The 72,089-nt window shown below is 41.5% G+C and overlaps 2 protein-coding genes across 4 annotated transcripts; one reads left to right on the top strand and one right to left on the bottom strand.

The window, feature by feature from the left end:
• Nucleotides 1-14,569: 14,569 nt before the first annotated feature.
• PRDX4 (peroxiredoxin 4) lies at nucleotides 14,570-25,872 on the top strand. 2 transcript variants are annotated; one of them, XM_052663316.1, is made up of 8 exons: nucleotides 14,570-14,903; nucleotides 18,350-18,467; nucleotides 20,732-20,848; nucleotides 21,549-21,671; nucleotides 23,753-23,883; nucleotides 24,842-24,876; nucleotides 25,502-25,552; nucleotides 25,764-25,872. In XM_052663316.1, the coding sequence occupies exons 1-7, from the start codon at nucleotides 14,657-14,659 to the stop codon at nucleotides 25,550-25,552; spliced, it is 822 nt and encodes a 273-aa protein (XP_052519276.1). In that variant the 5' UTR covers nucleotides 14,570-14,656; the 3' UTR covers nucleotides 25,764-25,872. The 2 variants fall into 2 exon arrangements, with proteins under 2 accessions (XP_052519276.1, XP_052519275.1); XM_052663315.1 differs by lacking the exon at nucleotides 25,502-25,552.
• Nucleotides 25,873-38,166: 12,294 nt separating this feature from the next.
• On the bottom strand, nucleotides 38,167-68,588 carry ACOT9 (acyl-CoA thioesterase 9). Of its 2 annotated transcripts, XM_052663310.1 has the most exons (15): nucleotides 68,422-68,588; nucleotides 63,835-63,926; nucleotides 61,818-61,863; nucleotides 59,845-60,015; nucleotides 59,579-59,616; nucleotides 54,797-54,880; nucleotides 54,296-54,399; nucleotides 48,400-48,473; nucleotides 41,337-41,404; nucleotides 40,766-40,877; nucleotides 40,523-40,613; nucleotides 40,260-40,345; nucleotides 39,344-39,431; nucleotides 39,046-39,196; nucleotides 38,167-38,610 (listed from the first exon to the last, which is right to left on the bottom strand). In XM_052663310.1, the coding sequence occupies exons 1-15, from the start codon at nucleotides 68,439-68,441 to the stop codon at nucleotides 38,522-38,524; spliced, it is 1,314 nt and encodes a 437-aa protein (XP_052519270.1). In that variant the 5' UTR covers nucleotides 68,442-68,588; the 3' UTR covers nucleotides 38,167-38,521. The 2 variants fall into 2 exon arrangements, with proteins under 2 accessions (XP_052519270.1, XP_052519271.1); XM_052663311.1 differs by lacking the exons at nucleotides 61,818-61,863; nucleotides 63,835-63,926; nucleotides 68,422-68,588 and adding an exon at nucleotides 60,429-60,449.
• Between the last annotated feature and the right edge of the window lie 3,501 nt (nucleotides 68,589-72,089).

Raw genomic sequence — 72,089 nt, 5'->3', positions numbered from 1 at the left:
AACAGCCTGCACATAAAAATGATGAGCCAGCACAGCCAAAAGAAAAAAGAAAGCAACATGTCCTCTACTATAAGAGATAGAGAAGAGACTCCAAAGGACAAAACATTTAATGTCTAATATAACCTTTAAAGTGAAGTGCTGGGCATCGTGCCCCAAAATAATCAAAACTGGTTCTGCTGGCATTATGCCATCACCAAATGAAAAGATATAAAATAGTTTAGTTGGAAGAATTATAAAATTTTCAATGAGTTGTCAATGTGGTAGGCATATTTTGCACCATCATGACTCTGGGCCTCCTTACTCTGCTTCTAAAAGACATAATTCAACATTCTATGTAAATGGAGTGTTCCCTCCTGGGGAACTGCAACGTTTAGAACTCAAACTGAGTTTCTTAAGCATGCATTCCACTGAAAACTGACTAGCAGTCATCTCTTTCGCTTCTTCAGTTTCTTCTATGAGAATCCAAGCCATCCTTCAGTGGAACCTACTACCTGGCTATTCAACAGAGCATCAACAATCCAGCAAACATTCCAAGATAACTCAAAATGCTGAGAATTTCTTCCTTTAAATCAGGCATCCTTGTCTGACTGTATGCAGCCAATGAATCCCAAAATGAAGCAAAGCCTATTACAGAAATTCCCCAGTCTGCTCTGAAAATGGGTTTGACAGTGCCATACTCAGAAAAGATACCTACTATGACCCGTGACCAATGATACACTTGAAAAGAGAATAGGAACACCAGCTCTAGCATTTCCGGCTATGGGATCCAGAGATCCCTTTTACTTAACTGTGCAGTTGGCACCCTGCACATTTCTAGGATTCCATGGATTCATGTGATGAAATCTTGTTTGGGGCCAGGTCCCAAATTGTACATGGATTACCGTGCAGTGGGCACTGGTCCCAACCTGCGCAGGACATGTCTGATGAGCTTGTTGATTCCACTGACTTTCCCTCAAAGGTTCCTTGTCCACGGGTATGCATATAAGACATGAACAGATGGTAGGCATCTTTAGCATTCTGCTTATAATGTTCACTCCAACAAAAGCTAAAAACTGATTATCCAGTCTTTCAGCTGCCAGCCATCAGCCCAGGTGGTGGGCTGGACATTACCAGGATATTAATTTCTACCACAGTCAGGAAAAATGTAGCAAGATGTATTTGGGAGTTTATTGTTCAGGAAAAGCACTGCACCTCCAAACTCTACTAATTGAGCAGAATTCTCATTGCAGTTATAGCTGTAAATGGTTTTCTTTGGTACTGTGCAGCTACAAGGGCTCACAATACCCACTAGACTTTAATTTAGTGGATAAGCCCATCAACTAGACCCAAGCATCCATTAGAAACTTGGTATCCCAAAGCCACCAAGTAGCCTGAGTGATGACCTAAATCCGTCCATCTAAGAGGGCCATACCTGGACGGTGACTGGATACATTGTCCTGCAACTATGAGATGCCACCAAAGCCCACAGGTAACTTCTTTCCTTGATGTGACACTTACACATAAACGTGAAGGCTCATTGGGTTCCGTGAGATTCTCACCTCACCAATCCCTTGACAGGGATATGGGCATGTAAAAACCCCTGCTATTGCTTTGTTGCTCTCTTGATGTCCATCATTACTCACTAATAAGCCAGTTGGTCTTTCAAATGCAGCATGTCCAGTTGCAGTGTCAGACTAGCCACAAAAACAAAAGCCCCAGTGGCAACATCACCTTGACCTCCTCAAAGAGACTGAGATGCCAATATTAGATTGTATATTTCTGACAATTTCAGGAATACTTCTGAGTGCTGCTGGTGGCATTAATAGACCATAAGCTATTACTTCACAGATGGATGAATGTGAACAGTGACATACTAGGAAGGGAAGACAAATGCATCATTTCCTTACCTGAGAGGCTGCTTCTTAATATGTAACTGGCTAATCTAGCGCCAATTACTAAGAAGTTGGACCAGCTCTCTAAGGCAGACCATCTGCCGCTCTTGTCCCTTCTAATCTAAATAATGTCATCCATGTAATGGTACCAGGACACCTGTGATGAGGTTTCAGCCTTCAGTGCTTTTAGATCTATCTAATAATGAAAACCTTCAGGCCTCATCACATTACCACATTCATGTATAATGTAGTCTGACCCATGAAGCAGACTCCAATCACATAGGTTCAGTGGTATTTGAAAAAATCATTAGCATCTCCATCACTGCACACAGAGCCTTTGGTATGCGCAATGGAGTCCTAGAATGTAACGATATCAGAACTACAGAGACAAGGAGACTGCTGCCACAGAACTTGTGGTCACCTATTGAAACGTGAGGCATCAAGTACCCTTCACTGCTTTCTCTGGATACTTAGGGAAACTGTAGGTAGTACAGCCTCTTTAAGCACGTCTACATTAGTTCCTTGGCCAATATAGAGACCTCCTTTGACACACCTCTCAAATCAGAAGCCTAACTTGCTTTACGGAAACCTCATGGCCGGGCTGGGGCAGCCTGTGGGGACCCCAAGTTGTCCACCTGTCCCATTATTACTGCTCTACTATGGCACTTTCCCAGTGGGAACACCTCTACAATGAAGAAAAGAATTACACATACTTAACACAACTCTCCTCATCCAAGCAGTACTGGTTACAATAATGTACGTGTGTGTGTGTGTGCTGATCAGCTGTGCGTGTAGAGCTGGCCCCGGCATGCCCTGCACTTCCACCACATGCACAAGAAAGGCCCATGTTTTTTCCTGTTCACATGTAGGTTCTAGAGCAGTGAGTGGTTTGAGCATGCATTAAAATGAAAGCACCAAAGAGGAGACTTTGGGGGGAATCAAGGGAGCACAACAAGGGGTGAGTCACAAAATCCATGGGTCAGGCATGAGTCTAGTGCCCAGTCAGAGGACAGGTACATTCCTGAAGGCCTGTACTGAACAGGGTGTTGAACACATGCCCCCTCAGATAAGACATTTGACAGAGGCTCACTTATGCATTAAACTGTGTTCTCAAAACTCACATGTTAAAGGTCTAAGCCCCCCAGTACCTCAACGTAAGGCCTGATTTGGGTGAGATAGGGTCATTAGTGAGATAACCCTGAGATAGGGTCATTAGTGAGATAACCCAGTGAAAATGAGGCCAGTAGACTGGCTCTAATCCAATGTGTCCTAAGAAGAAGAAATGTAGACACGGGCACAAGTCCACGGAGAACACCACATGAACGTGAAGACAGCCATCTGCAAGCTAAGGGCTTGGTCCTGGAAAACGCCTTCCCCTCACAGCTCTCAGAAGGAATGAACTTTGCCAAAACCTTGGACTTGACTTCCAGCCTTCAAATGATACAGTACACTGCTGTTGTTTAAGCCACTCAGTTGTAGCACTTTATTATGGTGGTCCTACAAACAATTACAGACTCCAAAATGAAAACGAAAGTCACTCAGTCATGTCCGACTCTTTGCGACCCCATGGACTGTAGTCCATGGAATTCTCCAGGCCAGAACACTGGAGTGGGTAGCCTTTCCCTTCTCCAGGGGATCTTCCCAACCCAGGAATAGAACCCAGGTCTCCCTCATTGCAGGTGGATTCTTTACCAGCTGAGCCACAACAGGAGCCCACAGACTCCAAAGACCAAGACAATAAACAACAAACACTGCCATGTTCTAAAGTGAGGTACTGGCCAGCTTGCCAAATAATGGACTCAAATGGGTTCTGTCACCACTAGCCCACTACCCAACACAGAGATATAAGAGTTGAGGTGGAAGAGGGAGAAATGTTACAGAACTGTCACTAGAGCAAACGTTTATGTGGACACTTCTGTTGTCGTTCAGTCGCTAAGCTGCTCTGTGACCCCATGGACTGCGGCACACTGCCATACTCCTGAGGGGAGGACAAATACTATTTTCCCCTAGCTGCAAACTGGTGACAAAGGCTACAGAAAAGCTAACTGATGCCCATGGGGGTTGAGAAACACAGGAACTCGCATCTGGCTTACAGGAGTAAAACCACATGGGCAGGTCTGGATGTCTCTGGGAGAAAAGACAATAAGCATGCCCCTGGGAGTGAGCAGAATTTCTACCATTCACAGAAGAAAGATCTTTGACTTGCTCTTCTCCTTAAGCTCTTCTCTATCTGGGGACTGCACTGGTGGTGGCCAGGGATGGTAACAGTGAGCAGTTGGTCAACTGGGAATAGATGGAAGATAAAAGGCAGAAGTGATTTGAAGATATGAGAGAAAAAGAGGCCCCCTGAGAAAACCTACTAATGCAAAGAACCCTGCTTAAAGGGTGGTAAAGAAATTCACAGGGGAGATGACTCTGCAAGAATAACAAGAAGGTTACTAAAGAAGACATAGCTGAAAGCCATCACATCAGTGGCAGGGTCTGTATGCACCCTGGCCACCCAGAGAAGGATGAAAGGATACTGGATTACATGCACGTTACACCCCATGTTATACTCCTTAATTACTCCCAAGTTATCCCTCTTTTCTCACTTCTTTCCCCTTTGTCTGCTTTCTCTACTTCTCCCCAAGTCTCCCATGTCCCCATTCATTATGCGAGTAATAGCTACAAAGAATGCAGCAATTCTCTAACTGAAGACAAGCCCCCAATAATTCAAGGAGACCTTCCTAGGGGTAGTTGGGCAAGGAGAATTACAATAGAATCCATTCCCACATGCTTATTCTATATGAATTGTTTTCTAAGTTAGATTTGTCCACCACTGAACATCTAGTACAGCCAGAATTTTCTCCCTCTTCAGAATCAACTTGTCCCACCTTGACCTACAGGATCTCATCTATATTTTCCCGATACAACACTGTGACATTATCATGATCCAGGAAAGGGAGTCAAAATTTTCAAAAAGTAGAATGTCAAAAGCATATGGGGTCCTAATCACTTAGTCCACATGAGAGCTCGGGTTAAAATCAACATGGAGACAAGAGGCCCTTGAAGGTACTGGCATGCGGTGGTTCAGCCACTGTGGAAACACATTCTGACCAGTCCTCAGTCAAATATACAGTTGCCATGTATAACCAGCAAGTCTAGTATAGGTACATATCCAAGAGAATTGAAAACATATGTTTACACAAAAATTTATCCTCAAATGTCAAAGTAGCATTATTCATAATAGCCAAAAAGTGGAAATATCCCTAATATGCATCAGCTGATGAAAAGATAAACAAAACACAGTATATATTTGCAATGAAATATTATTCACCCATTAAAAAGAGTGAAGGCAGAACACAGAGAATTTTTAGAGTAGTAAAAATATCTAACTGGTATCTTAACAATGAATATATGTCATTACACGTCTCTCAAAAGCCATAGAATGTATGACACCAAGAGTGAACCCTAAGATAAACTATGGACCTTGAGAGACTATGATGTGTCAATGTAGGTTCATCTTTGGTTAAAAAAAAAAAATTTAAAGTACCACTCTGGTGAGTGACGTTGATAATAGGGGATGCTATGTACATGGGGGAAAGGGAGTATCTGGGAAATCTCTGTACTTAACTCCCAATTTTTTTGTAAACCTAAATGCTCTAAAAAAAAATTAAGTTTTTTAAAAATAAGGAATAAATAAATAACTTGTGCTCCAATATGGATAAACCTTGAAAACATTATGATACATGAAATAAGTCATTCACAAAAGACCAAATATCATATGATTCCTTTTATAGCAAATGTCTACAACAAGCAAATCCTTAGAGTCAAACAGTAGATTAGTGGTTGTCAGGTGATGGGGAGTAGGGGGAACAAAGAGTGACTGCCAGAAGGTGTGGGGTATCATTTGGAGGTGATGGAAATATTCTGGAATGAGATAGTGGCAATGGTTGCGTAACAATAAATGTACTAAAAACCACTAAACAGTATACTTTAAAATGCTGATGTTTACATATGTGAATTTTATTTCCAACAAAATCTGCAAAAATAATGACAAAGAAAAGTTATCAGACTCACTGTTTGTGTGGGTCATGAATCCAGGAACTGCTAAGCTAGGTTCTTCTAGCCCAGGACATCCCATGAGGCTGCAGCTGAGATGCCACGAGAGCTACAGTCATTAGAAGTGACTGGAGCTGGAAGATCTGCTTCCAAGCTGGTGCTGTCACAGGCTGGCAAGATGGTGCTGGGAGGTCCTGGGAGGCCTCAGTTTCTTCCCACATGAGCCTCTTCAGAGGTCACTGGAATGTCCTCATGACTGTGAATGACTTTCCTTGAATGAGAGAGGGACAATGTTGCTACCTCAAGCAAATGACAAAATGTTGCAGAAAAGTTCTGTCTCCTATAGGCTGAGGATCACAGGAACTAATGTCTGCCTCACACAAGTAAATTCTAGAGGCTGGGACTAAACTGTCCCTGGCAGAAAGAACAATAAAATGGCAGCCTGAGATGAAACTACACTGCCCACAAATGCAGAGAAATTTGTGTTTCCAGGGAACATACGTGGATCCCACAAAAGACAGTGGCCGGAAACTATCATAAAAGGAAAAGCAGCAGGGGAGGAGCACCCAGGGGAAAAGAAGGATCCCAACACAGGGGTGGGTCACAAAAGCCAAGGGACTGACTGAGAGTCTAAGTAGCTATTCAGAGGGAAAACACTGGATGTGGCAGAGACTGAAATCTGAGGTCCCTTAAGGAACCTGCCAATGTCCCTGGGACAGTCACACAGGGATTTTCTCCATATCAGGGCCCCAGATCAGACTGTAAATTTGTCAACCATGAGAGGGTGCACCCTTCCCCCACAATCCTGACACTAAGCCCCATTATATATCCAAAACAGTGTGTGGTCAAATTTACATGTAGACATTTATGTTACCAAGGACTAGTATCTGAGTGCCCTTGGACTTTCAGCTTGATAATAGCAGGACTTTATTTTCTTGGACTCCAAAATCACTGGAGATGGTGACTGTAGCCATGAAATTAAAAGATGCTTGCTCCCTGGAAGAAAAGCTATGACCAATCTAGACAGCATTATAAAGCAGAGACATTACTTTGCCAACAAAGGTCCATCTAGTCAAAGCTGTGGTTTTTCCAGGAGTCATGTATGGATGTGAGAGTTGGACTATAAAGAAAGCTGAGTGCCGAAGAATTGATGCTTTTGAACTGTGGTGTTGGAGAAGACTCTTGAGAGTCCTTTGGACTGCAAGGAGATCAAACCAGTTCATCCTAAAGGAAATCAGTCCTGACTACTCATTGGAAGGACTGATGCTGAAGCTGAAACTCTAATACTTTGGCCACCTGATGCAAAGAACTGACTCATCTGAAAAGACCCTGAGGCTGAGAAAGATTGAAGGTGGGAGGAGAAGGGGACAACAGAGGATGAGATGGTTGGATAGCATCACCAATTCAATGGACATGAGTTTGAACAAGCTCTGGGAGTTGGTGATGGACAGGGAAGCCTGGCATGCTGCAGTCCACGAGGTCGCAAAGAGTCGGACATGACTGAGCGACTGAACTGAACTGAATAGCAGGACATGTCTCCTTTGTTACTGCTTTCTCCTAACAACAGTGTCTGGCACAAAGTGGGCACTCAAAAAGAATTCCTGATCCCTATTTCACACCATATACAAAAATTAACTCAAAGAGGATCAAATACATAAATGTAAAAGCTGTAACTATAATAAAACAGGAAAAAACATGGATTTATATCTTTACGACCTTGAATTAGGCAACAGCTTCTTAAATATGATGCCAAAATAAAAGCAAGGAAAAAATATAAAGTAGATTTCATCAAAAGTAAAACCTTTTGCATCAAAAGACACTATCAAGTAAGTGAGAAGAAAATCCAGAGAATGGGAGAAAATATTTGTAAATCATACATCTGATAAGGGTTCAGTATCCAGGTTATATAAAGAATCCTTACAAGTCAACAAGAGAAAGAAAATACAACCCAATTATAAAATGAACAAGAGATTTAAATAGACATTTCTCCAAAGGTGATATACATGAAAAGATGTTCAACATCATTAATCAAAACCATGGTACAATACCACTTCACATTGACTAAGATGACTATGACCAAAAAAGGAACCAGAGTATTGAAGAAGATGTGGGAAAATTGGACCCCTCATACACTGCTGGTGTAAATGTAAAATAGGATGGCTGCTGTGTAAAACACTTTGGCAGGTCCTCAAAATGTTAAACATAAAGTTATATCGCCCAGCAACTCCAGTCTTAGATAGATTCCCAAGAGAACTGAAAACATAAGTTCACATAAAAACTTGTACATGAATGTTCATAGCATTATTATTCATTTTAGTCTAAAAGTACCAACAATCTGAATATCAATTTGTGAATGGGCAAACAAAATAGGTATAACCATACAATGTAATATTATTCAGCCATAAAAAGGAACAGAGTATAATACATGCTAAAACATGGATGAACCTAGAAACTATTAAGCTGAAGTGAAAGAAGCCAGATACAAAAGGACAAATATTGTATCATTCTACTTATATGAGGTATCCAGAGTAGTCCCATTCAGAGATAGAAAATAGAATGGTGGTTTCCAGGAGCTGAGGGGAGGGTAGAATGAGGAGTTACTGCTTAATGGGTACAGTTTCAGTTCAGGAAGATGAAAATCCTGGAGAAGATGGTGGTGATGAGTACACACCAGTGTAACTGTACTTAATGTCACTGTGAAGGAGGAAACAGAACAGGCCCTGTCTTGAAAGCAGGACTCCATCTTGGGCCAGACTGTGGACTTTGAGCTATACGCCCAGTCTCTATGGAAATGACAAACCAACTGGAAAACCAGGCCCACACCTAGACTCTCCACAGCCTAAAAGAATACCCTAATTATCTGAGTAACTGAATAGAATCATACATTCTATTATGCTTATTGGGGGATGACCTATTGATAATTGGCCACTGTTAACTACCTAGGCTTAAGGCATATGAATCATGGGTTAACTTTGATTGTATTTTCTTTTTCCTTTGTTCAGACTACTTTCAGGGAACCTTATACACTTAGAGTATATAAGGTTTTCACAAAAACTGTCAGGGTCCTTGGCTAAGACAAGACTCTGCCTTGGACCCACCAGTGTAATAATACACTGCACTCCACTATCTGCATTGTCCTTCTGAGTGAGTTTGTTTCCCAGAACGCGTGGCTATAACAACTGAACTACATATACACTTAAAAAGGTTAAAACAGTATTATGCTATGTATATTTCATCACAAGAAAAAAAGAATGAAGTATCAATACATGCTACAACAGAGATGAACCCTACAAACATACTTAAATGAAAGAAGCCAGACACAAAAGAACACATGCAAGATTCCATTTATATGAAATGTCCAGAATAGGCAAATCCACACAGAGAGAAAATAGATTAGTCATAGCCAGGACCTAGGGGGAAGGGAGAAATTAACCACTAACAGGAATGAGGTTTCTTTTTCAGGGTGATGGTGTTGTACCCACGCATTCAGGGAAACAAACTCACTCAGAAGGACAATGCAGATAGTGGAGTGCAGTTTATTACACCGGCGGGCCCAAGGCAGAGTCTCCTCTTAGCCAAGGACCCCGACCAGCATTTGTGAAAATCTTTTATATCCCATGTGCACATGTCTGAACCCACCACTCCAAATTCCTTGAGACTTACATAAACCAAGGAAAACACAATCCCAGTAACCCCATCATTCACGTGCTATGTGCTCATGTGCTCAAACAATTAGCCAATAATCAATAAGCCCGAGGTTACACTCCAATAGATATAGAATAATTTATGGCCTGTCTGAAGGAAGGGGTGATTAGTGTATGTTTCCTTTAAGCGATGAGTAACCTAGAGATGATCTTCAAGGTTCCCCTGTCTGGAGGGGGGTCTTATCCTTCTGTTGTTTTTTCCCATAAGCACTAAACACAGCGTTCAGAGTCCATTGGAAAGGTGGCCGAGCATGATCAGCATGAACAGGCCTAAGATGGAGTCCAGGCCCTATGAATTCCTTCTTCAATGGAAATGTTTTCGAATTAAATAGTGGTGAGCACAAAGTACAACACTGTGACAATACTAACAACCACTGAATTTATTTTGCATTTTTAAAGGATAAATTACATGTTTACTGAATTTTATCTCAAAACAATTTTTGGACAGTAAGTCTTCCCCCAGGCTGAGGAATGTAAATCCAAGACAGAACTATCCTTTTTATGACCTTGACTCAGAAGTCATAAAGCATTCCTCCTGTTGTATGCATTAGAAGTGAGTCCCTTAAAAAACAAAGTGAGTCACTAAACAAATATCATATAGTAATGCATGTATATGGAATCTAGAAAAATGGTACTGATGAATCTATCCAAACCTATCTGCAGTGCAGGAGTAGACACAGAGGCGGGGGTGAGGGAGGAGAGGGTGGGATGAACTGAGAGTGTAACATTGACATATATACACTACCACGTGTAAAATAGCTAGCTAGATAGTGGGAAGCTGCTGTGTGATATGGGGCGCTCAGCTCAGTGCTCTGTGATGACCTAGAAGTGTGGGACGGGGGGAATGGGGTGGGACGCTCAAGAGGGAGGGGACATAGGTATACTCACAGCTGATTCACAGTGTTGTGCAGCAGAAACCAACACAACATTGTAAAGCAATTATCCTCCAATTAAAAACAAATGTTTCTGAGATTAAAAAAAAGAAAGAAAGAAATGAGCCCTAAAGTCTGACTGATGTTCCAAGTCAGGTTTTACACTTTTATCATGAAACTCATATCATTTCAGTTTCACAACATGGGGAAGGTATTAACAACTCCCATCTACAGATGAAACTCAGGCTCCCCAAGGTTAAGTTCATTTCCCCAGACCACAAGGCCAACAGGTGGCAAAGCTCAGATTGGAACCTAAATACAGCTAAGTCCACAACTTGTGCTCTTAACCTCCATCAGTGGTGGTTCTTAACCAGACACATCATTTGTGAAACCATACACGGTTGAGAACCAGCCCCCTCAACATCACTTAAAGCACCAGTCCTCAACCTTTTTGGCACCAGGGACCAGTTTTGTGGAAGATAATTTTTCCATAGACCAGGTGTTGGGGGATGGTTTCAAAATGATTCAAGCACATTACATTTATTGTTCACTTTACTTCTATTACTATTACATCAGCTCCACCTCAGATTATCAGGCATTAGATTCCCAAGGTTCGGGACCCCTGATTTAAATGGTCATTTCTGGGGCTTGGTCTGTACACTCAAATGTCTTTAAGCTCACCAGGTGTTTCTCTATACACAGGCCCACCTCATTGTCTGATGGGTTTGTATTATTAACACGGGCAGCTGATGTCAGCTGGATGGTGAGCGCCTTGGGGCAGGGGCCCCACCCCAAGGCCCCACCCCAAGGCCCCACCCCAAGCCTCCTTGTGACTGCCACTCTGACAGCACAATGCCTACCCGCAGGTGGCAGGTCATCATTGGACAGAAGGATTCAGAGCAACTGCCACCCAGAATGTCAGCTACCAGGGGGTTCCGGTGAGGGGAGCACAGTTTGTGGCTGGGAGCTGGCCTACCTGGCCACTCTTGCCAGTGGCCAGGAGGTTCACTGGGGCCCCCTTTGGTGGGTAGCCCTTGTTGCCAACTTGGGCACCTCAGCTCAGGCCATAACAGAGGTGTCAGGAAATAACACTATCCCCAAGCTTTCTCTCCCAGTTCTAAATTAAGAGAGTCAGCTCAAGGCCTAGAATTCACTAAGGCTGTGTGGCTGTTTGTCCAACAGTCAGCATGGATCACCGAAGCCGACCTCGGGGCATTGGTCTGAGCCGAGTCCCTGGAACTCAGCCCCGAATTCCCCGGGCCTCAGTCCCCTTCCATGTGGAACAGGAGGCCAGAGGAGAAGACGAATGGGAGGTTCGAGAGCTACCTCGTCCGAGAACGCCTACTCCTATCAACAGGCCACTGCAAAGTGAAGAAATGACAGACTACGTTATGGGTAAGGACATGCTCCCCCATAACTCCCTCTACCACCCTCAGAAAAAGAGAGGTGACATCCTCCTTTCCCCACAGGAAACAGGTCAGGAAACAAAAAGCAGAGCATATAATGGGTGGGACTGGGGAGAGGGATGAGTTTGTTTCCTATTTGCCTCAAAAGGTTGTCTGGAGGGGTACAATATGTGAAAGCAACCTTAAACTATGACAGGCTATCAGGAACATTAGATGCTCTTTAAAAAATCAAATGTATACAATAGCAAATGCTCAGCTGCGCCAGGTGCCTTGGGAATCAACGTAGATTTTGACCCCAGGAAGCTGACAGTCTGGGGAAACAGAAACTGCTGGATGGCTTTTGTGGGATTCAGAAAGATGACAAGAGCTCACAGGAAAATAGAAGGGAGACATAAAAGCTACCGATGGCTTACCTCTTTCTAGTGTGCGCACTGTGTGTCTCCCCTCAGTTCTCATCTGCCATCTTAGCTAACAGGTGAGTGATGGGGTTACTTGTCAGAAGATGGAACAATACCATGCCTGGGAGAAAGAGTTTTGTGGGAGCTTAGCAAGTCTTGATTTTAAAAGAGTAATACACACCTTGAGACAGTCTCAAATCACCAAAATGTGAGTTTTCTGCTTGAGCTTCTTCTTTCCCACTGAAAGATAATAATTGAACTCAAGATACTGCTTTTCAGGTTAGACCTTTCTTCTCCAAATTCTGCCAGGACTTAAAAGGGCTTACAACTGGAGTCATGGTGCCAGTTCACCCAGCTCACTGCGGGAAAAGGAGAATACGTATCTGTTGTGATATGAAAGTTGCTCAGTTGTGTCTGACTCTTTGCGACCCCATGGACTATACAGTCCATGGAATTCTCCAGGCCAGAATACTGGAGTGGGTAGCCTTTCCCTTCTCCAGGGGATCTTCCCAACCCAGGGATCGAACTCAGGTCTGCCACCTTGCAGGCGGATTCTATACCAGCTGAGCCACCAGGGAAGCCCTAAGTATCTGTTAGAGGTATAAAATCAGCTTCCCAGTTGGCTCAGTGATAAAGAATCCGCCTGCCAATGCAGGAGACATGGGTCCTATCCCTAGGTCGGGAATATTCCCTGGAGGAGGAAATGGCAGCCCATTCCAATATTCTTGCCTGGGACAAGAATTCTGTCCATGGACAGAGGAGCCTAGCAGGCGACAGCCCATAGGGTCACAGAGTCTGACAACGACTGTGCAACTGAGCACATGGGCGCGCACGCACACACACCCCCCCCCCCCACACACACACACAGAAGCATAAAATTTCAGAGGCAGAAAGGTTACTTTGGGGAGGGGTGACGGATGGTAGTGAGGCTCCTGTAGGAGAGATGTGCGCGGAAGAATAAGAGGATCTAAAACAGTGCTGACCAGTCACCTGCAATGGCGGGAGCACAGTCTCCCTCAAAGCTTTGTGGAATAGATGGGCCTGGAAAGATGAGGAGCACCTAAAACACTGCTGAGGGTGAACAGGAATGGCTGGGAGAAGGGAGGGTGGTCTAGTAGGGCAGGAGACCCGCTGTGGCGGTTGGGCTTCGCTGTGCGGCTTCGCTGAGCACCCTGGGCTTGCCCACAGGGCGCAGGCGCAAATGCCTCCAGGAGAGGGTGGAGAGTCGCAGGAGGGGCTGACAGACTGTAGCGGCCAAGGGCCTTCAGCACCTAGCCCATTGCTCTTTCAAGGTCCTATAATGGGCAGAACTAGTTTGGAAAGGGTTGTCACAGGGAGTAAGGATATAAAATGTGAAAGCAACTTCAAACTGACTGGCAGTTGGTAACATTAGGTGTTATTCACAAAATCAAAGCTTACAATGGCAAATGCCCACCTTGTGCCAGGTGCCTTGGGAAACAAAGCTGAATTCCACATCGATTTTGATCCCAGGGAGCTGACAATCTAACAGAGGAAAGAGATACTGTCGGATGGCTTCTGTGAGATTCAGAAAGATGACAAGAGCTCGCTGGAGGCTAGAAGGGACCCCGGGGGGGGCGGGGGAGAGCATAGAGTGCAGAAGACTCCTGTAAAATGATGGGGTAATTGTCAAGACGATGGAACTATACTGCGCTGGAAGAAAGTTTGGTTTTCTGGGAACTTTTCAAGTTAAAAAATAAGACACCTTTGAGGCAGGCTTAAGTCACCAAACTGCCTGTTTGCCTTGCCTGCTGGAGAAGAGTAAATGGTTAGGCCTTTCTTCTCCAAGTTTTCCCAGGATTTACAAACTTACAAGGGCTTCAACTAGGGATGGAGGTGAGGGGAGTCGTGGGGTTGTTGGCAGATCACTTCAAGGAAAAAAACAGTACCTGTTAGAAGTATAAAGTGCAAGCCATTCAGAGATAAGTTCGTTTCACTTTTTGGGGGCGTGGGGAATGGTGTGCAATGGTGAGGCTTTGTGGAAGAGACGAGCGTAAAGGATGTCTAAAGACGTGTGAGAGAGAGAGCGCGTGAGACCAGTCACGGCCGCTGTCGCTTCTCAGAGTTAGGCAAAGCGCCCTGCCTGGGCCCGCCCCAGGGCGCATGCGCAAACGCCCGCAAGGGGGATGAGTGGGCGGGGCTGGCGACCACGTGGCCAGGCCGGCTCCCGGAGAGCCCGGGAAGCGGGCGACAGGGGGAGCGGAGGGGCGGGGGAGTGAGGAGGCGGGGCTGGTCTCGCGAGGCCGCGCTTGGGCTCCAGCGGGCGTTGAGCGCGCGGTTGTAGCTGCCTGGCGGCGGGAGAAGTAGCGTTCGAGCCAAGGAACGTGCGACTACGCTCGCGTGGTCATGGAGGCGCCGCCGCCGCCGCCGCTAGCCGCGACGACTCTGGCCCCTGGCCGGAGCCGAAAGCTCCTGCTGCTGCCTCTGCTGCTGGTCTTGCTGCGGGCCGAAGCTGTGCGGGGCTTGGAGAAGGAGGAGAGGCCCCGAACCCGCGAAGAGGAGTGCCACTTCTACGCGGGTGGCCAAGTGTACCCGGGAGAGGTGTCCCGGGTTTCGGTCGCTGAACACTCCCTGCACCTCAGCAAAGCCAAAAGTAGGTGGTGCCCCACCATGGCGGGGTGACCGGTGGCACCCGGAGGTGGGGAGGGCCAGGGGACACGTGTACCCTGGTAACGGTGGCTACCCGGGGGCCTGGCTTGGGCGGCACCTCCTGGGCTACCTCCGGTCCCTAAGGGGGAGCTTGGTTCTCCTGGGGGGTGGGGGGATGGAGGGGGTTCCAGAGTTGTGAAGAAAGGGGTGGGTTCCACTGATCAGATTTTGGAGGAAGTAGTGGTTACCCCAAAAGCCGCAGATGAGGGAGAGGGTGGCCCTGGTCCTGGGCTTGCAGGCGACGAGGATGTTGGGCAAACTAGAACACTTCCTCAAACATCGCGAAGTGCCTGCAGCGCATCGCGTCTGTTTTCAAGTACGATTTCGGAGAATAATGCGCTGATAAGTTGAATAACGATTCACAGAAAGTTTGGATAAACAGAAAAGTGGCTAAACAACGTTTAGCTCAGGAGAGCAAACGTTTCATTTTGTTGTTGTTGCATCTTACAAAGAAAACTATTAAAAGCCACCTTCCCAGAGACCTTTAGCGTTAATGGGCATCCTTTGTGTTTCTCAGAAATGAAGAGCTTGTTACAGGGTGTATTTCGGAGGCTCTTTGTAGGGAAATGCGGAAAAGGAGGTTAGAAGTAATGCATTTGGGTTGATGATAAACCTCGTGGCAAATTTGTATCCTGCCAGTTTGGCTTTTGATTATTTGCATTTCTGTCCAGTGTACACAACTAATGGCCACTTTCAGAAAAGACACGTCAGACTAAGTGGATACTGAGAAAATTGTGGCCTGCTGCATCTGGATGTTAAGATCAGCCAAAAAGTGGGTAGGGGCTAAAGGATAAAGAGTGTCCCTTGCTTGCTTTTAAATAACCTGCTTTTCCTACTGACCATCTGGCATTCTGAAGATGTGTATTTGGCTTTTGTGGTCCAGTTACAGCATGTTCCTTGCCCATGTTCAGTGAAAAAAAGCAATGCTTCACAGTTATGAATCCCCAGTGTTAAATGGAATGTTGATATGCCTTAGGATGGAGTGGGAGTGATAAATGAGAAAAACTGTTTTGCCTCCTCAAACATCTGCAGTTCTTTCCTACTGCAAGTTATCTTTAGGTTTTTGTTTTTTAAAAAGCTAGTGTTGCACTTTCAAGATCATATTTGCAAGTCTCATTGCTTTTACTTGCCTCGGAAGATATTTTGAAATATGGCAGCCAGTTAAATGTTTACTGGCATTACATATATTTCCCATAACATGCCATCCAAGTCTGCTCATGGAAGCTAATGGTAGTAATAAGATTTCCCTCTACCAGCAGACCTTTTCAAATTTTAGGTATTTGCTACATTTCTCTCATGTGTAGGCTCATCTAGAATTACAGGAGCAAGGACCTTCACTCAAAACAGAATATTATGGAGCTATTAAGTTCATACTTTCAGATAATTTTTAGTAACATGAAAAATTATTCATGATCTAATGCTTCCTTTTTTCACAAGTGGGATGCAACAAGATCCAAATTTGTGTTTAAAAGGACTAGGAGGAAGGACATCAAAATGTTAACAGTAGTTAAACAGATGGGTTATGGGCAAAGGGAATTTAAATATACTTTATACTCCTCTCCTTTTGCTTTGTTAATTATGATTTGTATTTGGGACAATTTTTGGTTTTTGTTTTTTGGGGGTTTTTTGGTAAGAACGTTATTTTTTTTCTTTTTCTTTTAATTGGAGGCTAATTACAATATTGTGGTAGTTTTGCCATACATTCACATGAATCAGCCATGGGTGTACATGTGTTCCCCATCCTAACATGCGAGTGGTTGCTTTGGGAATTCCATTTATAGATCTTAACAAACTGCATTCTCTGCTCTATAAACTGATAACAGTTTTTTTAACTAACACTGCAGTTCATAAATCAAGAACCCAAAATTTCCCTCCCAAAAAAAGAAAAAGAAAGCCATATCTAGGTAGAGTCAAGGATATGAAGGCATGCCTTTCCACCACCTTGCCAAGATTGCTACCATTTAACAAACTTTTACCAATTTGTTAAGCCTAATAATGATAATAAAGCATTCCATCAATGTCTATGAAAAAGAACTCAAAAATCAAGATTTTCAGAGCAAAATTTTTCAGTTTTATTGGTTTTTCCAATATGCTAAAATCACTGTGGACTATGATTGTAACACATTATTACAACTATAACCTCACACTTGAGTAGTATTTTTAAATAATATATATAAAGCATATATAGTTCCATATCCTGCTATCTAATTCTCCCTCCTAGCCTTTACCTAATCAGATCAGGATGTTTTTGTGAGGTAGGCTGCTAGCTCAAGATAAGTAATCACCTGTTATACATTAAATTCACAGAGAAATTAAGTGTGTCTCTGTTTTCAGAGTTATCAAAAATGCTGGCTACAATACAAAATATAATAAATGCTATTATAAGCCTTACTTTCTAGGAACCTTAGTCAAACTTGGAAGCAAGTATTGACATTAATGTATGTAATGGTTCTGAAAGTTTAAGTGCTATCTAAATGTGTTAACAGAATATCAAGGTATATTATTATCAAAGCATGTGCTAGACTTCCAAGCATACCCTGACAAGACAGCAGCATGAACTATTCAATTTCCATTAGGTCACTTGTTCAAGAGGGTCTCTTTCAAAACCTGGAGAATAATCCTATGGTCTAGGATTTTACACTTCTGTCCTGACATATTTGCAGATTTTCTATTCCTTGAATGTAGCAGCAGGTCCTCCATGTATATTCAAGAAACTGGACAAACACTTAAATTAATACATCTGGAAGACTGCCATTAGAGAACGGAAAATCTAATTATCTGAAATGTGGCAAGCTGATTAACCTGGAGGAACTATAGTGAAGTATCCCGTAGGGTTTAGTGAAGGGATAGAATGTAGGGGCTCTGTGAGCATGAATAGGAAAAAGAATCTTTATTTTCACTAATCTCCAGCTGGAATATAGCAGTTCTTTCCATTATGAACATCAGCAACAAACCACCTTAGCCTCAGCAGTACTCATTTGTAGTTGTCGCCAAGAAGAATCACGTATATTTCATACCATTATTATGGATGCTGCAGGTATCCTGAAACATCATTTACACTCATCACAATCTTGAGTTGTTACTAGATCACTGCCAGGTCTTGGAGGTTTAAAGTGTTAAGAAAAAGGACACAAATATTAATATATCACCAGTTTTTTTTTATAGTTTGATGATTACATTTCAATGTAATTTATTTCCTTTGAAATTCTAAATATGCTAAATATTTTACGCATTTAGTAACACTGCAGAAGTCCATCTGCATCACCAGACTGCTAAAAGAGGTCCAAAGATTCCCTCTGAAGCCTTGGTTTTTAGTGATGTCCTAAAGATGTCCTGTCATCCCACCAACCTTCCCGTCGTTTAAGAACATCATATGTTTTTCTTTCTTAGTTTCCAAGCCAGCACCTTATTGGGAAGGAACAGCTGTGATAAATGGTGAATTTAAGGAGCTCAAGTTAACTGATTATCGTGGGAAGTACCTGGTTTTTTTCTTCTACCCACTTGATTTGTAAGTAATCCATATCATAGCAGCTAGTAATACCTCAGTCATTATTAATCTTTGCTCAGGAGCATCATAGAGTTAGAAATTTCTTAGCACTTGTTCGTAAAGGGCAACCTGAGATGAGTTTTTTTCAAGAAGGTAACATCTTGAATATATTTCAGAATCATAACCCATTGACCCCAATGTTGTAAACTTATATATGTGTGATTGTGTTAACGTAATGTAATCATTAGACAAAAGCCACAGTTATATTCATTAAACTCACTAAGGCAAGAAAATGGACTGAGAATATTTTAGAAAGCATTTAAATAGCAAGACTTAGGCCACAAATCTGTTTCTCTGTTAATATGAATATTTATAAGGCTTTTTATCTGGTGATACCATTTAACTTTGGCTTTATTATTTTTGTTCTTTGTTGCATGTTACTTTCCTGTGATTTGAACATTTTCCTGAAAATATTGGATATGTTTAAGGAATAACACCTATTAACATAAATATGATTATGGAGGGGGTTCTCTCTAACTCTGACCGCACTTTTATAGGTAGAAAGTTGACTCAAAGTAAAGATTCTTCGAGTTTTAGTCACACTGAGGATTTAATTTTGAATTTTTCAAATTCCATGAAAATGAAAAGAATACCAAAGAGAGTTAGCAAAACTTTGATCTTTTCTGTTTGAATATGTTTTTTGGTTACAAAAAGTAAACAGATTATTCTGTCTGTGCCACTGTATACTAAGTTCCTTTCTCCATTAGGCGTAATCTAGAACTATGTAAATATATTTTAACTTTGTAGGGAGGATATACTTAAGCTTGTATCTTTATTCCTATAGACCGGGGGCAGCAAACTTCTTCTGTACAGGGCCAGATAGTAAAAATTTTAGTCTTGAAGTGATCTTCATCGCAACTACTCAACTTTGCCATTATAGCACAAAATAGCCACAGACAATAATAAAGGGGTCTTGTACTCCCTTGAAAGTTTATTTGCAAAAACAAGATACGCTAGATTTTGGCCTGTGGGCTGAAGTTTGCTGACTCCTACTCTAATCCAAATAGAATTCTGATAAAAACGTGCACATTGAGACTGAAACAAACCATGACTCTGCATAATATGTAATCTTTTAAATTAGTAAGAACTTCCTTCTTTCTAATCAATTTGTACTATGGCTTGACTAACTAAAATGTGTACTATAACTTAACTTCTAATAGCAACCCGAAGTAGACATTTTAATGCATATAAAATGATAGGCCTTCTAAATTCATGTTGCTGTAAAACCAAAAAGCAGCACACATATTAAATATATATGATGCTAATCGTGAATTTTGAAATTAGCCTAACATAGCAGACAAATAAGCTATTTCTCCAGTATTACTTAAAACTCCCTAATGAACAAGACATATCTAATTAGAGCATGATGTTAGCAATGGTCTTCTGGAGCAAGGAGCTAAGAGAGCTTCTGCTGTATGCATGTAATGCCAGCCAAACTGGACCTGGTTAGAGAAAGAAGAATCCTGGGACATTTGCCACAGTCTGCAAGGAAGAAAATCAGAATTGTAACCCTTTGGATTTCTGCCAAAATTTTTATGTTGGGCCAGTAAGAGAAGGAAATGGCAACCCACTCCAGTATTCTTGCCTAGAGAATCCCACGCACAGAAGAGCCTGGTGGGCTACAATCCGTGGGGTCGCAAAGAATCGGACATAACTGAGCAACTAACACACACACAGTATATCTCTAGGTAACATTTCTTGGTATAACAGAAAGGAGGACAAGGGCCAATCATTCTTACCTTTTGGAAAATATTAAAAGTTCATTTTATAGGTCAGATTTCCAAAGACATAATCTGGATTAGAACTGTCTTCTTGCATATGGCAGTCCTCTACTCAAACAACTGAAACATTTGAAAAGCCTGTATTGGACTGTGGTAGGAACCTGTCCCCTAAGTCTATGTTTTTCAAACTTTCTTGACCATGACACACAGCACGGAGTCCATTTTTCATTGCTGCCCTATACACTTACACATACATACAAGGTAACAGTCAGTTTGTATGCACCAATATAAAGTTTATCAAGACATAATTGAGAACTCTATATTTTTTAATTAAATAATATTTGATCCAATGACCATTTCTTAGACTACTCCATTTTGAGAAGGTTCATATATAAAATTGTTCTTAATGTGCATTTTTATATGCCAAAGTATTTATAAAAACAAAATCATTTGAAACTAAGTATATGTGTATTTTGAGAATAATGATTTTTTTTTAAATTTCAGCACTTTTGTGTGTCCAACTGAAATCATCGCCTTTGGTGATAGAATTGACGAATTCAGATCAATCAACACTGAAGTGGTAGCATGCTCTGTTGATTCACAGTTCACCCATTTGGCCTGGTCAGTATCTTAAACTTAACATTTATAGGGAAAGAACAGACATACTCTTAAATTATGGGCAGACAACTCTTAACATGACAGGAATATAGTTATTTATCAGACAGTTCAGGAATAAATTTATCTGAGAGCTGCTAGTTCAATGAAAGTACAGTAAAAATGTTTAAAGATTTTATAGAACATTTCAAATTTTGGAAAAAGTTAAATTCAAAAGATAGATATAGGGACTTCCCTGGCAGTCCAGTGGTGAAAGATTCACCCTCCAGTGCAGAGGGTGCCAGTTCATTCGCTGGCCAGAGAGCTAAGACTCCACATGCCTCACAGCCAAAAACCCAAAACATAAACAACAGAAATGATATTGTAACAAATTCAATAAAGATTTTTAAAATGGTCAGTACCAAATAATTATGTTTTAGAAGATGTAATATCTATAGCAAAAACCACTGAATTCTATGATTATTATGATAAATTGGATAACCATAATCTGGAGAAATAATTTTTTTTATATTTACTTTATAAGAAGCAATGATTAAATAATTTTTAATTCATTAAACATGAAAAGATGTTCCACCTAATTGCAAAAAATTTGACAGTGAAATGACAAGAGATGCCATGCACATGTTTGTGTACATATGCAAGGAGTGTGGACTATTTTAATGTATGCTGTTTACTTAACCCTGAAAGGTACATTTTCTGTTAACAGGATTAATACTCCTCGAAGACAAGGAGGACTTGGGTCAATAAGTATTCCACTTCTTGCGGATTTGAACCATCAGATCTCAAAGGACTATGGCGTATATCTGGAAGACTCAGGCCACACTCTCAGGTACCTTTCAGTAGTTGTACATGATGACAAATACAAATATATTTGTAATCCTACTTGAAATGGAATTAGAAGATACAAGGTTTGATCAAGAAATATTTGTTCTACTTGCAAAAATGTTGTAGATAACATTAAAAATAATTGGTGAGTGCCTGACAAACTATGTGAGTGTCAAAGACTGTTAGAACTGGAAAATTCTAGAGGTCTTCAGCCCTGTCATTTTACATAAAAACAGATTCAGCATTCCAAGAACTTAGCCAAAGTGACTATAGTTAATTGCAGAACCCAGACATGAACCTAGGTCCCCAAACTTTCTGTCCATTTCTTTCTCTTTTTCAAACTGACTTGAGTAATAGTTTTTCTAAATACAAGTATCATAGTATTTAGCCAACCTGTGCCTCTGGAGTAGGAAAAATTAAGGATATGTTTTACTTAAGAGCTCTCATTGAGTTACTTGAGCTAACAATTGCTGATGTAATTCTTAGAAAAAAGGGCAGCTTCAGCTTGAAATACTTGTAATTTTCTTATAATCATATTGATTTACTTTGCAGTGCTAATAGTTCTTTTAATGTTTTATGTAAAGGTGTCAGTATTTTATAATCTTGTGTTTTTTTAGAACTGCTTTATTGAGATATAATTTACATACCATACAACTCACCCATCTAAAGTATACAATTTAGTAATTTTTAGTATTTCACAGTTGCACAACCATCACCACAATCAATGTTACAACATTTTTATTGCTCCAAAAAGAAATCCCATACCCATTAGCAATTACTCCCCATTTTACCCAGTCCCCCTCCCCTAGCCCTATGCAACCACTAATCTACTTTATGTCTTAATAGTTGCCTATTCTGGACATTTCATATAGATGGAATCCTACGGTATCTGCTCTTTTATGACTAGCCTCTTTCACTTACCGTAATATTTTCAAGGTTCATCCATATTGAATCAATTTATCCCTGCCAAGTTTCTTTTTGTTTTGTATTTGTCAAGTCTATAATGGTTTCTGCCTAGCGATTATTATTAACTCCCAAAGAATAAATATGCCACTAAAGACTGAGGCACTTTTCAAATTGACAATTATTTGAACATTTGCTGTTGCTGCTGCTAAGTCGCTTCAGTCGTGTCCGACTCTGTGCGACCCCATAGACGGCAGCCCACCAGGCTCCCCCGTCCCTGGGATTCTCCAGGCAAGAACACTGGAGTGGGCTGCCATTTCCTTCTCCAATGCATGAAAGTGAAAAGTAAAAGGGAAGTCGCCGACTGAGCGACCCCATGGACCGCCGCCTACCAGGCTCCTTCGCCCATGGGATTTTCCAGGCAAGAGTACTGGAGTGGGTTGCCATTGCCTTCTCCGAACAAACTAAGTAAATTATCTAATATCAGCAAGCACAGCAAATGTCTTAGTCTCAGTCTATCAAAGAAGCAGCATACAAAATCAAAAGAGAAAACAGAAGCAACAGTTTGCTACCAAAGAACAGACAGACTTTCTTTTTATGTGGAGTGTGTGGCTATGATGAGTGTTATGGAGGCAAGGTCAAAATTTCCAATCAGCCTCGCTTACTTCAAAACAGACTTGATCACCTATTATGAGGATCTTCAATTGTGAAAGTAGTATGTGAAAGAACACAAATATGAATAGTAATTAACAATTTTATCTAAGTTTGACCAAGTTGATCTGGTCTAAAGAGACTGAGCCCTAGTAGGTTCAGAGGTTGTGTTACTCATTCAAAAAAAAATTTTAAGTATTATAGAATAAGGCTTTGCTATACAGTTTCATCATTTACAGTACAGTCCTAAATCTAGTACACGTGAAGATTCAACTGATAATACTACAGTACATTTCAAAGACAAAAACAAAATTTTAATGCTACCGTTTAACAGTGATAATCCCAAAATACATAGTAGATAGGTGTGGGTATAGGGGTGTGTGCATGTACATACCAGTCAAGTAGGTAGGTAGTATGTTTCTGGTTCTGTATAACATCCTTCTGTTTGAGCGGTACAGGGATTCACATTAACTAATATTTGTTTTAACTGAGAACAAATGTCCTCATCTTTCCCATTCTTCTTTTTTACAGAGGTCTCTTCATTATTGATGACAAGGGAATCCTAAGACAGATTACTCTGAATGACCTTCCCGTGGGTAGATCCGTGGATGAGACACTACGTTTGGTTCAGGCATTCCAGTACACTGACAAACACGGAGAAGGTGCCCTTTCCTTCTGTCATAGCCTTTGTATCTTTTAGTTTGAGAGATAGTAGCATAATATGGTTTCTGACCTTAAAAGTAATATTGATGGTTCCAGAGTCTTCCAATTGTTTTCAAATTATTAGATCTTTTAAGCAAATTAAATTTTAATTATTAATCTGAAAGTGCTTTTAACAAAATATCACTAATATATTCTACCTACTGAATAGGATAGAAAAAATATTATTTTCATAGTCCTTTTGGATAATCTCAGAAAAGTTTCTGCTACTGTAATTTTTCCTATTATGTTTCTGTTAACTTAAAATGTGCCAGCCAATCTGGCCATATCTAGTAATGCAGGTTTTATTTGCATATTTTACATTATTTAGCTTTTTTCTTCAAGGTAATTCAGAAATCTTTGAGGTTATTCACTAACACGTTAGTAATCTATTAGTTCACCCTTTCACTCCAAGTTTTTGCAGTAGCCAAATGGTAAACATCAGATTCTTCTTAAAATAGAACGTATGTTACATATTCCTTTCAAAAGTATAACTCAGTGCCTGGGTCAGGGTGCTGAAGCAGTGAACCATGGCATCAGAACCAAATACTGCAGGGCACAGAAGGTAAGCTTAAGGGGATGTACATTTGAGGAATTTTGCTGTACCCAGACCTTTCGATTCACCAGATTCCCAAACTTTCCAGCTTTACTAGAGGAACACTCAATTTGATTTCTTCTGTTATAAATGTAACTAAACTGACTGAGAAAACTGAAAAATAGCTGTCTGCTGATAAGCTCCAGGACTAAAATTTCTTGTTGCAAGCCAGTAAGCTAACAGAAGTCAAGTGTTCAGTGGCCTAGAAATGTTCTCATTAATATAGGTTCTATTTTCGGTATCATTTGGAAAAGGAAAAGCTGAGAGTTGCTAGAGAGAATTGAACAGTTTTTAAACTGTCTTTTGCCAATTTTTGTTCCTTTCAGTCTGCCCTGCTGGTTGGAAACCTGGTAGTGAAACAGTAAGTCAAGTTCATTTTTCTGTTAAGGGGATGGCTGGGGCCGAAAAGAAGAAGCCAACCCTGGGATAATCTCTGTTTGTAACAGACCTGCCTTGATTTTGTAAATGAAGTAAACATTGCTAGGCAGAACTCCTAAAAGAATTACAGGCATTCTTTGGACTGTAGGGAGAGTACCTGAAACTGGGAAAGCAGAATATGGGACTTGATGCTCTGGATTTTAAATCCAAGTATTCAGAGAATTATATCATTTAAAAAGCAGAAGGAGGGAAGCAGTGGAGACTTGTTAAATTCAGGGCAAAGAGAATGGTCACAAGAAAATTTTTTCAGTGTATATATTAAAAGCTTTAGAGAAAATCTGGCTTAACTGACAATGAAGCTAATGATTCTCTCCTTGTCATATGAAGGAAGACAAGACTGAAACACATTCTTTCATTTAGGAGGCTATATAGAGTGTTTGTTTTACTTTGCAGTTTGAGATTAAAAGGTTATACCCTAGACTGCCAAAAAATCCATTTGAGTTCTCTGCCCCCTTTTCAGGTTGTAGCATACCATCACTTCAGCAGATTATTTTACTAATGCATTAACATCTGTAGCCATGCTCCCTTAATGTGTTTGATTTAATTAGATCAAACCTGAAGATGCCGTGAAAGCTTGGTGGCCAAGAGAAGAGTTATAAGTAAGTTTGGGAGTGCTTGAGTACAGATGTTAATTCAGTAGCAGATCACCTGCCTTCTAAAATAGCTGAGATTAAAATTAGCAGGTAGGACAAATCCAATTTTTCCTAAATATATATAATTTGGTACAGGAAAATAATCTTTACCTTCTTTAGTCAAGAGATAGACAACTATTATCAGACTACTGATGATGTTTGTTGTCTTCTTCAACAGATAATCCCAGATCCAGCCGGAAAACTGAAGTATTTCGATAAACTGAACTGAAAATACTTCCTCAGGTCACAGTGCTTGAAACTTCTCAATAAAACTCACTGTGTGTTACCACATTGTGTTAAAGTAGTAGTTTCTCGAATAATAGAAAAATCCATGTCAGGAGCCAAAGATACTTAGTGTCATTAGACACTGATGCCAAATTCTCTATCTTTCCAAAACATGAAATGTCAGATTGACTCAAACTAGTAACAGGAATACTAACTGACATTTATGGAGTACATGCCATGTGCCAGGCATTGTTAGGAGTATAGGTGCATTTTTTTTTCACTCAACTCTCATAGTAACTCTTTGAGTTCTTTATTTCACAGATGAGGAAGCAGCTTGCAGAATCAGTCTTTGAACCCAGATAGGCTAATTCTAGTTTCGGGGCTCTTTACGTTCCTCTGTGGCTCACCTCTGGGGGCAGCAGGAAAGAATAGGTTGTGAACACAGTCACCTTCCACTGCATCTGGTAGAAACAGTGGACTCCAGACTCTACTCTGTACCCAGCATAAAGCCCTTTGGTTCTCTCTTTTATCTAAATTTACATTTTCAGCTTGTACCAAAATTATAAGTAAGAAATATTTGTATTTAGTTTACAATGGGAGTTCCCTGGTGGCCTGGTGGTTAGAATTCCAGCCTTTCCCTGCCATGGCCCGAGTTCTGTCTCTGGTTGGGAAACTGACATCCTGCAAGCTGCACAGCGTGGCCAAAAACAAAAAAAGACATATAGTTTAACAAAAGTTGAATCTCTAAATATAATGTAACCAGCTATTCACAAATGACCACATATAAAGCTGAACTCCGCCAGTGCTACTTCATCCCCTGAATATAGCAATGACTTTTTTTGTAGCTTTTTTGGGGGGGGTTCCTCCAGGCTCTCAAGCAAGGAGCAGAGTTTAAAATTATATTTCTTCACTTGTTTACTTTTTTATAGTAAGTTTAAGTTTTAGGGGCCATTGTCATTTAAAGAATATTGTATCTGGGTCTTCAAATCAAAATTAAACAAGAATGAAGCTGTTTCTATACCTAAAGGATATATGTGTACACTATTTGTTTTTTTTAATAGAAACTGGAAATTATTTTCTATATTTAGCCTATCATAAGGAATTGATCGACATGTTAAGTATGTAATTTGAACTATGGTTGATTTACAAGTGTCACAACTTTTTAGAAAACATAACCCCTAATACATGTTAAACACCATTCACAAAGCCCAGATGTGTCATTGGGCCTGCGGTTTGTGTAGAGATGGAAAAGGCAGGGCAATCCATCATTTCTCTTGGATGGACAATTTACTATTACAATAAGGGAAGCACAGGAGACCTATTCCCAAACATGCAACTTCATAATCTACAGCCAGTGGTTCTCAACTGGGCACAATCTTCCCAGAGCACAGATTGATGTCTGGAGATGTATTTAGTTGTCAACTATGAGAGTGCTACTGGCATCTAGTGGGTAGATTCAAGGATGCTGCTACACATCCCACAATGCACACATTATCTGGTCCAAGATGTCAATAGTAGCCGAGAAACCATTCTCTAGGGACAGTTGCCAACAGATTAAGGAAAGGAGACCAGTAAGTTTAGCTACCTATGCAGCAGGAGAATAGACCATGCCACGACAGTAGAAGATTAACCAAAATAATAGGTCAAGAGGTAGCCCAAAGTTTCTATGAAACACTAGGCAAAGTCTTTTCTGTGTATGTGTGTATAGACACACACACATACATACACCATATGGGCTTCCCAGGTGGCGCTAGCGGTAAAGAACCCACCTGCCAATGCAGGAGATGCAGGTTCAATCCCCGAGTCAGAAAGATCCCCTGGGAAAGGGCATGGCAACCCACTCCAGTATTCTTGCCTGTAGAATCCCACAGACCGAGGAACCTGGTGGTTCACAGTCCATGGAGTCACAAAGTCAGACACGACTGAAGCAACTTAGCACACATGCAAGCACATAGGTCATCTAGGGCTTCCCAGGTGGCGCAGTGGTCAAGAATCCACCTGTAATGCAGGAGACCCAGGTTTGATCCCTGGGTTGGAAAGATCCCCTGAAGAAGGAAATGGCTACCCACTCCAGTATTCTTGCCTGGAGGATTCCATGGACCGAGGAACCTGGCAGGCTACAGTCCGTGGAGATCTCAAAAGAGACACAACTGAGCAATTAACACTTTCACTTTTTTCATACACCACATATATGAACAACATACATATATATATATATATATATTTATGAATAACATCTGTAATTCCCTGCTTCTCCCTCAAATCTCTGATCTGTTGGCTATTCCCCAGTTGAGCCTAGCCAGTGTTCTGACCTCTGAAGTGCTCATGGTGGCCTGCCCTCTCAGCAATTTCTTAGTCCCCAGAAGCTCATGCAAGGAATCATTCCTCATTCCCATCATTTCTTCCATATCCAAGGATACATCTAATCCAACATAGTAAAACTTGGCATCTGTCAGTAGACTTCCAGGTTCTATATTAACCACTTTTATTAATGATATTTTTGTACCTTACCCTCCCCATGTGATGTTATGGAATGCATTCTTGTACTTTGTTACCTATGAATTATGTCACTAAAATATCTCTGAATACAGGTATCAACGTGAATGTAAAAACATATACTGCACACAAATAGCTCCATAAAGGTCTCCATGCCAGTCGTGGTGGGGGTGTATAAATACTAATATGTTTGTATGTATACATACATATGCATATGTATACATATGCATACACATATGCATATATACATATGCATACACATATTCATATATACATATGCATGCACATATGCATATATATATGCATACACACTTCTATAAAATCATTAAATTTTTTACTTAGCCTTTAAAAGGAAATAAAAATTTTATCATAGTATAGTAAAATACTATGTATTTAGTCCAAGATAGCAAAGCAACCTTCTTTTTTTAACATATCTCTGGAAAATTTAATTTGGACCATATTTTCTTTTGCTGAAAACATCAAATATTTCCATACATTTTGGGTTCTACAACTTACAAACGGGCAGTGGGTTTCCTGCAGTTATATACTGTACCCAACTTTCTATAGAAAGATCAGATATTTTCTAACTTGCTTTTGAATATTGTCTTTAAAAGTGCTGCAAAGCAACTTTTAAGAGTTCCACTGTTAACATAATTTGTGCATAATATTGCACACTTAGGTAAATTCCTTAAAAAACTCTTTTAAAGATTCACCATACTGAGGCTTAAGCCTATAATTTTTTAAATTAACAAGTTAAAAAGCCAAGTCAAATATCCAAATTCACCTAAATCATGCATCCATTCACATGGAAATTATTTATGACCTGCATACGCACAAGGTACTTTGCTACATAATATGAATAAAAAGATATGGCACAATTCCTTCCCTCAAGAAGCCGTTTCCCAAATAAGCATGTAAAAAATCAATCAGTGAATAAATCAGTGAAAAAGCAGAATAAATGCTAAAAATGCTGACACTTGTGTTGGCTCCAAGGCCAACATGAACAACAACAAGGGAAGATAGGGATGAGAGAAGGCATCACAGAGGAGGGGAAGTGTAAGCCCGTTTCCTCTTCCTCCACTGAAAGCGGAATCCACTGCCAGTATACTGTCCTTATTCTAAAAGGCAGTACATGTGACCCAACCTCGGGAGACTAAGCAGTGGCGGGTCTCATGATCACCCTCTCTCATGACTGGCTAGAATTACGGGTCGAGTGTGTGGACAAGGATAAACGAAGGTAAGACCTGAATCTTCAGACTTGGGTTTAACTTCAAGCTCTGGCCATTTGTACAGCTCAGCCAGGACATCAGAAAAAGGATTCGCACGTTCTCTATCAAAGGGAGTTACGTTGCACTGTAACCCAAAGGCCACGAGATGGCGCCCAGCACACCAAAAGCCCCCCTGTCCCGAGGTTTCCGCCCAAGCTCCCCACCCCACCCCCTTTCGGGATAAACTATTCAGAGCAACAACTAACCCAAACGATTTTCGGTTTTCGGAAGGCTTTTGTCTTTTACTTGGCCGGCAGCACAGCATGTGGGATCGTTTCCTAACAGGGATCAAAGCACCCCCTACACTGAAAGTGTGAAGTCTGAACCACTGGACCACCAGGGAAGTCCTCGATTTTTGTTTTTTAACCAGTCTAAGGAAAAAAAAGAGTATCCCTGTGGCTCAGACAGTAAAGAATCCGCCTCCAATGCAGGAGACAGAGGTTTGATCCCTGGGTCAGGAAGATCCCCTGGAGAACGGAATGGCACCCTACTCCAGTACTCTTGCGTGGAAAATCCCATGGATGGAGGAGCCTGGTGGGCTGCAGTCCATGGGGTCACTAAGAGTCAGACATGACTGAGCGACTTCACTTTCACTTTTCTCTTTCATGCATTGGAGAAGGAAATGGCAACCCACTCCAGTGTTCTTGCCTGGAGAATCCCCGGGACGGGGGAGCCTGGTGGGCTGCCATCTATGGGGTCTCACACAGTCGGACACGACTGAAGCGACTTAGCACCAGCAGCAGCAGCCAGTATTCGTGCCTGGAGAATTCCTTGGACAGAGGAGCCTAGCGGGCTACAGTCCATGGGATCGCGAACAGTTGGACATGACTAAGTGACTAGCACACACAAGAAAAAAAACCTTAAAATTCAGACCAATTGCAAACTAAGTACAACTCAAGGAAGCATCTTAATCTGTACTGAGTATCCCTCCCATCAATGACCATGACCCAGTTAGGTACATTTTACACCGTGACCTAGCACAACCATGTGTGTGTGTGCACCATGCACATATATAGCAAGTTTCATATGAACTGTTACTATGTGTGACGCAGCCTTTTACTTTTGTAATGTTGGCTACAACCCACTAAATTACATGACCTATTAATGGGTCACTTTTTTAACAAATGCATATATATATAATATAGATCAAACCAGTCAATCCTAAAGGAAATCAGTCCTGGATATTCATTGGAAGGGCTGATGCTGAAGCTGAAACTCCAATACTTGGGCCACCTGATGCAAAGAATTGACTCATTGGAAAAGACCCTGATGCTGGGAAAGACTGAAAGCAGGAGAAGGGGACGACAGAAGATAAGATGGTTGGATGGCATCACCGACTTGATGGATATGAGTTTGAGCAAGTTCTAGAAGTTGGTGATGGACAGGGAAGCCTGGTGTGCTGCAGTCCATGGGGTCGCCAAGAGTTGGACACAACTGAGTGACTGAACTGAACTGAAATATGTGTGTATATACAAATAAAATCAGGATACAATAAAGGCCTGGCATAGCAATACTTTGTCTTATGTAATTTTCCTTCCATTATGGTTTTGTTCATTTGTTTTAGTCATACTATTCCCTCTATTAAAGGTACATAATTTCCGTGACACAGAAATAAAAATATCCTATCCTTTCTTTCATTTACTATAATCCTTTCTCTGAGGTATTACTTTATCAATGCCTCTGGCTTACTGAATGGTTTTGAGAAGGTCTTGGTTTATTCTGAAGCTCCATTTTTTTTAGCTTACACATCTTAAATGGAACTTGATTTTTTACATTATGTGCAGTACAGGCATTAACCAAGTGGAGAAAAATAGGCCTAAATCAGGAAACTGTGGATGAGAAAACTGCCTCTCCTTTTATGGAGAAGGAAACAGAACCCAAAAAGATGAATCACCCCCCAACCTATCCTCTGAACAGACTGGTTGCAGACACAGGCAAGAATGCATAGGTATGGACACTTGGGCCAGAATCCCTCCTCCCACATCACACTGCCTGCCTGAAACCCCCCACTGGACCGAAGGACACCAAATCCACCTCAGATTGACCCCTTAGACCAAAATAATCCCATGATACAACAGTTTTATCTAGAAACAGTGACTCTTCAAGGGTCCTTAAATCCATTTTTGAACTTGCCAAATCCCTATTTTTAATCTCTCTTTACTATTCCCTGGAGAAGGAAATGGCAACCCACTCCAGTATTCTTGCCTGGAGAATCCCATGGATTGAGGAGCCTGCTAGGCTACAGTCCATGGGGTCGCAAAGAGTTGGACACGACTAAGCAACTTCACTTCACTTCATTTAAAATAGTTCATTATTTGTTGCCAAGGGAGGGAGAGAAAACATTCACAAGTCACTTTGGAGAGTCAATCACAACTGTACCAAAAGTTTGTCTCTAAGAGCAAGTTAAATGCCCGGGGGCTCGGTTATAAAGAATCCACCTGCCAATGCAGAGGACATGGGTCTGATCGCTGATCCAAGATCTCTCATGCCACAAAGCAACTAATTCCGTGCACCACAACTACTCAGCCTGTACTCTAGAGAACAGGAACCACAACTACTGAAGCCCACACATCCTAGAGCCCATTCTCCTCAGCAAGAGAAGCCCGTGCACTCCAACTAGAGAGTAGCCACGGCTCGCTGCAACTAGAGAAAAGCCTGCTCAGCAATGAAGACCCAGCACAGCCAAAACTAAATACTTCTTGTAAATGTCCCAAATAAGCCAACCATCCTCATCTCTTATGGTTGCTGCTGCTGCTGCTGCTAAGTCACTTCAGTCGTGTCCGACTCTGTGCGACCCCATAGACAGGCAGCCCACCAGGCTACCCCATCCCTGGGAACAGTGGAGTGGGTTGCCATTTCCTTCTCCAATGCATGAAAGTGAAAAGTGAAAGGGAAGTCGCTCAGTCATGTCCGACTCTTCGCGATCCCATGGACTGCAACCTACCAGGCTCCTCCGCCCTTGGGATTTTCCAGGCAAGAGTACTTATGGTTGAGGTCCAATTATATTCCAATGCATATTTACATATATATAAATCACAAGTTAACTATCACACTAGCTGAGAAATGTTATGTGGTAAAGCTTCTAGACATAGTGTGGGTCTACAGCAACTACTCCTACCTCTATACAGTTACAAGATAAGCTGTGGCAAGTTAGTTTCCTATGTCTCGCTTTCCTCATCTGAAAAAGTGGGTAATAATGGTGTTGACCTCAAAAGCTGATTGTAAGGATTAAGTGAGAAAATACATTTTGATGCCATTAGCACAGTGCTACGGAGAATGCAATGGCAACCCACTCCAGTACTCTTGCCTGGAAAATCCCATGGACGGAGGAGCCTGGTAGGCTGCAGTCCATGGGGTCGCGAAGAGTCGGACACGACTGAAGTGACTTAGCAGCAGTAGCAGCAGCAACACAGTGCTAAGAATCCAGTAAGTGTTAGCCGTATATAAAAATTTTATGATGATTACATCTTGTGACTGATATTTTGCCACACTGCACATTAGTATTAATATGTTAATACAAGTTGCCATGGGATTCTATATAACCAAATAAAGAATCCATGCATGCATGCTTAGTCGTGTCTGACTCTTTGTGACCCCATGGACAGTAGCCCACCAGGCTCCTCTGTCCATGGGATTTCCCAGGCAAGAATACTGGAGTGGGTTGTTAGTTCCTCCTCCAGGGCATGTTCCTGCCCCAGGGATCAAACCCATGTCTCCAGCTTAGCAGGCAGCTTCTTCACCACTCAGCTACTGCTGCTGATGCTGCTGCTAAGTCACTTCAGTCGTGTCCGACTCTGTGTGACCCCATAAGACAGCAGCCCACCAGGCTCCCCCATCCTTGGGATTCTCCAGGCAAGAACACTGGAGTGGGTTGCCATTTCCTTCTCCAATGCATGAAAGTGAAAAGTGAAAGTGAAGTTGCTTAAGTCATGTCCAACTCTTCTCGACCCCATGGACTGCAGCCTACCAGGCTCCTCCGTCCATGTGATTTTCCACGCAAGAGTACTGGAGTGGGGTGCCATTGCCTTCTCCACTCAGCCACTGCAGAGGCCCGTAAACAACTGGCAACTATTTCCAAATGTTTTCCCATTAAAGCATACATCATTGAATTTGAGCCTGAGGCTCTTGTACAGAAATTGAATAACAAACTTGTATTCTCTGTATCAGAATGGACGCAAATATCTTACAAACTAACCTTCACCAGCTTCCTAATGTATTTCCCTCTGCCTTCCTCTTCACATCTATAAACGGGGCATAATGCTAGAAGATTGTGTGTATGCATGCTTAGTCTCTCAGTAATGTCTGACTCTGTGACCCCATGGACAGTAGTCCGCCAGGCTCCTCTGTCCATGGGAATTCTTCAGGCAAGAATACTGGAGTGGGTGGTCATGCCCTCCTCCACAGGATCTTCCCAACCCAGGGATCGAACCCAGGTTTCCCACATTGCAGATGGATTCTTCACGGTCTGAGCCACCAGGGAAGTCCAAAAATACTGGAATGGGTAGCCTATCCCTTCTCCGAAAGATCATCCCAACCCAGGAATCGAACCAGGGTTCTTTACCAGCTGAGCTACTCAGAATTTTAAGTTAAATGCACTGTTATGTGTTAATGTTTTATAAAATATCAGCAGTGACAGCAAGAAATTACACTCCTGCTCAGCTGGTAAAGAATCTGCCTGCAATGAGGGAGACCTAGGTTCAACCCCTGGGTTGGGAAGATCCCCTGGAGAAGGGAAAGCCTACCCACTCCAGTATTCTGGCCTAGAGAATTCCATGGACTGTTTAGTCCATGGGGTCACAAAGAGTCAGACATGACTGACTTTCACTTTCAAGATAAAAAACTTATAACCAAGACTGGGAATTCCCTGTGGGTCCAATGGTTAGGACTCCCTGTTTTCATTGCCGAGGGCATGGATTCAATCCCTGGTTAGGGAACTAAGATCCTGCTAGTCATGTGGCGAGGCCAAAAATCAAAATAGACTAAATAAGTAAACATTAAAAAAAAGCAATACTGCCAACACTGGAAAGTGATAAAGTCAGTCAGATCTAAAATGCTGCTCTAAATTTGTTTTTAAGATACATGTGTCTGTATGGCTGAGTCCCTTTGCTGTTCACCTGAAAGTACCAAAACACTGTTAATTGGCTATATCCCAATACAAAATGTTTTTGGTGTTAAAAAAAAACACAAAAATTATAAAAATAAATAAATTTGTTAAGAAACATAATACTAATACTTGATTCTCCATAGCAAAATAGGGCATATTTTCCCCCTTGGACAATATACATACGCCTTTTCAGGTTAAAAAATACAGAGTATAATCATGGCTTTGTAAAAACTATTAAAACACCTAATATGTTCCATTTAGTCATAGGTATTAACAATGACAACAAAGTCTTCAATCAAATAAGTTTCACAAAGGCTGATTTAAAAAGTTAAAGAGCTGTTCTAAATGGCCCTATTTTTCAAAGTCTTATATAAGTTAATACGCATTATAAACTACCAGAGGAGGGGTATCTGATGCAGTGCCTCCCAATGTTTCTTGTAAATAAAATATTTATAGGAAATTTTATAAAATCTCATAAATTGTACTAAACTGTCTATAATATAAACACATAAAATGTTTATCAAAGAGCATCTCACCAGAGTTCAAGGACTTCACCCAGAAAAGAGAGTTGGATGCTTGGAATTACTCAGCCTCATTCCACCCAGCCCTAGACACCACTGCTTTTTGAAACCATTTTTTTTCTTACCAGCGACCTCTCAATTATTCAACTGGTAGCTTCTTTCCAGTGCTCACTTTTGGAATTTCCATAACACCATGATCACTCTTCACAGAAATAACTTTGAGAGGCAGGATGATGACACAGTTAGGAGCTAGCAATCTGGTTGGTTGCTCATGGAGCCCATAAGACACCATATAAGAAATTCAACTAGTCTGTTCAGAGAGGCCTGACTGGCCCCCACCCATTCCAACAGCCCCAGCTGATGGGCCAGCTGTTCTAGCCTCAGATGAGCTCCTGATTGAACACAGCTGCCTGAGTGATGCCAGCCAACACCACAAAGAGCAAAAGAACCTCCCAGATGAGCCCAGCCATGCCACAAAATCAAATGTGTCTTTTGAAAGATGACAAGTCTTTTTCTCTGCCCAAACTCAGAAACGAAAAATAAAATGGTGAATTTCCTGGGTGGAGGGCAACCTTCAGTTCTTCAGGAATCAAGTTACTGACTCTATTCCCAGAGAGGAGAAAGAGCAGAAGATACAGAGAATGCAGGTAGCAAAGGGAACACATAGCCACATAGAACAGTCTGGTTACCACGAGAAATGGAGCCACAGCCTCATGTGGACAGACACAACCCAGTGCAGAGCACACTAATGTGAAGTGAACTCTTAAGAAAACTAAAAATAAAGACATCATCCTTGACGACTTCCCAGTGAAGAACTACCTGAGCAAAAAGTAAGAACATGGTAATAATGCCTGATGTAAAATGGGGCACATGGACTAGTCAATATAAAACTATGCCCCACCCATTTTAGGAAGTTCTGCGCTAGACCAGCAGCAGGGCTGGTCCTGGCTGAAAGTCCGCCATTCCTTACAGAAGAGGGACAAAACACTGAACACCAAGAACCTATGGTGTATCCTTCAGAGTTTGCTTCATCACATCTTCTTAAAGTCCTGTATTAAAAATAAAAATCTCTAGCTCTTATATTAAAAATGTTATTGGTAGACAACATAATTTGACTTAAAATCTGATATCCAAAATTACTCGTTATTTAACTGAAAAAAAAAACGATACTTAAAAGTTCAATCTCAGTAGAATTCAAAGAAAGCAATTAACAAATGTCATTTTTCACCTATAGAAATGGAAAGATGTTTTTAAAACTAAAGGATAGGGACTTCCCTGGTGGTCTAGTGGTTGAAACTTCACCTTCCAAAACAGGGGTGCATGTTTGATCCCTAGTTGGGGAGCTAAGATTCCCACATGCCGAGTAGCCAAAAAAACAAAACATAAAAAACAACAGAAGCAATATTGTAACAAATTGAATAAAGACTTTAAAAATGGTCCCCATCAAAAAAAATCTTTAAAAAAAATAAAAGTAAAGGTTAAAATTCAGCCAAATTCAGGAAAATTGCTAATAAGTTAAATGAATGTGTACAACTGCTCGAGAATTACTTGAAATACATATTAAAAGTCTTGTGCATGCTATTTTGACATACAGATCACTTATCAACAATTTTCCAAAGAAAACAACTTAAGAATTAAATGTTTTAGCTTTAGGATATTAACTGCAACATTTCTCACAACAGGAAGAAAACTTCTTGCAAAAGCTTCCATGTACAGCAATAAGCGGTTAAATGCATAATGTACAATCTATATATCAGCATGCAGTGGGTCTCTCAACTGAACTCTGCTTATTAACACATTCAGACAACTTCGCAGGGCTGTCCCTTCTTCCCACCAGGCAGCTCAGGGACCCCACCAGGTTATAGGCAGATCTGCAAAATGCAGGACTGAAGGGCCAGGTGAAACTCAGGATGGTAGTATTGATAATACAGCTCAGGGGGCCGGGGGCAGGGGAAGGAAGGCAGATGCAAGCAAGCTTACAATGTGGCACACACTGGGTGCCATGAGTCCAACTGCCCACCTCCAGAGCAGTTGTTTGTTCCCATGACTATTTATGCCAGAAGTACTCATTCATGTAACTGTGGTTTCAATAAACATTAATAGAATTTTTAAAAAAAAGTACTACAGCTGATTCAGAGGCAGAGAGCCAAGTTTGTGACAGCCATTCTGGAACCCACACTTTTTATTTCCTGGGAACATCTTTTCAGAGGTGACTTTTTCCCCCTCTGTGCAGCATGGTTTTCTCTCTTCTGTACTTGATCAACTTCACATCAAAGAAGAAACTGGGTCTTGGCCGCAGACTCATGGGAATACATCCCTTTGGGTTCCGAGGTGGCTCTGTGATACTGGGCATAACCTCCCTTGCTACATTCCCAGAAAGCAGTACCCTGCCCGACACTACCTGGTTATGAATCCCAGCAGCACCATCGACCAGCTGAAGGAGCCTGAGTAGGTTATTAACCTCTCTGTGCTTCAGATTTCTGAGCGCCCAAACCCAATGAGCAGGTTACACAGCCTACCTCAGTGTCAGTGAAAGCAGCAAATGGGCTGATACACATCACGCACTTCACAGAATGCCTATCTACCACAGAGCAAGCTCCAGAAGCACAAGCAGCTGCTATTACCATTACTGTTCATATTTTGTCATCAGATAGAAGATTCCTAACCCCTAGCAGAGTGTACTGAAGAGCTGTCAGGTGAGTGGAAGAAGGAACATTTGGTCCTGCATCTCCTGACCTAGACCATCTGTGAACTCCTCCTCTTGGTATGGTTTCCGATCTAAAGTGTCCCACAGATTCTTACAAATGCTGTGTCTTTTGTTGAATCCCTTCACTTCAACTTTTCATCTGTCCTCTGCTAACAACAAAAGCTGGGAAATAGAAAGAGGTAAAATTACAAAGGAATCACATAGGGTACATAGGATTTAAACAACATACAGGAACTGCACTTCAGGTCAGGTTTAACAAATGCCCTCCAAATGCCTGGGCAGGAAACCATGCAGACTGATAGTTGCAATATGTGTAAAAAAAAGAGTGTGTCCAGCCACATAAAAAGGCATTCTGCCCTCATTTCCTGGACAGACAGGAGGCAACATGGCAGCTTCACAATTTAAATTCTTAAAAGTATTTATTATTCAATAATTCTTTCTCCCTCTGCCCCACCCAGCCATTTCTCATTCCTCTTTTCTGACCATCCTAAAAGCCGAATATATCCTTCATCTCCATGAAAGATGAGAATAAACACTAAAACCGATACACTCGCTTAGGCCTTCATCCGGCACTGTGTCACTGAGGGGTGCTGGTCTTCAACAAGTGCAGTCTTCCTAGGGCTCGACCACGTAGTGCCTTTTCAGGGTCACTGGTGCACTCATAGATTTGAAATGCCGCTGCCCATCTAAATACAACATGGACTCTGGAACACAAGAGAGACAGAGCCCTGGAGAAACCTAAGAAAATTATTGTACAAACACAAGACCACCTGGGAACCCTGGGATAGCAATGGGAATGCAAACTTGACACCAGGCATGCAATGCTGGGCCAGAGAACGGGCCACATACCCCAGGGAGTGGGCCTCAACTCCAGCCCTGGCAGGACCAGTCCTAACCACCAGTGGCTGCTTGCACTGGCACCGGCCCTTCAGACAATGGCCAGGCAGGCAGAACAGCAATGGCCACCCGAGGACCATGAGGCACCCTGACATTCAGGGCTGCAGAATCTCAAAAGCACAATCCCTTAAAGACATGCACTCGGGCAGATGGGCATCAGAGTACTTCTTACAACAACCTAAAAGGAGAAAACTATCTTTGAAAGTTACCCTTGTTAGGGACAAGCAGTCATCGTCACTTACCTCCATATGTTCTAGGGAAAACCAAGGGCACTTCCTTTTCTGACATGAACGTGAAATGAAAGACATTGGTGGTCATATGCTCTTTATCCTGAAGAGAGGCCACCTCACTGTGAACTCTGACTTGAATGTAATTCCCCTGAGTAAAGCAGACCTAAGTGATTAGGGACATGATAGTTAGTTGCATCAGGAAGGGGGAAGAAAGCAGTCATAAGACAAATGGTGGCTTTAGAATACAAAAGCCTCTCTTTTATGCCCAAATAATAAAAGATTATATTTCCCTGTCTCATCACATACCTACCTGTGCAGAAAGAAACAGCAATGATCCCACCTCAACAGGTTTCTGAAACATGATATCATCCACGGCAACTATAAACGGTCGGGAACCACTATCGGGGAAACATAATACATGGGGTCAACTGCAAAATTCAACTGATCTCTAGTTTTTCCCTAATAATTCTCTAAAGCAAACTTTAAAAGATCAAAGAATAAACCTAGAGGAGGAGGAAATAATCACACCAGTAAGGAATGGTAAGAGATGACACTGTGATCAGAGCAATGCCAAAATCATCTTTTCCCTGCTGCATGTCATCACCCCTTTTTCTCAGCGGGTCTTTAATGTACTAACTGACAGCATCAGAGCAAGAAACTTCTAAAATGAAGATCGGGGGAAGGAGAGTTTGGGACAAACTGGAAGAGTAGCACTGACATATATATACTGCTGCTGCTAAGTCACTTCAGTCGTGTCTGACTCTGTGCGACCCCATGGACTGCAGCCACCAGGCTCCCCCGTCCCTGGGATTCTCCAGGCAAGAACACTGGAGTGAGTTGCCATTTCCTTCTCCAATATATATACTACCACATGTAAAGTAATAGCTAGTAAGAAACTGCTTATAACACAAGGAGCTCAGCTTTCTGCTCTTGATGACCTAGAGGGAGAGAAGGGGAGTGGAGTGGGAGGCTTAAGAGGGAGGGAATATATGTATACTTATAGCTAATTGATGTCATTGTACAGCAGAAACCAATGCAACATTGTAAAGCAATTACATTCCAATAAAAAATTTTAAATAAAAAACAAACCCATCTGAAACCAGTGTAGCATTTATTTAAAAACACCATATATTACCAAACCCATTTAGACTGGTCCAAAATGTTTCCCTGAGTGTGGTAGTATAAACAGCTTCTCAGGAGTTAAGACTACCTTAAATCTAACTCACCCAAAGTTACAAGCAGTAGCCCATCCAAGTTCATATGCTTTCCTCATAAGGAAACCACCAAAGATTCGGTTGAAAATGTTCCGCTCCTATAGGACATAAGATAAATATTAATAAATACAAGCTTGTGACTATCCAAATCTACAGAATAAGGAATTAACAATACCACAGAACAGAGGACAGTCTTGAAAAGCAGGCCAAATCTGAGATGAGTGTCATGAGTCCTAGTTATCCTGTTCAGAAGATTCTTCACTAAGTTCCAATACCTGAGGGTGGCAAATATCCAAGCTCTTGAGTTTTGAATTCTCCATCCACACTGCATTAGCAGGCAAAACCCGACTTCGAAAACTTATAGTCCTGTGCAAATGGAGGTGGAGGAAACCCTGTCAATGCCATGGCTCTGCTGCGGAAAAGTAAAATATTTCCAACCACCACCCAATATGTTCGAGCAAGTGTAGCTCTGGAGAAGGCCTACTTTCCCAACCCAAAATCTCACCATCCTAACTTACTTTGGATCCAGCGTGTTAAGAAACATCTCATGTATGGTTGTCCTCTCCTCGGCAGTGGGGGCCATTTTCAGTAATGACGTGGAGCTGAAGGCGACCCTTCTCCCCTTGTTCACTGCAACAGGGGACAATAAGAGCTATGATCAGAAGGGTCACACTACAGCACAAGGTTCCTGTCCAGGGCTGCCTAGGACCCTAAGAACACAGTATTTCCAGATTTTGAAAAGCCCACTGGAAATTGTATATTTATCCCAGAGAAGGCTCCTGAGGCTACATAAAACTTCCAGTGATTTTTTTGCTTTCAGATGGAAATCATATCAACTCAGTGTGAGATCACTTATAATCACCTTGACCTACAGCCCCAACCAGCAGTTATTTCATTAAGAGACAACTCGCATTTCATCAAAAGTGAAAAAACAAATTACTTAATATTGTATGATCGATAAAATTGTTCAAAGAATGGACTCTTTGGACACTTGACTGGTATGAGGAGTCCATACATACTCTTAATTTCCTCTACAACAGAGTTAATATGTTTTTTAAATTCTATCTTATTATGAACAAATTAACATACATTCTCCCTGTTGAAAGAGCTCTTCTTCCTCTGGGCTTTCAAGAATGAGTGGATTTACAAAGGCCGGACTAAAGAGAAAAAAGAAAAAAATTTTAAGACATGCCATTACCAAAAAAAAAAAAAAAAAACTGACGATTTTCATTTTAGGTAATGCTACTGACAGCTTCACATAAGAGCTCTGGAACAATCAGGGGAGCGTTCTAGACAGACTGATCTGCACACTAGAAAGTTCACATTGTAAAAAAGGATATGGCCACTTGTCAAAATGTTTCACCTGACTCTAATTATAAGGAAATAGCCAAAAACAGGTTGTAAAAATTCTGTAAGACAACTGGCCTGGACTCTCCAAAAATGTTAATGTCTTTTCAAGGCAATCAACATATTCAATTCAATCCCTATCAAATTACCATGGCATTTTTCACAGGATCAGAACAAAATATTTTAAACTTGTATGCAAACACAAAATACTCTGACTAACCATAGCAATTCTGAGAAAGAAAAACAGAGCTGGAGGAATCAGGCTTCTCAACTTCAGACCATACTACAAAGCTACAGTAATCAAAATCATATGGTACAGGCACAAAAACAGACATATAGATCAATGGATCAGTATACAAAGCCCAGAAATAAACCCATGCACTTATGGTTAATTAATCTACCACAAAGGAGGCAAGAATATATCATCCATGGAGAAAAGACAGTCTCTTCAATAAGTGGTGCTGGGAAAACTGGACAGCTACATGTAAAAAAGTGAAATTAAAACATTCTCTAATACCATACATAAAAATAAACTCAAAATGGATTAAAGACCTAAATGTAAGGTGAAGTACTACAGAATTCCTAGAGGAAAATATAGGCAAGATACTCTTTGACATAAATAGAAGCAATATCTTTTTGGATCTGTCTCCTAGAGTAATGGAAATAAAAACAAAAAAAAATAAAAGACACAAATGGGACCTAAGCACCCTTAAGGCAGAAAGTGAAGAGGGACTGAATAGCATCTTGATGAAAGTGAAAGAGGAGAGTGAAAAAGTTGGCTTAAAGCTCAACATTCAGAAAACTAAGATCATGGCATCTGGTCCCATCACCTCATGGCAAATAGATGGGGAAACAGTGGAAACAGTGGCAGACTTTATTTTTTTGGGCTCCAAAATCACTGCAGATGGTGACTGCAGCCACAAAATTAAAAAATGCTTACTCCTTGGGAAAGTTATGACCAACCTAGACAGCATATTAAAAAGCAGGGACATTACTTTGTCAACAAAGGTCCATCTAGTCAAGGCTATGGTTTTTCCAGTAGTCATGTATGGATGTGAGAGCTGGACTATAAGGAAAGCTGAGTGCCGAAGAATGGATGCTTTTGAACTGTGGTGTTGGAGAAGACTCCTGAGAGTCCCTTGGACTGCAAGGAGCTCCAACCAGTCCATCCTAAAGGAGATCAGTCCTGGGTGTTCATTGGAAGGACTAATGCTGAAGCTGAAACGCCAATATTTTGGCCACCTGATGTGAAGAGCTGACTCATTTGAAAAGACCCTGACGTTGGAAAAAATTGAAGGCAGGAGAAGGGGATGACAGAGGATGAGATGGTTAGATGGCATCACCAACTCAATGGACGTGCATCTGGGTAAACCCCAGGAGTTGGTGATGGACAGGGAGGCCTGGCGTGCTGCAGTTCATGGGGCTGCAAGGAGTCAGACACAACTGAGCAACTGAACTGAACTGAACTGAATCAAATTTAAAAGCTTTCGCACAGCAAAGGAAACCATAAACAAAATGAAAAGACAACCTACATTCTGGGAGAAGATATTTGCAAATGATACAACTGACAAAGGATTAATCTCCAAATATACAAACAGTTCATACAGCTCAATATCAAAACAAACAATACAACAAAACATGGACAGAAGATATAAATAAACATTTCTCCAAAGAAGACACACAGATGGCCAAAAGGCACATGAAAAGATGCTCAACATTGCTAATTATTAGAGAAATGCAAATCAAAACTACAATGAGGTCATCACCTCACACAGGTCAGAATGGACATCATCAAAAAGTCTATAAATAGTAAATACTGGAAAGGGTATGGAGAAAAAGGAACCCTCCTACACTGTTGGGAGGAAGGTAAACTGGTGCAACCACTATGGAAAACAGTATGGAAGTTCCTTAAAACACTAACAACAGAGCTACCATATGATCCAATGATCCCACTCCTGGGCATATACCTAAAGAAAGTCATAATCCAAAAAGATACATTCACTGCAATGTTCACTGCAGCACTATTTACAATAACCAAGACATGGAAGCAACCTAAGTATCCATCAACAGAGGAATGGATAAAGACGATGTGCAAAGAAACAGGAAAACAATAGAATGAAATATTATTTAGCCATAAAAAAGAATGAAATAATGCCATCTGAAGCAACATGGAGAGACCCAGAGATTATCATACTAAGTGAAATAAGCCAAAGACAAGTATCATATGATATCCCTTATATGTGGAATCTAAAAAAAAGATACAAATAAACTTATTTACAAAACAGAAACAGACTCACAAACAGAACACAAACTTATGGTTACCAAAGGGGAAAGGGGGGAGATAAATTGGGAGTTTGGGATTTACATATACACATCACTATATGTAAAATAGATAAACAGCAAGGACCTACTGTATAATACAAGGAATTATAGTCAATATTTTATAATAATCATATAGGGAAAGAATCTGAAAAAGTCTATCTATATATATAGAAAGAGAGATACATAACTGAATCACTTTGCTGTATACCTGAAACTAACACAGTATTGTACACCAACTATACTTCAGTAAAAAGTTTAAAAAGTCAATGTTTTAAAAGACAGAAAGTGCCAGGGGGATTGTTTTAAGGGGAATTATTTAAAGAAACATGATAACAACATATAATGTGTGCTTGGTCGCTCAGTTGTGTCTGACTCTTTGTGACCCCATGGACTGTAGCCCATCAGGCCTCTCTGTCCATGGGGATTCTCCAGGCACAAATACTGGCTTGGGTTGCCATACACTCCTCCAGGGGATCTTTACAACCCAGGGATCAAACCCAGGTCTCCCTCATTGCAGACAGATTCTTTACCATCTGAACCGTCAGGGAAGCCCCAAGAGCGTACAATACATGCTCCTTAATCATACCCTGACTCAAGAGAAAAGGTTATAAAGAATATTTTAGGGACAACTGGCATCGTTTGAATATGGATCAAATATTAGAAACAATAATTGTATAACTTAAATTTCTTGGGTATAATAAAGTTGCTAATGTTATACAGGAGAATCGTCTTATTCTTAGGAGATACATGTTGAATTATTTATGGGTAAAGTAGTCTCAACCTTACTCTGAAACAATTACATGAGGAGAAGTGTATATATTTGTATTTACTGAAAAAGGGCAAGAGTAAGGGAAAAGTGGTAAAATGTTAATTTGAGAACTTAGGTGAAGGGTATATGGGTGATCATTGCATTATTCTTTCTACATTCCTGTAGGTGTCAAATTTTTCAAACTAAAACACGGAGAAAAGGGATAATCCTTCACTATGGTAGAATCCAAAGGTTGGATGAAACAAAAATGGAAACAAAAGTACTGAAATAGCAGCTTGGAAAATTAGAATGCATCAGCTGGGTGAGAAATTTTAAGTAATGCCTTCAGTGCTGGAAAAGGAGCCCCAGGTCGGCCACTAGGAGCAGCAGGTCAGCTGGAAGTGGCTGGAGGAGAGAGAGAAGACAGGTGGATACTTCACTCAGATAAGAGTCACCAAGGGATTTTTTGCTCTTAACTTGGGTTTCCAAGTCAGTTTTCCATGCAGCAAAAGAGATTTCTCATTGAAGACTCCTAACTCAAATTTTTGAAACAAATCAGACTTCTCATAGGCCTCCAGACTCCATGCTGTACAATAGCAATCCTGTAACATTCCCTGCTACCCCACTCCCACACACATAATTAAACAGTTTTTCCCAGTTTGAATGTCTTGGGTATAACCGGCATTAGGAACCAAGAATTCAATGTAACAAAGAAAAGATAAGCACCTGACCTGCCTCTTGAGAAATCTGTATACATGTCAGGAAGCAACAGTTAGAACTGGACATGGAACAACAGACTGGTTCCAAATAGGAAAAGGAGTACGTCAAGGCTGTATATTGTCCCCCTGCTTATTTAACTTATATGCAAAGTACATCATGAGAAACGCTGGACTGGAAGAAACACAAGCTGGAATCAAGATTGCTGGGAGAAATATCAATAACCTCAGATATGCAGATGACACCACCCTTATGACAGAAAGTGAAGAGGAAGTAAAAAGCCTCGATGAAAGTGAAAGAGGAGAGTGAAAAAGTTGGCTTAAAGCTCAACATTCAGAAAACAAAGATCATGGCATCTGGTCCCATCACTTCATGGCAAATAGATGGGGAAACAGTGGAAACAGTGTCAGACTTTATTTTGGGGGGCTCCAAAATCACTGCAGATGGTGACTGCAGCCATGAAATTAAAAGATGCTTACTCCTTGGAAGAAAAGTTATGACCAACCTAGATAGTATATTAAAAAGCAGAGACATTACTTTGCCGACTAAGGTCCATCTAGTCAAGGCTATGGTTTTTCCCGTGGTCATGTATGGATATGAAAGTTGGACTGTGAAGAAGGCTGAGTGCCGAAGAATTGATGCTTTTGAACTGTGGTGTTGGAGAAGACTCTGGAGAGTCCCTTGGACTGCAAGGAGATCCAACCAGTCCATTCTGAAGGAGATCAGCCCTGGGATTTCTTTGGAAGGAATGATGCTAAAGCTGAAACTCCAGTACTTTGGCCACCTCATGTAAGAGTTGACTCATTGGAAAAGACTCTGATGCTGGGAGGGATTGGGGGCAGGAGGAGAAGGGGACGACCGAGGATGAGATGGCTGGATGGCATCACTGACTCGATGGACGTGAGTCTGAGTGAACTCCAGGAGTTGGTGATGGACAGGGAGGCCTGGCGTGCTGCGATTCGTGGGGTCGCAAAGAATAGGACACGACTGAGCAGCTGAACTGAACTGAACTGAAAGCTTTAAAGTATGTATAGCTAAACTTGACTTGGAAATGACAGTATAAATTTATGAGGTTTTTTGTTTTCTTTTTAACATACATTCAAGCTCTGTCCACTGAAAAAGCCTAGAAACAATGACAAACTAATAAAAACATATAGTTCTAGTGCCCAGATTTCAGTGTCTAACTACCAGTTTCCCATTAAAAGGAACCTGAGGACTCCTTGGAGAAATAGCTGATACCAGGCCTGGGGCAGGAAATGCATAGGATAAGTTCAAGGTATCTCATTGTACCAGAGAGCAGAAAGTTATCAAAGACTAGGAAATGTAAAAATAGCTCATCACAGGAGGCAGCTTAAAGGAGTTCCCACTGACCAAAGATGTTCATTCCAAGGAACAGGAAGAACAATGGCTGCAATTTACTGAAACATATTTACTATGTTAAAATCCATGAACTCACAGTGATACTTTCTTAAAAGGCAGAAAAACTGTCATCACTAGCTAGTAAATGTGTAAATAAAGCAAAGAATGAAACATTGATCCTGATCTTCCTTGACAAACCAAACTACCCTAGCTGGTAAAGAAAAAGTCTTCTTTACAGATCTCTGGCTAACAAATACAGGAAGAATGTCAGAATTTGAGAATCATTTTATATCCTCTAATGAAAATGATTAAACTGCTAATCAGCAAAGGAGATTAAAAGCGCTGAAGGAAGACTGATGGGAAACTAGCTATTTGTAAGATGTACATGGGATACATCTTGTACTGTACTACACCTGCGGATTATTGTTGATCGTAAGAGGATAAACTGAAGTGCATAATGGAAAGATCAGTCTGTTGCTACTTGAACCCACACACTAATCTTACCTTTACTATGAGTGGGAAAATCTGACATGATACAGTAGAGACAGCATCACCTAGGAAGTGCTCTCACCAAATACACTGAATTCAAATCTAACTAAGCTTTTAGATCTAACTGCAATTTACAGAAAATACGAGGGATAGTGAAACAAGTTAAAAAAAATACCATGAAGAAGCAATGAGACAAATCCAGAAAGTGAGACGCTGTATACAACAATGAATCTGGGCTTTTGCCCCCTTCATGAGAAGGGGTAAAGGACAGGTGGGTGCACACAACCATTCCAGATTAACACAGACTGAAGAGACTGCACAATTTTATGAATATGCTAAAAGCCATTAAACTGTACACTTTCAATCAGTGAACTGCATGATATGTGAATTGTATCTCAATAAAGTTGCAAAGAAAAACAGACTTAAGAGACATAAAAATCAAATGCAGTAAGTGGACCTTGTTCAGATTCTGATTTAAATAAATCATTAAAAAGTGAATATGAACTATTAGAATACATTAAGTACTTACTATTATTTGTTAGGTGTCCTAGTGGTAATGTAGTTATTTAAGAAAATATCCTCATTTTTAAAGCAATGTCTACACTAAGGTATTTAGAGGTGAAATGTCATTATATCTGGAATTGCTTTAAAATATGACACAGAAAATAATATACCTTTAAAAAAGAAGCAAATATGGCAAAAGGTCAAAACTCTTAAGTTTAGGTGATGGTATCTAGAAATTTATCAAAGTCTTCTCTCCAGTTTTCACATATCTCCAGATATTTGAAAAATATATTTAAGGACTTCCCTGTAGCTCAGATGGTAAAGACTCTTCCTGCAATGCAGGAGCCCCTCAATCCCTGGGTTCAGAAGATCCTCTGGAGAAGGGAATGGCAATCCACTCCAGTATTCTTGCCTGGAGAATCCCATGGACAGAGTAGCCTCGCAGGCTACAGTCCATGGGGTTGCAAAGAGTCGGACAAAACTGAGTGAAATTTATTAGATCTAGAATAAATCTAGAAATTAAATTAAATCTAATAAATCTGGAGATTTACTAAAGTTTTCTCTCCAGTTTTCAGATATCTCCAGATATTTGAAAAATATATATTTTATATTTTTCAAAGAACAGGAAAAAAGAAGAAATAGGAAGAAAAAAAAAACAGCAATTACCCTTTATTTTCAGAATCACGAGCCACCATTACAAATGTCGCATCCAAAACAGGAGAAAAGTCATTGCCATGTAACTAGAGAACAAAGAAAAGAAAATGCAGCTGTAAGAAATGCGTTTAGTGGGAAGACCTAGTACAATCTTAACAGATACCAGAGCCTTCAGGAAAGGCTGCAATTAGCAAAAGAGGACAAGTGCATTCATTAATTGCCATCTGCTGAGATGCCAGAAACATGACTAGGCTCTGGCAGCTGGCGGGGAGTGGCAGCAAGATCAAGCAATCTGTGGTCTAGCAGACAATGGAGACACCTCCAAAACCCAAACAGTGCACAGAGTGAGAAGGGCTGGGATGGGCACAAACTATGCCTTGGAGCTGCATGACTGGGACCCAGGGCAAGGGTCACAGAGGGACCTTATGCATCACCATCACTTAAGTGTAACCATCTTGCAGAAGGCTGGCTTTCTTCAGGCCTAGCTGTCCTCCCAAAGGCACACACAACCAGGCAGACCTCCCATCGCTCACCCAGACATTCAAATTTTCTGGAAACTTGAGTGTGCCAACTACTAGGATGTGCCTGTTTCCTTAGCCCAGCACAGGGGCTTCCAAGAATGGATAAGATGGGTGACAACTCCATGGATTAAGCTAAATACGTACAATGCAGAGTCCATCAAGATTTTAAGGTATTTTTTTACCCCCAGGAGTCTGTACTTCCAGGAAAGTTATATCCTCAAGTCCTATCGTAACCTGGGGTTACAGTTGATTCCATCCTCAACAAATCTTATCATTAGTCCTCATGACCAATATCCGTTCAACCCCTTATGAGTCCTCCCCTTCAACTTTGGGAAGAGTCTCCCCCACCTTATTATGTCCCTGTCCTGTTCAAACCTTTCAAGAGTTCCTCCTTTCTCCCAGCATCTGTTCTAAGCCTGCTGGAAAGCCTCTGCCACGGAGCCCAGATTTATCTCCAGTTGTTCACCAAACATTCCCCTCGTGCCTGCACCTTTTTCTCTAGCCACACCTAACAACTTGGAGGTCCTGGAATGTCCCATTTTGTCACCTGAGCACCTCCTCTCCACATCTTTGCCTGATGCCTTCCTCAGGGTGGCATTCCTCAAGATACTCCTCCCCATCCCCGGTCCCAGCCCTACTCCCCAGGCAGAGTTGATCATTCCCTCTCTTTTTTTGCCACCTAAGTGGAAACAAAGGCCTCTTCTGACAGTGGTTCTCAACATAAGCTAGGAAGATATCACCCCCTAGGGGCATCTGGAAACATGCAGGGCTGGTGATGGTTGCCATGAGCTGAGGGACATTACTAGTGCAGCGCAGGTAACACTTCACAACACAGGGGAAGGTCCTGCAGAACAAAGAATTCTCCCACGTACAATGCTAATAGTGTCCCTGTTGAGAAATAGTGCACAGTACTTAATTTGTGCTTAGTCGCTCAGTCCAATCTTTGTGACCCTTTGGACTATAGCTTACCAGGCTCCTCTATCCGTGGGATTTTTCAGGCAAGAACACTGGAGTGCATTTGCTGTTTCCTCCTCCGGGGGATCTTCCTGACCCAGGGATCGAACCCACGTCTCCCGCATTGCAGGTGGATTCTTTACCACTGAGCCATCAGGGAAGCCAACTTAATTGACTATACCATAATGATTTACTTATGTGTCTGTCTTCCTACTGCACCGAGAGCTCCTTGAGGACAAAGACCATTTTTATTCACATGTTTATCCCAGCAACTGGCACAAAGACTGGCAGACAGCAGATACCCAATCAATGATTCTCAATGAATGAACTGACTGTTGAGCACTACTAGAGTGTGAACTCCAAGAGAATGGAACTTTCTCTGTTTTGCTCACTGCTGTATACCGAGCACAGATGGAACACCCCATAAATCACTGCAAAGTCAGTGTTAAATGTTGGCCATCAGGAAGTGGAATAGATGACTCACTCCCAGATCTCCCTGGGGATGCGCACATAGTCAAACAGAAAAAACATGTGCGTATAGAGCTTGTAGAGAAGAGGATAGCAGGAACCAGAAGAGAGGGACGTGGGGAAGGAACAGGTACTATGAGCTGAAAGGATCAGGGACAGATTGGAGTATGATGTGACCTGGAAGCACAGGTGGAATGAGGATATGGGGAGCCACTGCCCAAGAAATCCCGGCAAAAGGAAGATGTACAACAGGATACTCATTCACTCACCTACTGTGTAATGTTCCAGTTTATTATAATTAACATGCACTAGTGCTAAGCATCATGGATGCAAAACAAACAACTCTACTCTTAGGATGCTCAAGGTCTCCAGTGGTGTGCTCTAAGAAGGTGTGTGAACCAGCCACTAGGTAGATTGGTGCTATTTATGGAGCATCTTAGATCCTAACTGGTGTCTCATATGGTAAAGAATCAGTCTACAGGAGACCCGGGTTCGATCCCTGGGTCAGGAAGATCCCCTGGAAAAGGAAATGGCAGCCCACTTCAGTATTCTTGCCTGCAGAATTCCATGGACAGAGGAGCCTGGTGGGCTGCAGTCTGTGGGGGTCACAAAGAGTCGGACACAACTGAGCGACTAACACTTTAGATCCTAACTAGTCAAAGGAATTTAGACTTTGAACCACAGATAATGGCCGTTGAAGGGTTCTGAGAAGGGAAATGATATGACTGAAGATCGGTTGTGGAAGATCTATCTGGTAGATATGTGTAAAATTAACACAGAAGAGACTAAAAGCAGGCAGAATAATTAAAAGACAACTAAGATGCTCACACAAGAGGCAGTGAGGGCTTGAATGAAACTCAGAGGCCGGGGGAAGGGGAAGCGAGGACTCTGGTGAGCAACAGTGGGTGATGAATCTGCAAGACTTGGCAAAAGGCTGCACAGGACAGGGAAAAATTAAAGCTTTCACAAAGGTTTGGAGCTGGGAGAAACAGGAGGGTGGGAAAGGGGAAAGCGAAGGAGAATCAAGATTGGAAAGGAAGCTGACACAGTCTGGAACACACTGGACTTGGGAGACAGCAAGAGTACACATCGGAGAGAGATCTATGGGAACCCCAAAAAGCAGGTCTGAAGGTCAAGCCTAGAAGAGATCTAGAACCATCTCCATAGCAATGATGATAAATTGACATAATTGGCAACATTTGATTAGTGGCTACTGTGGCTAACAAAACAGCATCTCAGAGAGGGCAAGAAATCTGCCCACAGTCACACGGCTAACAAACAGCAGAGTTAGGATTTTTTTTTTTTTGCTCACACCATGTGGCATGTGGGATCCTAGTCCTCTGATCAGGGATCGAACCCGTGCCCCTTGCAGTGGAAGTGTGAAGTCTTAGCCACTGAACTGCAAGGGAAGTCCAAGAGCTGGAATCTGAACCTACATTTTAGCCAAACCAGAGGCAGGGTATCTATTGCCAAGCTCCCTCTCTGGAATAAAAGATCACTTAAGCCATGAGTTATTCATCAAAATGGCCAATGAGAAATGCAAATTTAAAACAAAAGTGTATTTCTGACACTGATTTTTCACTGGCTCTCTTCCAAATAATTCCTTTATCTCTTTTTCAATCTATTTGTCCAAGATTCTTAGAAAGCAGGTCTTATGCCAGGGATCCACTGTGAATCAACCATTAGGACTAACAAAGGAAGTGAACAAATCATAGCACCATCCCCAACAACTTCATGTTTGGTTTTAAAAGCAGTATGATTATTATTATTTAAAAGCAGCAACAAGGGAGTTTAAAAAATTCAATGTTTACATACAGTATCAAATTTTAAAAGTACCTATTTTGTTTATTTAACTTAAATGCAGAGTACATCATGTGAAATGCTGGGCTGGATGAAGCACAAGCTGGAATCAAGATTGCCGGGAGAAATATCAATAACCTCAGATACGCACATGACACCACCCTTATGGTAGAAAGTGAAGAAGAACAAAAGAGCCTCTTGATGAAAGTGAAAGAGGAGAGTGAAAAAGTCGGCTTAAAACTCAACATTCAGAAAACTAGGATCATGGCATCCAGTCCCATCACTTCACAGCAAATAGATGGGGAGACAATGGAAATAGTGACAGACTTTATTTTTTGGGGCTTCAAAATCACTGCAGATGGTGATTGCAGCCATGAAATTAAAAGACGCTTTCTCCTTGGAAGAAAAGCTATGACCAACCTAGACAGCATATTAAAAAGCAGAGACATTACTTTACCAACAAAGGTCCATCTAGTCAAAGCTATGTTTTTCCAGTAGTCATATACAGATGTGAGAGTTGGACTATAAAGAAAGCTGAGCACCAAAGAATTGATGCTTTTGAACTGTGGTGTTGGAGAAGACTCTTGAGTCTCTTGGATTGCAAGGAGATCCAACCAGTCAATTCTAAAGGAAATCAGTCCTGAATATTCATTGGAAGGACTGATGCTGAAGCTGAAATTCCAATACTTTGGCCACCTGATGCAAAGAACTGAGATTGGAAAAAACCCTGATGCTGGGAAAGATTGAAGGTGGGAGGAGAAGGAGACGAAAGAGGATGAGATGGCTGGATGGCATCACCGACTCAATGGACATGAGTTTGAGTAAGCTTTGGGAGTTGGTGATGGACAGGGAGGCCTACAGGGCTGCAATCCATGGGGTTGCAAAGAGTCAGACACAACTGAGCAACTGAACTGAATTGATTTTGACAAAATAATTTTAATTACTGCAGAGCAACCTTCAGACTTTTTCCAAAAGGTGAAATGCTTCATGATTTCTTAACAGAAAAGAAAAATGTATCTGAATGATAGATCCATCTAATATCCTGGTATAACTAAGTTGTTCTTAGATAAGTTTTCACAATGAAATCTTTAACATACTCTGAATTATTTGATTTCTATACTATTATCTTCAAGGTACTTTTTCTTGACAAATTTCTTTATCTCTTTTTAAAAATATATTTTTTAATTTACTTGGCTGTGCCGAGTCTTAGCAGCATTCAAACTCTTAGTTGCAGCATGTAGGATCTAGGTCCCCGAGAAGGGACTAAACCCGGGCCCCCTGCATGAGGAGCACAGAGTCTTAGCCACTAGGCCACCAGGGAAGTCCTTCATTACCTTAAAATAGCTGTTCTGACTTGTGCTCATCAGAGAGGCTGTTCCTAGATGCTACAGTAATCTAAGTGACTGTTATGGGTTCAACTGTGTCCCCCAACAAGATATGTTGATGTCCTAACCCTCAGTACAGGTGAAGGTGACTGTATTTAGACATAGGATTATTGCAGATATAATCAGGTAGGATGAGGTCACACTGGAGTAGGTGGGCCCTTAATCCAGTATTATTGATGCCCTTGTAAGAATAGAAGAGACATAGAAACACAAGAGGAAAGTGCTATGTAATAAAGAAGACAATGAGTGTTACAACTACAAGCCAAGGAATGCCAAAAAGCCAGCAAACCACTAGAAGCTATGAAGAAGCAAAGAAGGCTTCTCCTATACAGGTTTTAGAGGGAGCATGGTCCTGCTGAGACCTTATAGCCTTCCAATTGTAAAACAATTAATTTCTGTTGCTTTAAGCCATCTGGTCTGTGGTACTTTGCTACAGCAGCCCTAAGAAACTAACAGTGACCAATTCCATTTATGTTTAACAGAACTCAGACTGTTGTGAAATTCTCTAGGGTAAAACCAGAAATAAGTACCTGAACATGGAGCTATATATGATTTGAAAATAATAAACACTAAGCATAAACACCAAATAATCTGTCAGTCTTTGTCCAGGAGGATACTAATACACCATCTGTATGACGTGAACTTGAATTGTTCTTCTGTAAGTGGAAAACTTATAAAACTATACACCTATCTATGGACAGATAGGTAAGTAAGCTTTTCTTTCACTCAGGCTAGCTGGCTGTATTAGAAAAAGGGGGCAGATTTTGGGCACAGACACACCTGGAACATATGCATCTTCACTTCCATGGATGTCTTCCCAACCCAACTAACATGGCCACTGAACTTGATGTCCTGTTCTGGGCTCAAATTCTTCTTACACATATCTACAAAACAGAAAATCAACCTGAGCACAAATCATACTCCAACTTTTCTGTACTGTAAATCGACATATTTCATTGGAAATTTTCATAAATTCCACTATATTTCTTCTTGGTCTTGAAAACTAAAAATATGATTCCTTTTTGACATACTGAAGACATATGTATGTCTTTCTGAAAAATAAGGCAATGCAAAGAATATAAAAAGTGAAACCAGAATCATGCAAAACCCTTCCACTCGAAGATAATTATAAAAAACATGTTGATACATAGTTGACATTTTCATATGCATATACATATATATACATAAAAATTCCTCCATAAAAGGAAAGTATTTCCTCTAATATCAATATTTTATAATTACTAAAAATTCTAAGTATGCCAAGAAAATAATATCACTTACCAATCTTGTCCACCAGGGCTGTAACTATCGATAAAGGAGACATCTTAGCTGAATGAATTTTGTTGTGCATGTAGCAAATAAGAACTGTAGGAAAACAGAAGAGAACCAAATAAAGGAAAAAGCAAAATTATTTTTTAATGTTCACAATTTACTCCTTGAAATTCATAAACAGTCTTATCTGGTTTTGAAGACCCAATTCCCCATATCCCACTAGTGGTCATATCCTAGAACCAAAGATTTTGATACATTAATGAGATCTAGAAATCCTCTAATCTGACTGTTGAATTTTAGCTCTGATGAGGAAACTGAAGCCCAAAGCCCAGGTCTACCAGGTGGCTTATTATCACTCAACCAAGGTATGGTGCCTAAGGCAGCAAAAGACCCAAACACATGAGTCTGAAAACATCAAACTTCTTCAAAAAGAGAAATAAAAGACAAGGACTCACCTACCTTTTTTCTCTTGACTCTTCCTGAATCATGAAGCTATTATTTGGCTTAGAGCTCTCCCTCCTTCCCCATAATACCCTCGGCTCCTACACTACCCCATGGTGATCTGTGTACTTCCCATATTTTAACAAGTATGTACAGGTGCTAAGCATGACTCTATGTACCTTACAAATATCAACTCATTTAAAATTGTACTGTACTTCTTCAATAGCATTCCTGCCTACCCGATGATTCATTCAAATTTGTATCATCAACCCTCAGGACTGGGTCTGTGCTCAGTATCTGCTGAGTAACAATAAACTCTTCCATCCATGCACCTGCTAAAGGATGTACTAGGAGGGGGATGAGGAGCAAAAGGCAAGAAACTCCATTTAAAAACCTTTATGGTACCCAGAAAGGAAACTGTAAGTTCTGACCTACGGCACATTAGTGGAAATGAAGACAAGAGAAAAGATCCAAGAGCTAAGAAAGCAGGTTTGACAAGACTTAAATTAACTCAGGTATCTAACTTGCATGAGTGAAGACGATGTACCATTCACTAAGAAAAAGGATATACACAGGAAGAGCAGAGTGGACTATTTTCAACACACTGAATTCAGGAAGTCCATGGCAGATCCAAATGAAGATGGCCAAAAGGCAGGACAAACTAGTCTGCAACTCACAAGAGCAGGCCAGGAAATGTACCTTATATAGCTCCCATACTAAAATTGATGCTTTTGAACCATGGTTTTGGAGAAGACTCTTGAGAGTCCCTTGGACAGCAAGAAGATCAAACCAGTCAATCCTAAAGGAAATCAACCCTGAATATTCATTGGGAGGACTGATACTGAAGCTCCAGTACTTGGCCACCTGATACAGAGACCCCGAGGCTGGGAAAGATTGAAGGCCGAAGGAGAAGAGGATGACAGAGATTCTCTTGTGGAGCACAGGCTCCAGGCGAGTGGGCCTCAGTCACTGTGGCACATGGGCTCAGTAGTTGTGGTCCAAGGGCTTAGTTGCTCTGTGGGATGTGGGATCATCCTGGACTCGGGATTAAACCTGTGTCCCCTGCATTAGCAGGCGGATTCCTTATCACTGAGCCACCAGGGAAGCCCCCATTTTGGGTTAGCTTCTTTATCTTTTTCTTATTCATTTGTAGTAACCCTTTTATATAGTTTATTATTTTCTTCATTCTTCTTTTTGGTTACTCTTTCTTGCAGACATGTGCTAGGGTTTTTATTGTTGTTGTTAACAGTATCTTTGGTCATATGGGAGTTTTTCAATTTAAAGCAGTCAAATTCAGCAATTCATTTTGAACTAAGACTATTACTACATGCAAGCAGGTTTGGACTTTTTATATTTTCATGGTGAATTTTTCCTGTTCTCGTATTTGTGCCTCTTTATACTGGTTTTTATTTAAGTACATTTTAATGAAATAAATACAGCTAATATAGGAGGAGAAGGGGACGACAGAGGATGAGATGGTTGGATGGCATCACTGACTCAATGGACAGGAGTTTGAGCAAATTCCGCGAGATGGTGAAGGACAGGGAAGCCTGGTATCCACGGGGTAGAACACGACTGAACAACTCAACAATACTGAGAACAGTTGAAGCACTGGGATTCGAGATTTATAGAGAAAGTGCATCTATCAACAACAAAAAGGGGCAGAAGACAACACCCTGGGGATCAGCAACATTTAAAGGATCAACAGAGAAAGAGGAAGCTACAAAGGAGACTGGAAAGTAGCAGCCTGAGAGGTGGGAGGAAATATCGACAATGCCCACAGGTGAGTTCGACATTGTCAGGAGCTGCAAAGGGGTCAGGTATGCCAAGAAGCACCTGTGAGATCACGCAGTAAGGCAGCAACAGACTGCTTGGCATGATCAGCTCAATGACACAGAGGAGCAGAAGCCAGAACACAAAGTTAGCTCTCAAGTGAGAGGGAAAGAAAACTGGAGAGCGCTATAAGGGAAGGGGATTTTACCTATTTTTCATTAAGAGCCTTGAATATGTTTAGAAACTGAGGGAAAAGTGAAGTTGACCAAAGGCTTGAGATACGAGGGAGAAAGTGCATGTGATAAAAGGCAAGTTTCTTGAAGAAAGGGATGGAACAGTATCAAATGAACAAGGAAAAGGGACTAGCCATCTACATGAGGTGATGAAGAAAAACAGCATAGTGGCAGGGGTGTTTGTGTATTTAAGCTAAGTGTTAGTCACTCAGTCATGTCCAACTCTTTGTGACCCCCTGGACTGTAGCCTGCCAGATTCCTCTGTCCATGGAATTCTCCAACCCAGGTATCAAACCAGTGTCTCCTTCACTGGCAGACATTGCAGGCAGACTCTTCATCGTCTGAGCCACCAGGGAAGCCCATTTATTTGGCTCAGAGGTTAAAGCGTCTGCTTGCAATGCTAAAGACCTGGGTTCGATCCCTGGGTTGGGAAGATCCCCCAGAGAAGGAAATGGCAACCCACTCCAGTATTCTTGCCTGGAGAATTCCATGGACAGAGGAGCCTGGCGGGCTACTGTCCACAGTGTCACATACAGTCAGACACAACTGAGTGACTAACATTAACTAACTTATGAATTTTTAAGCAAGTTTATTAATTTCAAGAAAAACGTAACTAGGTGAAAGCCCAACAATGGATTTACGTCTCTATTTTAAAGATTAACAGAGGCTTTCTTTAAATGCTTTCCCAACAGTTCAGTCCAAAGGCCATTCAGTAGGAGCAAGCAGCACAGCCCCAAATCGAGTGCTGAAGCCCACGTGGGGTCAGGAGGACACACCGTGAGGCAATGAGAGCCATGGCCCAGCAAGCTGCAGCCCAAGCACAATGAGGACGGTGACCTGCAGAGGGTGACCTGGTACAGAGCAGCACCCCAGCGAGGTGAGGGGAGCATCCAGGAGGATTTTGAGGTGGCAGTCACGTGAAACTGGCTATATACAGGGGAACTGACCAAATAAGTAATTATATTCTGGATAATGGAGCCAGCTGGAGAAGAGAATTACAAATGTGAAAAAGGAGGAATAAAGAATGGAACTGTGGCTGGATTAGAATTGGGACTATCAGTATGAACCCAGGGTTCCAACAAACAGAGATATAGACAGATGGGAAGAAGAGAAGAGAGATTGGCAGGCAGGTATAAATGGAAATGAACATGTATGTGCATATATTCCCCAGCTCACATACTAAAAGGGCATTGGAATAGTGATACCCCAGCAACGATGACCACTCCAGCACCCAGATCTTGGTTTCTCCATTAAAAAGATCCAGGGCTTCTCAGAGATTTGGCTGATTCCAGGACTGGAACACAAAAAGTAGAAATGAGCCTAGAAGATCTTGTGCCAAAAAGTGAGGAAGTGCTCAGAGAATGACGGGGACACATCCAAGAAAGAAAGAAAAAAAAAAAAAACAGAAAAAACCACAGAAGTCAGCATGAAGGGACTGAAACAGTCCTGGGACAATTTGAACATCAAAACAGACGACAGAAATACATTCTAATCCATTCAGTAACACAGGAATCCCTGAGTCCCTACTGAGTTCAAAATAATTGATAAAAGTCTGATGAGGAATGTGATTTTCACAAGTCCCAACAAGGTACTTACTAATTAAAAAGGGGAAAAGACTAACTTTACAGCAAAGAAACCTGGCAGACACCACCTTCACCAAGGAATCAAAGATAACATCACAGGAATAGGACAAACAAGAATTATGCACTACCTGCTAAGATGCAACAGAAACACAGCACCCCTTCTATGTCACTCCAGTCGAACATGCATGTCCCATACCTAATCTTGGGGAAGCATCAAACAAAACCAAATAAAAAGAAATTCCACAAAAGAACTGGCGCATAACCTTCAGGAGTGTCAAGGTCATGAAAGTCAGGGAAAGACTGATGAACTATCTATGACACAACAACTAAACACAATACATGATTCAGAAGTGGATCCTCCTGCTATAAAGGACCTCTGGCCAAAGTTGAATGGGGTCTGAGGATTAGACTGTCTAAACGTCAGTGTTAATTTCTTGATTTTGAGGGTTATCTTGTAGTTAATGAAGAAGAATGTCCTTGTTTGTAGGAACCACATGTGAAAATATTTGGGGCTGATGTGCATCGTGTCATCAACATACTCTCACATGATTCAGGGAAGAACAACTCCTTGTACTCTGCCACTTTTCGGTAAATTTAATTAAATAATTATGACAATTCAGAATTAGTACAGATGCCATTCTTTTTCTGCTCTTTTAGAATATCTTCATCTGTGCAAGTTAAAGAAAAAAAAGACCTTTTCCAGCCAGAGGCATCAATGCATTGATGTAAGTCCCTATTCAAAAATATTAAAATATCAATACCTCCTAGGCTGTCAAGATCCTCAAGAATCCTGCCAAACCTGTAAAATAAAGAAAACTGTGATGAAATGAAAATCATGATGATCACCCTTTAAAAAAAAATAACACATCATGGGCTGATAAATATCTACTAAAATTGTACAATTCTCTGAATATATTAAAAATCAGAGAATCACACATTTTAGATAAGTGAACGGATCTCAAAGTTATAACAAAGAAAGGAAATAAAATAAAAACAAATGGCACAAGCAAAAATAGTGCTGTGTTACCTTACAGTGTTTTGAACAGTCAAATATTTCTCTCGTAATTCAGGCTGACTGCCCAAAGGCAAGAAAACTTCAATGTAACTGTCTTTCATGGTCCTAGGAGGCAGTCCTTTTTGTGACTTAGCCAGGAAACTATGAAGTAGTTTTCTTTCCTCCATTGCTTTCACATGGTCTCTGAGAAGAAAGGATACAAGCTTCATGAAACACAGGAACCTGCTCTCCCACAATTTCAGTGCTATACAGGCCCGTCAGACACCATGAAAGGAGGAAAGAGCAGGTCTGGACCTACCTCATCTCCTTTTCCTTCCCTTCCTTCCCTCCCTTCCCACCTGCCACTTGGTGAAATTAAAATTTCTTTTAAAATTTCTCAGCCTAGTAGATAAGAAAAATATACTTGTAAGTGATACAGATATATCCAAATGAATGATACATTCACCCTCATCAAAAAGTGTATTGAAAGAACAGAATCTTAAAAATCAAACTAAAAATACAGAAATGGACATAATAAAAAATATATATATATTAAAATATATGTAAATGCACTAAAGAACAACATGGCCACTGAACTCCACATTCCCATTTCTCACCTGGACAAGTCTCGTTTTTTCTGTGCCCCAGCTCTCTCTCTCTCTCTGCCTTCAATTTCAGGAAAGAGAGACAGAGGAGGAAAAATGGAGTATATCCAAAAGAAGTTTGGAAGGCAGACCAAAAGGTAAAGAGGAAAATAATATGAAAAGAAGACAGGGAAGAAAAAGAAGAGACAATTAAGGTGGAAGAGAAGAGAGACACAAGGGGATAGGGAACTAAAATGTTCACAGTATCATTCATTAAGCTGTCTTTCTAAGCTTATTTAAGAAGTATAACTGCCAGAAAGGTGAAGCCTACAAATGGAACCAGATAAATCCAGAATATGGAACATTCAATAAGACAAATGGCTTGGCCTCTTTAAACTCATAGGGATTAAAAAGGAGGCAGGGGTAATTATTATTCTGCATTAGGGGAGACAAGAGTTATAAGCATGCAATTGTTTACTGGATCTTGATTTTTATTAAAAGTTATTAAAAAATGTGGGGAACAATGGAGGAATGCTGAATATGGATGAAATAATATACTATTAGGGAATTACTGTCAATTTCACCACAGGAGAGAACATCTTACTTATTGGAGATTTACAACTGCTTATTTTGTTACATAGGAAAATATATTTATTTATTAGAGATATACTGGAACATAACTGGAGCTGAAGTGTCATGAACCTATACAGCCAGTATATGTAAATTGGCAAGTTTGGAAAAATGTTCCTAAGTACCCAATTCAGATGGTGGGAACAAAAGGTATTCATTTTTTCCACTTTTCAGTAAATTGAAATTTTTCATAAAATGAGATAAAAATAAGTCATTAGGTAATTTTTATACCAATAATAGATTATTACTTTGCTTTCTGTTTATCTCATTTTAGCCTCAAAATTCTGTTCACCAAGAGAGATTCTACCCTATTTTACAATAAGGAAATACTGAGAGACAAAGATTGTATGGGAGACCTGGTTAATTATGAACTCATAAGAAGCAATAAAGGAGTCATGCTTCATGAAACAGATAAACCAGGAAACTTGGGTTCAAGTTCAAACCCCAGCACTCGATTGTTCAATGTCTGAGTTTCAGTCTCATCATATGCAAAAAAGGAACAGAAACATATGTCATAAGCATGTCCTAAGTTTCACTGACAATCAGTGAGGTAATATACCTGAATGCACTTTGAAAAATGTAGAGTACATGTAAATTACATGATTTTACGACAACAAAGCATCAACTGATGAGTATGCTGGAATGTTGATCTTCTTCCCCAAGTGAAAAAACCTCTCAATCCATTTCTTAACAATGGGCTTCCCCCGTTCCTATAATGGGAGCATCACCTGAGCCTAAATAAGCCTGGCATACCACTCCAGGGGTAGAAGAACGAATGAACAGAGTGCATACCTCCAGTTTGTGGATGCTCCTACTATCTCCCGCAACTTATCTCGAACTGAAACAAAAATAGAGGTCATTCCATGAAACTAAGAATGTGAGAACTGGATTACGGCAATGAGCTCCAGAACTCCAAAAAGTGAGTCATGCATTCAAAATATTCAAAGAGGTATGAATTTCCATTTAATGCCATAAACAAACAGCTCAGGGAAGGGATCAGGCCTCTGGGTCCCCAAAACTTAAAACAATTACTGTTTCCTTAGTGCTGCTGCCGCTGCTAAGTCGCTTCAGTCGCGTCTGACTCCGCGACCCTATGGACAGCAGCCCACCAGGCTCCTCCGTCCATGGGATTCTCTAGGCAAGAACACTGGAGTGGGTTGCCATTTCCTTCTCCTTCCTTAGTGCAGAAAAGAATATCCTGTGTCAATCACTGGGATTTATTGGGCTGGCCAAAAAGTTCGGGTTTTCCATAAGATGATACGGAAAAACCCAAACTTTTTTCCTTATAAATAAGCAGAAAAGGGTAATTCCAATTATTCATCAGATGAGGCTGTGTATCAGCATCAGTAGGAGTCCCTTTATGATGAAGACATTATGAACAGAATCCCAGTCTATCCTCTTATAGGCAGTGGGACTAATGTCAAAATTTGAGTCTCACTCTAATTGATTTCTCATACATTTATATTACCCTAAATGTTAGAAAAGTTGAGGCAAGGAAAACTAAGCAAAAAAGGAAAGGCAAAGAAAGCAATTTAAGTTTAGTTAATGCCCATTGCCCCAAATTGCAAGAATAAATTATTGCAAAAAAATTTAAGCACTTAAAAAAAGAGTTGATACCAATTACCACACACACACCATGATTCACATGTATAGGTGAACATGCTATATGGATAAAGGGGAAATAAATTAAGATTAAACAGTAGTTAGTCAACATTAGAAAATAAATCTATAGGATTTTAAATAATGTTTTGAGTTCATGCATTGTTATCTAGCATTTTAAAATATACATTCCGGTTACAGAAAATTACCTACAGCAATCCTTGTTCCTTCAAAAACTAAGTGATCAAAACCAAATATGGTTAGATGAACATGCATTTTACTTTTCATTAAAAAGTGGTTGATTTTTCTATCAAACAACTGTTATAGCAAATTCCTTGGTGGTCCAGTGGTTAGAACTTTGTACTTTCATTGCTGGGGCCTGAGTTCAATCTCTGGTCAGGGGACTAAGATCCCACAAGCCACACAGTGTGGCAAAAAAAACCCAACTGTTACATACCATAAATTAGGTCCAAACTCTAATTACAATTAAACCATAGAGTACTGTGCCAAAAATATCCATTAGTAAATTAGTCTTATTTCTGACTTTTTTTCCCTCCCAAGTCCTTTAAATAAAAGAATGGATAGAAAGAATCCCAAACAGTACACAGATTACTGATGCTCAGTGATAAAAAATGATTATTATTAGTTTATAATGAGTTTAAGAAGAGAGGCAGGTGCTGAGGGCCAAGAAAACAAAGCAAATTTTAAATTTTGTATATATACACACATATATATATATATTTGGATCCTTTAAAGAAGCCATAATTTTCATTATAATGAATATTCCTACACTGACACAGACATCCATAGTTTGCATATCGTGTTAGTAACTGAAATTAACTTCGATTAACCATAGATTAATAGGATACCTCTAACAAAACTACAGACTAGGAGTCTTTAGTTGGTACAACTGAAGGGCCTGTCTCTTGCTCATGAATTATATGTTTTTTCCATGCCTTCACAGTACCTACACAGGGGATGTAAAAATCACTTAACTAAAAGCTTGGTCCCTAAGGAACCAAAGGTCAAATTCTGAATGTGATTTCTATCCAAAGCTATCCTGGTCATTTTCTAAATGAGAATCTTATGAAAAAGCAACCTTTACTATGCGTCATTTGCCCTGTCTATCTACATGCCTCTCAAATAAAACAGGGTTTTGTTTTTTTTTTTTTTCCCTATATGGGCCTAAAAGGTAAGTACTCATGCTTGCCTTCACGGATGTGGAAGACATTTTCCGGGTTCTGAGGTTCTTGAGTCAGTCCTCTGCTGGGAGCAAGCAGGCCCTTGCTCAGGGTACAAAACCTATAAAACAAGAAGAAACACACTTAGAGAAGGTTCCACGGCTTCTTTCCTCGCAATTCCAAAGACCTGTGCCTCCTCTGGAGCACTTTGCCATTGCACACTCTTAGTAAATACTGTCTTTACAGTGTCTGCGGTTGTTTCTCAAGTGTATGTATATTTGCTTATGAGGCTACACCATAAACCATCTCTCCAATGAGAGTAAATTAGGTTAACAATCTACAAAATAAATAAATAAAAGATATCAACCAGGTTTCATGGTTCTAACTTATTACCTTCAGAAGCCCAGAATCTATTTGGTAAGCAGCTGAGTAAACAAAAAATATTTTGTTATTGTCATACCATACTTCCTCAATAAATAAACTAAACCCAATTAAAAGTCAATCAGCTTTGAAAACAGAATTAACCCTTTCCAGGGTTACTCAAAGAGAATATTTATTGTACTTAGGCAGAAATTTCCTACTCCCCAGTGGAATAAAATCCAAGGTATTTACCCAAATATTCTTAACCTGTTCCCCAAAACAAACTGTTTAACTTGATTTTGGCTAGTACATAAGTTTTGACTCCTAACCACACACTCTGCTATCAGGGATAACACACATATACTATCAGGGACTGACAGAGTGATCTGTTGAGAGCCCAGTGGACTAAGGCAAGGCATTGAAAACGTCAAAAACCCCAGATATTGTTATTCATTCCAGCTCAAGTGACTAGTAAATTCTGACTACCTAACGGCACCCCACTCCAGTACGCTTGCCTGGAAAATCCCATGGACAGAGGAGCCTGGTAAGCTGCCGTCCATGGGGTCTCTAAGAGTTGGACACGACTGAGCGACTTCCCTTCCACTTTTCACTTTGATGCACTGGAGAAGGAAATGGCAACCCACTCCAGTGTTCTTGCCTGGAGAATCCCAGGGACGGTGCCATCTATGGGGTCGCACAGTCGGACGCAACTGAAGCAACTTAGCAGCAGCAATGCCAGGTTCAGTAATAACTAACTTATTTTCTTTAGAGTCCAAATTTACCATAGATTTCTCTTCTGAATTACAGCATTCACAAAGGGTCTCTGACTAAAAATATCTGGTAAAATCTCCATGTAGTTTTCAGTCATGTGCTACTAGAACAAATCCTGGTCCTTTCACCAAGTCAACTACTCTAACTGCAAAGAATACAGAAAGGAGCACATGCTCAATGGCTAAATTAACTCCTTAGCCAGCCAGACATCACACTGTCTCTGATATGCTCCCTGCTCATCCACTAAGACCAGAATGCTTCCTAAAGGGTTCAGGTTTTGGTTTTGTGTTTATTCTCCAATCATACAGCTAACAAGACTCTACCTTACACAGTTTTGGTTTATCTTTTCCCAATAAATTTTCCATTTCTGTATTTTTATATGTGGATTAATATTTCAATCTTCTTATTCCTGACCTTCTAATTTGCATTTTCTCAGAACATGAGCTGAACTTTTTCACTATTTCACTTTCTGTATACTCTGTAGTTTCAAATCCCTCACTGAAGGAAATAGAGCATGTGGTCCTTCGTTCTCCCATCTCAGAAACTACTATTCTGCAACTGAATATACTGGGTTTGAAAAAGCACACTGGAAAAAGCTAAAAATCTCCCATTGCCACTATTAGCTGGAAGAGCAAAAAATCATGCCCTCAATACATTAACTGGGAATAATAATAGATGTGGTAGATGATCGCAATATAAGAAATGAGATCTGACTCTGAGTGGGTAAAAACTTTAAATACTAATCACGGACTAACAGGAGCTATACAACTCATCTCACATATTTGGGTAAATACACATTTATACAAGCATTCTGTCTTGTTCCTTAAGAAGCAGCATTTTCTGCAGACTGAGGAAAACTATCTCATTCTGCCTGAGTGAAGAGCAGTGTAGCATACAGAGGTTAAGAGCCTGACCATGCTGCTTGTTAGCTGAGCAAGTTACCTAACCTCTCTGAGCTTCAGTCTCCTCATATGTAAAATAGAGAAGTTAACACACATTAACCTGTGAGGGGCATGCCTAGTACATTGACAAGTCCTCAAAAAAACATGAGCTATTCCAGAAAGGCATGCTTCTTCAGAGTCTCCCCTAAAAGTCAAAAGTGACCAGAAGTTTGGGAATAAGCCAGGCACTGTAATGGACCATCTATGAATAGAGTATCAAATGGAGACAGTAAAAAAAAGCTGATAAATACAGAGAAACACTTGGGTCAAATTATTTGGAAAACTGTGGTCCTGGTCCTGCAACCCTGCTCTTTGCACACTGCCATAAAAAATGTGGAAATACATCCCTGTAGCACAATGAAGGCCTAATGTGAATGCTCTTTTTAAAAATCATTGATTATACTGATCATGTATCAGTATAACAAATTTCTATTATCCTGTGAATATTCAGTGTATTGTAACTTTTCACTACAATTTCATGTTGTCCCTACTGATAATCTGATGAAACCTGTGACCCCTCATGCCTAGTAGCTGGGGTGGGGGGATATATTTTATTGATACACACAATGATATATATTATTTCAGATGGTTCACAGACCACTCCCTTTTGACACCCCCACGGGACCCTAGACTTAAAATACTGTGATTCAGATCAACCTCCTGGAAAAACTAAGGCCCAAAGAAATTAGATGACTTTTCCCCTGCCAGTCAACTAGCACGCTGTATACAGCCAAGTTCTTCTGATTCCTCCTCACCCCCCACGTACACCAGACATTTGGGAAGCTGCTCTTTTCATAACTCCAGACTATTTCTCTTTATCTACGAGACACTGAGATTCGGGGGGAGGAGGGGTGTGGTGGAATGCTTCAACTGCTGCCTAACACCTCAGTACCTCAGTTATTGGTTTATTCCCCAATAAGCCCTCTGGAGTCTTAATTACAGCAAAACCTCTAGGCCTTTAGAAGAAACTGTCAAGAGGCCTCTAGGAGAGTCAGGCCCTAGGACTCCATTATTGAACCTTCCCAATGAAAGGAAACGAACGAACCCAACCTGTTCATGGCTACTGAAGGGAGTCACCAAAGTCACATGCAGGTGTGAACAGAAGTCTTAGCTGTTCTGGGTTCCAAGCTTAGGATGGGTGTCTGGGAAGAGTTTTCAGTACAAAACCAGGCAATGACACTCACAGGCCCTCCACTTAGGAAAAATGCCTCAGTTTAGAGACTAAACAAATATAAGTGACTCTTCCACTAGTAAGGGGAAAAAAAGAAAGTACAAAAACAACCTACCAGTCAAATAACCTAAATATGCCAGACAGTCTGTATTCATTTATGTACTCTCACTAGACACTAACAGAGTACCTGCTTGAGGGTCTACAAGAATCAGAAGAAAGGAATGGCAGGTATACAAGGAGCTCACGGCAAAAAAAAGAGGACTTCTGAATGGGGGAGAGGGGAGATCAAGGAAGGCTTCCTGGGAAAAGGCACATGGACAGAACCCTGGAGATTGTACAAGGCCTGCCACATCATGTCAATACAAGCTAAAGGCAACTGTGGTTCTTCTCCTAATGACCTTCAACCTGTCTTCAAGCAGTAAAACAAAGTTAATGAGAAAATGAGAGACAGACAGACGCAGAGAACCTTTTTCAACTGCCAGCAGGGTCCACAGGAACAATGAGAGAGATTCAGGGCCCCCAAGTGAACGGCTGGGGATCACCGTCACTCAGAACCACTGCGGGCCATACCAGGGGGGCTGGTACACCTGCGGCAGGATGAATTCAGAAGCTGCAACAAGGGTCGGCCCCCTGGGACGCAACCAAGCAGAAAGATCTTGGAACAGCTGGAGGGCTCCGGTGCAGCGGGTTGGGGGAGAGCCAGACATGCTCTGGAGTCTAAAGCCTTAAACCGTCACTGGACACGCTGGGATGATGACTTACACAAAAAGGCATCCTCCTTGTCCAAGTGGCCCAATCAAAGCCACTCCCCCACCTGGCCTCACGGGTCTTGCTGCTCAGTAAAAGTAAAGTTCAATCAGCACCAGGGGACCTAGTCACACAGTTCTGAGGTCCTGAGAGGCCAGAAGGTACCCTGCAATCTCTACCCACATTACAACACACTCAAGTCAGAGTCCAAGTCTGTCACGCACTTAACCTTAAACATGCTCTGCAAAGAAGCGTAGAGGGCGATAAAATATGCAGTCCTAAACTCCAGCCTTCCGACAAAAGGCTAACTCCACACTACACCTCAGATGAGCAAAGAAAAAGGAACGTCAGGGAACGCCTAACTTCCTCCCTTCAAGTGTCGCTTCACTTTTATCATCAAACTCCGGCCAGAAGACGCGCAAGTCGGGGGTGCGGTGCCCCACCTGAGGCCGGCGGGGTCACGGTACGTTAGTGCCCTTCCCTACCCGACCCTGTTTTCTGCCCATAAGCCCCCGGCATTAGTTCCGCCTGCTGCGGCCCGCTCCTTCCGCCCGGGCCCACTAGCAGCGCCGAGGGAGGGAGTGGGCGCCCCCGGTCCGCGCCCCGCCAGGCGCCCGGCTACCTACCGCAGCGCCGCTCGCCTCATCGCGCTTGGCAGCCGCTGCACGCCTGACCACAGAGCCGGGCCCCACGCACCGGTCGGTGGAGAGAAGTCGATTAAAGCGCGAAGACGGAGAGAGCGCTCGGGCGCCAGACCCGACCTCACCCGGACCGCACCCTTGCACCACGGCCGCGGAAGGGGGCTCGGGGCGGGGCTACGCGGTCCGGGAGCGGAGTCTCGCTGTCCAAGGGCGGGGCCTCGTTGCCTGGGGGCGGGGCCACGCTGCGCCTGCAGGCCCCCTCATTGGCGAGAAGCTGGAATCCGTCTCCCCTCAGGTTCCCGCTCAATCAGCAGCGGCGGAAGTGTTGCTAACTACGACACTGGCCTATCACAAATACTGTGGATAAAATGCACCGGGCGGCACCGGAGTGTGACGCAGAGGATAGGTTCAGCCGCGTCCTTGGAGCTTGTCTCCGTTATCCCACTCAGGGCCCCACCCTCTGGAGATGCTGATTTAGTCAGAGGTAGAGTTGGACACGACTTGGCGACTGAACATCATCATCCTGCATCATACTGCATCCTGGTGCAGTATGTCTAAAGGCAGCCCAGGTGATGCTAACGTTAGCAAAGGTTGAGAACTCTGCCCTCCGGGGGAAAAAATTGTTCCTTTTCTAATCTCGATCTGCCCCCTAGCGTATGGCAGTGGAAAATCTTGGCCCGCCCAAGAGATTCAAGGCCAGAAAGTTAAGACGATGTTACCCTAGGCTGTGATTCTCCAGTTCATTCAACGAATTCTTATACAGCTGTTTGCAGTGTGCAGGACTCTGTAGATTCTGAAGATGCAGCAAAATAGACAAAACTCCCTGCCCTTAGGAGGCTTACCTTATAATCATCAAGCAAGTTAGCAAATTGCATCGTTTCAAACGTGATAAAGCGGTCAAAGGAGGAAAGAAAAGAAGGAAATGAGAGGGATCTTTCCAAAATATGCGCACGTCTTGCTTTGTCCTTGAAGATGATAATTTCCTATAAGGCAGGGTCGATATTGTATGCTTTTTCTGATACCCCATGCTTACTAAAAAATTGTCAGTTTTAATTAAGGTGGCTTTTTTAAAAAAATCAATTTAAGAATTCCAGATGGACCATGGTCTTTGGCTTCCTCTTTCCTCTCCACCTAACTTTCCCTGCTTTTATCAGTCCCACATCCAGATGATGGTTAACTCCTGAAATACCACTCTCCTTTTGGCCTGCAGGGATCTCACCTTTCTTTTTGTTCATATTGTCCATACCTTTCCAGTGTTGGGTTTTGTTTTGTTTTGTTTTTTTTGCTTTATGACAGTTCAACTGAAACAGAGCAGGACCCTATAGGGCCTTCCCAGGAACCGATTACCCCCACCCTCACCATGTCCCCTGCCTCTCATTTGTAGAAAAGCTTTAGCCTCATAGCTCTGCCCCAAGTTCCATGGAGCAAATTTAACTGGAGAAGTGAGAAAATACAGAAGCAAAGGAAAACAGTCAAGCAAGACAAAATAATATTAATTTAGCCACAAAGCAAAGTCAAGGACTTTTAGTTACTCCTCAAGAGCTACTGGGGCTTCCCTGGTGGCACTAGTGATAAAGAACCCGCCCGCCAATGCAGGAGACGTAAGAGATGCGGGCTTGATCCCTTGGTTGGGAAGATCCCCTGGAGGAGGGCATGGCAACCCACTCCAGTATTCTTACCTAGAGAATCCCATGGACAGAGGAGCCTGCCGGGCTACCGTCCATGGAGTCACAGAGAGTCAGACACAACTGAAAACAACTTAGCACATAGCACAAGAGTGATAGATAAAATCCTGAGCCATATCCTTGATTTTTTTTTTTTTTTGCAGATACTAAAACCCCCAGCTGAATGTTGATTACAAGCACTTAGACCCCAGATCAGTTGGAACCAGAAGGCTGATGATGGTTAACTCCCAAAATACCACTGTTACCTCACTGCCAACCAATCAGAAGAATGTCCACACACTGATCAGGCACCTACAATGTCACCTATAATATGGCCTTTAAAGACCACTTTGGGCACCTTGCAATAAACACTATACTTTCCTTCACCACAACCCAATATCAGTAGATTGGCTTTACCAGCAGTCAGTCAGGTGAGCAGACTCAGGTTTGGTTTGGTAACAATATTTTTTGGACTCTACCATACCTAACATGGTGCAATAAATATTTTATCAAATTACACTTTCTTGTTGGTTTTTACTTGAACTTTTGGTTAAGGCAACAGTAGGTTCAGGGAGAAAAATTAAGTGAAAGAGAATCTTTTAGGTTACATAGATGGTATAATGATAGGTAGGCATAGCTTATAATTTTGTGCAATCAAGTCACTTTCCAGCCAGACACATTCTCATCAGCCTGTAATCAGTGTATTGTTGTTTAGTCGTTCAGTCGTGTCTGAGTCTTTGCAACCCCATGGACTGCAGCCCACCAGACGTCTCTGTTCATGAGATTTCCCAGGCAAGAATACTGGAGTGGGTTGCCATTTCCTTCTCCACGGGATCTTCCTGACCCAGGGATCAAACCCAAGTCTCCTTCATTAGCAAATGGATTTTTTACCACTGAGCCATCAATGATTTAGTGTATAAATAGTGTCATTTTGGGCTGGAACAGCTAGACTCACTGACTTGATGCCATGAAGATGCTTTTCTCCATCACTTATCTTTGCTTTACTTTGTGCACAGGCTTCTTTCTTTTTTCCCTATATAATGGCATCCTCCACATGGTCAAAGCAGCTCCTGAATTTTACATTTTACAATCACAGCCACATCCACATGCTTGGAGACTGATCCCAAAAATCTGTAGCCCAAATACAAAAAGTCCCGAAAGAGGTAGATCCAGGTGGGATCAGGTACACACCCCTGAGCTGGTCAACTGTGGCAGCAGGGCAAGGTCACATGACTAGCCCATTTGACTTAACAGGAACCTCCTCACCCAGGCCTGTGGACACGTCACAATCTACTCATATGGCTATCTTCATAAGTAGCCATTCAAATGGGGATATGGAGCTCTCCTTGGAAAAAGAGTACAGAACAATCAACCCCATAGATGTCTCACTGAAGATATTATTTAAAGAACAAAAAAATCATCTCATCATCGCTTAGCCCACTTATCTTAGTTCTAACCTCAGGGAACCCCTGTTAAAACCCAGCCAGTCCAGCATTCATCCACATGTCTACAATTCTCTCAATTGGCAGCCTGTGTAAAATTCTTAAAACAGCTCAGCAACCCTGATATCTGTGTGTGTGTGTGTGTGTGTGGCAGGGTGGGGGGGGTGTGTACATTTGGTATATGCCATACCAGATTTGGGGTAGCAGGGATAGAAGGCAAAGTGGTCACAAAACCAGGCCAGGAAACGGGCAACAGTTGTGTAGTGGTGAGAATCACCTAAGTAACAGATGTTCTACCCCACATTTTTGTTTCCTGTTATTCTCCACCTGGGCTTCCCAAGTAGCACAGTAGTAAAAAAAACCCATCTGCCAAGCAGGAGATGTGGGTTCAATCCCTGGGTTGGGAAGATCCCTTGAAGGAGGAAATGACCACCCACTCCAGTATTCTTGCCTGGGAAATCCCATGGACAGAGGAGTCTGGCAGGCTACAGTCCAGGGGGTCACGAAGAGTCGCACACAACTGAGCAACTGAACAGCAGCAGCAGCA

This window comes from Budorcas taxicolor, chromosome X (assembly GCF_023091745.1).
Source record: "Budorcas taxicolor isolate Tak-1 chromosome X, Takin1.1, whole genome shotgun sequence".
Taxonomy (NCBI): domain Eukaryota; kingdom Metazoa; phylum Chordata; class Mammalia; order Artiodactyla; family Bovidae; genus Budorcas; species Budorcas taxicolor.
The sequence above is the reverse complement of the archived record's forward strand: the minus strand, read 5'-3'. Positions and strand labels throughout refer to the sequence as shown.

What these genes read in the sequence shown, in the direction of transcription:
- PRDX4 (XM_052663315.1), top strand. Translation starts at nt 14,657, where the DNA reads ATGGAGGCGCCGCCGCCGCCGCCGCTAGCCGCGACGACTCTGGCCCCT. An exon ending in GACTCAGGCCACACTCTCAG is followed by an intron (nt 21,672 to 23,752) that starts GTACCTTTCAGT and finishes TCTTTTTTACAG; the next exon opens with AGGTCTCTTCATTATTGATG. An exon ending in GGAAACCTGGTAGTGAAACA is followed by an intron (nt 24,877 to 25,763) that starts GTAAGTCAAGTT and finishes CTTCTTCAACAG; the next exon opens with ATAATCCCAGATCCAGCCGG.
- ACOT9 (XM_052663310.1), bottom strand. Translation starts at nt 68,441, where the DNA reads ATGAGGCGAGCGGCGCTGCG. An exon ending in GGAGCATCCACAAACTGGAG is followed by an intron (nt 60,016 to 61,817) that starts GTATGCACTCTG and finishes CTTTCTTCTCAG; the next exon opens with AGACCATGTGAAAGCAATGG. An exon ending in ACTGTTCAAAACACTGTAAG is followed by an intron (nt 59,617 to 59,844) that starts GTAACACAGCAC and finishes TTTATTTTACAG; the next exon opens with GTTTGGCAGGATTCTTGAGG.